The sequence below is a fragment of the Chroicocephalus ridibundus genome, chromosome 3 (genome assembly GCF_963924245.1).
Source record: "Chroicocephalus ridibundus chromosome 3, bChrRid1.1, whole genome shotgun sequence".
Taxonomy (NCBI): domain Eukaryota; kingdom Metazoa; phylum Chordata; class Aves; order Charadriiformes; family Laridae; genus Chroicocephalus; species Chroicocephalus ridibundus.
The window spans coordinates 80,878,862-80,950,950 of record NC_086286.1 but is presented as its reverse complement, the minus strand read 5'-3'; the positions used below and the strand labels follow the sequence as shown (position 1 = coordinate 80,950,950).

Sequence of the window (72,089 nt, the reverse complement as noted above, 5' to 3'; positions counted from 1 at the left end):
CTCTCAGCAAGGCCCCAGCAGCCAGGTCACAGGTCAGTGCTGAGGACGAGCCTCTGCTTCCTTGAAAAGGATTGAAACATCTTAAGTGCAGCTTCCAGAAAGCGCCCATCCTTTCTGTAGAAGCAGGCTTGGTGAACCGCACGGCAGTGACGCAGCGAGGAGACCAGGGGCCTGGAAATCACTGCCCCTGTACTTCATTCTCCGGACATCACTTGGTTTGTTCAGAGTCTCAGGACAGTTAATGTACCCCAAATCCCTTTATTGTGCACTGCTTTATTCCTCCAGATTATATAGCAAGGTATTTGCCTTGCAAATTTTCAGATCTGCTCATCTGACTCCTCTGTATCTTCAACTATTTTTAATTCGATGCATAATTTTGCTTTTGTTCTCATTAATGGTCACCAGGCAGTTGTCCTTTTCCTCTGGGGCCTGGGAGAAGGTTTTACCTGTACATTTCCTATTACAGCTAGTGCTGGACATGCGTACAGAGGTCTAACAGCTCCTCTAACTTTTTACGATACGTGTTTTTCTATTTTAGAGTCTGTTACACAGAAAGGGTTTCCTGAAACAACTAACTTCTACAACTATAAAAATACTTGGTTTTGAATTCCTATCTATTAGTAGCTGCACCAGAAGCCATGTCCCCACATTACACTCAGCCAGCCAACAGGAACGTGGTTTAGTATTCCTGCATTGAGTCATCACCTTCTGGTTTGGATACCAGCTGTGAAGGACCAGGAAAAGCAGACTATCCACAGAGAGTGTTTGTAACAGACTTTTGGCAGTAGCCAGTGAGTTTGGACACATCAAAACCAGGCTACCAAACGGTCCACAAATAACAGAGGCGACACCTGAATCAACAGCGGAGAGTTACTAACCCAACTGTTGTTGGGATGCGAGAAACTATGGGTAACGTGAGGTTATCCCCGTGCCTGAGACGGGGGCCCTGGCAGAGAGAGGTGCCAATGTCACGGCTGCTCATCACCGCCTCCAGCGAAGGAGCCTCCTCTCCTTGCACCGGCGGCGGACCGGTGTCACAGTGAGTGCTTCTGCAAACCAAAAGCAGAACAGACTTACCAAACTTCTAAGCCACCTCTGCTTTTCGAACACCCACCTTAATCCCTTCCTCAACACAACGGCTGCCCCCGTCGGGACACGGCGACGCAGGCAGGGCACGCTCTGCCTTCCCTCTGCCAGCAGCAGGAGCGCTCAACTCTGAAAGTGGCAGCTGTAACCCTAAGCCTCACAGAGCTGGTCCAACTGCTGGTAGCAGCTAATTTTTCCCTTGGTGTCCTCACCTCTGCTGCCACCACCCTCACTATTTTCAAGCATCAGCTTTCACGCCTGCTGATTAATTTTTGGAGCCCCAGGAGCTGGTCTGCAGAGGTGCCGGGTGTCCAGAGCAGCACTTGGAGCTGCTGGGCATCCCTGGGACTACTGCCTGCAGGACGGGCACCACGCAACGTTGCTGTGTTCACAGGTAATGGAGTTAGAAGCCCCCACTTGAAGTTATCTCACACAGATCATCAGAAAAACTGCCTTGCATGCACACAAATAGATACGGGGGGAATGTCAGCTGACGAAAAGAAAAACAGCAGTGTGGATTTCCCAGTATAACGTATTGCCCTTCAGCTGTAAGGCTTGAGCCAGAATTCACAGAAGCACAGAAAGCTCCTGGCAGTGTTACTGGACAGCACAGATAAGGCCATATGAGAAAAGGATGATTTTGAACTATACGTGAAGGAAGCATTCAGAAATACCTGCGTGTATTCATGTCCGATGGGGGGTGGGGGGCGGTGTCCCATTAAAAAAAAAATAAAAATTAAATAGGCAAAAAAAACAGTGACGTGATTCTTGCTTGGACAGGAACAGGCTGCAGTCCTAACAGGAGGCTATCTGCTTGAGGGAGATATTTTTTATTCATGGTTTAAGCTCAAAGCAAGAGGAGAACATCACACTATCCAACCCCTGGCACACACTTACCTCATTCAGGATTTTGTGAGGCTCTGTTAAATTTATTCTACATAAAAGCTGTTTGCTGCCCTGTGCAGAGATGTTTATTTCAGAGGTGTGCCTCTAGATACACATCTAGACCCACCTCGCAGGACCCCGTGAGTGCGGGATGCCCACAGACATTATGCAGCCCATTCAAAAGAAATCTGAGGACACATCACTGCAGGGTCACTGTTATGAACACTATTAACGCAGGTCAGCAGCCCCTACACGTACGTGTTTCTTACATGAGGAATTGTCCCCACAAAGAAGCACAACCCCCTGTATCCAATGGATGTTCCTGGGAAAGTACAAAGACTCATAACTCTTAGCTCAAGTAGAAGAAATGGGACCATGGAGGTTATATCATGCAAAATAACACCCCATCTATGATTTCGAATAACCCCTTCTCAGACTGCGAGCCGAACTTAGGATTCCCAGGGGCCCAAGTCCATTTTTGTCTGCCAGCACCGGCAGGATGATTCCCCTCCTTCCCCTGCTCAGCTTGCTCCTGCCGGCCAGGAGGAACTTGCGTCGGACACCCTGAAACCACCGCGGCTGTTCTCGGTGACAGCTGAGACAAGCAAAGCCCAGCTGCCTGAAGGCAGAGCTCCGCGAACAGGCGGAGGGGTTGTGCGCGTGTGTAAGCAGCTTTTCCAGCTACACCACATTTCTCCGGTGCCAGAGCAAGTGCCCGGCCACCGCTCTCAGCCCTGGGCTCGCCGAGGCACCACAGAGTCGCAACTGAAGTCCCCGTAGGATGAGCTCTTATTTTGCACTCCCACAGTTTACCTACACGCCAACACAAGCATTGTATTATTTTTCTCTTCTTTCCGCAGTGCTGGCAGCCTTATCTCTGCTGGAAATCAGCAATAGATGAAAGAGGAAGATTGGTATTTTCCCTCATGTTTTCATGCAATTACTCATATTACAAACCCCATCTATTTTTTGTATCATTCTTACAGATAGCTCCTCTCCTGAACCATGTCCAGATGATAGGTCTTCTCCACTCCAGCTGAAGTTCAGGGGTTTGCATTCAGCAGTGAAAATGCCCTAATGGGGCTGAGTCTCCCCTGTGATAGTTACACCGGTGACCTTCCTCCTCTGAAAGGGAATCTAAAGCCCTGCTCGTGGCTCCAGCCCTGTTCAATGCTCTCAGCATCAACAGGGGGATGGAAAGTGCCCTCAGATGGCATGAAGCTAAAAGGGATGACTGCAGACCCTTTCGAGTACAGGGTTAGAGGAAGAACATACACATTTAGCAGGGTGGATTTCAATAGTGCCAAGCAGGCTGCAGTACTTTTCAGAGGACAAAACGTATCCGTGAAATATTTGGCAGCAGTGGAAGAAAGAAAAAAAAAAAAAAAAAAAAAAAAAGGAAAATTGTGATGGGCCAGCTACTGGATGTGTATCAACAACACATAATTTTTGCTGAAAGAAGTTTGTTTGAGGAGATACACATTGAAACATCATATAAGCAAACATCTGAGGGAATTCGCTCTGTTCTAGCATCAGTGCCAAGGACCCAGCTGGAGCAGCTTTTCTTGTTGAAGGTACCACACCATAAGGTGACAGCTTCTGGTATAAGCAATAAATGCAAAAAAAAGTGCCAGCTCTTCCAGTAGGCTGGAAGAAGCAGATGTTGATGTCTCTCCTTTTATGGGGAAGGCTGGCTCAAAGGGACTAACAAACAGTTGTTCTCGAAGCCCAAAGGAGAGGGGAAAAAAAAACCAAACCAACACTAACCCCAGTTTCCTTTTGCAGCAGTTTTAAGCAGGTCAGCAGTAGGCAAGTACAAAACACCCACCTATCCTACCTTGCGAGGTGGCGATCCCCAGGTCGGGCCAGACAAGCCCTGGAGAAATGGGTTCATCTTTCCTTCCCCTGCCCCATTCCGAAGGGGCAAGGGACACTGGGGAAAAGGCAGAGTAGGATCTTGAATGCCTTAGGACTGCCACAACATTACCTGCCAAAATTAATCTGCTGCACAATGTACTAAAATCATAGCAAGGCAGGCTTTGATGAGAAATATGCCATTTACCCAGCCATGAGAGCACCACTCACACTGCAAGAGCCATAATGCAGATGCCAAAAATTCCTTTGATAACAGCTCAGTAATGTTTTTGTCTTCGTAGTACAAGCCAGAACTGGGCTTGAATATTAGGGCATTAAGGTTAATATACATGGTATCCAGTCAACAGAGCCGGTAAGGAAAACAAAAAGATGGTAAGAAAGCCCATAAGAGGGTTTGATTTTCAAAACTGAAGTTTAGAATTGGCAAGTGCCAGATGACAGCGAAAGTTGTCCAGAAACACATCCCTCTACGGAAAAGAAAAATCATTTTTTCCCCACTCCAGAAGCCATTAAAATATTCCACGTACTGTTTACATACATCATCTCCCTTTTCAACTTGACTCCTCTGGGGATTTCCGTTACTTTCCTCAGTCAGCACTTTTTAGTACTTCTAAATGCACTGTATAGCGTGATAAATATGATGCTGGATGAAAGCAGAACTCAGATCAACCCTTCAAGACATGAATAGCTTAGTGATCATTCTTTCCGTGACATGATTAAGTTACTCACTGCACGATTGATTTTTCCCTTGTCTTTCTTCAGTGGGCTCTATTGCCTCTAACTCAGGTGGAGAAAGCGTCTCTAAGAGGAAGAGAGGAATCAGGAAGAAACTTGGGATATTTAAGTTGCAGCTTCGCCTGTGGTACACTGTTGTAGCTGTGCGCCTCTTTAATGGGAACAGCTTTCTGGTGAAGTTGTGCAGGGAAAGCTTACAGACCTACCAATTATTAAAACAATTCTATTCATTGTACTAGTTTCTCCCAAAAGTTTATGATCATAACTATATTTATTCACCCCAGCCTAGAGAAATGTTACCTCCATCGCTTACTTTGGGCACCACGAGACATACTCTAAGCTCATCTGGCTCATCACCAAGCCTGAAGTTTGCGAGTGTTTCCACAGTCTTTGCCAAATCAATGTCTTTCCAGTTAACTGAATTTTTTTGGCTTCCCTACTGATCTAGACAGCATTTGCAAAAAGCACGGGAGGTTTCTCCCCAGTAGAGGCTGCTGTTTGTCTGCATTCTTGTCTTCCAACCCGAGCAACTTTTAGATTTCTCCTCTGCTGAGCAAAACAGCACAAATTCCTGGGTGCTCTCATACAAAACTTGTTTCTGCTACAGCATCTGAGAGTCGATCAGACCTCAGCTGCGATCAGGCTGTCGGGCTGCGCTGGAAGAAACACTTGGCTGAGAGCAATCTAGAAGCAGTTTAGGAGCCGGCTTGGCCATCACGCTGCCTCCCAGCTCCACCTTCCCTGGCCCTGACAAGGTGCCTGCAGCAGAGAAGAGTTACCAGTTCAGTTCTCTTTGCTGCTTCCATTTTTAAGGTAACATTCAGAAAGCAATTGGTCTTCTTAGACGCTTATGAAGGGTGGAGTTGAGATGTAAAATTTAGTGGAGTCTCCATCCGTTAAGACAGTCAATGCAAAAATAAACCGGTTTGAGCTGAATGCAATGTAAGCAACTTGTGGGCAAACTGTAATTAGCTCCAACTGACTGATTTAAATGAAAGTAACAGAAAAATTCCATGGATTCCATGGTAATATCCCATGGATACCTACACCTATGTATTCATGTGCCATTTAGGACACAAACTAAATATGTTGAACCCAAACTATTATCTCTTCTGTGAGGAAAACCAAGGTTCTCAACCCGTTAAAATAAAACACAAAAAATAAGCCCCACTCATCTTGTTACACATTTGCTTTAAAAGGTTATTTAGGGGTCTATATTTGGCTTTTCAGCTGCGGAGGCTCAGAACCCCCGTTTCTAGGACGGGGCAGCAGAGGGAGCAGGCATTCGCCGCAGGGTGTTGAGAAGAATTCAAGTTCTCCAGCAATCACACACTACAAATACATTTTCTTGGTCTTTTACTACCCCAGCCCTCCTCAAAAAGAGCTCATAGTACTAGGTTTATGCGATTAAAGGATGTCTGACACACACCAGGAGAGAATTTTTTTTGAAAAAAAAACCCCAAAACTTTCTAACAAACTCCACTTTTTCCTATTTATATAATATGATTTCCCCTTTGACATTTTAACTTTCGCATTCTGTAAGGCGTTCTACAACACGCCCTATGCATGTAAAAAACATTTTCTATTCAATACACTCTAAGTGAAATACAAGTAATCTATTAGACAGTTACTCCTCCAAATATAACGCCAACTGCTGTCAACGCAATGTGGTGAGCATGCAAAAGTCTACAAATGAGCATAATAAAGTTTCCTTCAATAACTGTCCCTACTGCCAAATTTGGTTCAAAGAAGGAAAGAGGGAAGGGAGTGGGAAAGGGACAGGTAGCCAGACAAGCCCCACAATGCTGGTGTGACCTTCATTTCTCTACAGGGTTTCCAGAAAAGCAACTCAAATTTCCCATCCTCGCCACCAAGCATCTTTTGATTTTAGAGAAAATTGTATCATTGCAATTCCTCCCTACACTTACAAAGACGAAATACCAGCTGGAGCACAGGACTAGATCCAGCCTTATTTTTAAGAAGGAAAAACCCCGGTGGGTTTGCTGCAGGGACTGTACGGAGTGTTTGCCCTGTGCTCAGGATCACTTACCTCCCCCCAGCTCGCAGGCAACAACCGGCACAGACGTACACCACAGCAGCAGCAGTCTAAGAACGTCCCACAAACACATCTTCAGTGGATTTTTCCCAAGCACAGAGGATGAGGTAGCTCAACTCCAAGAAGACAGAGATCACCTCTGCCACATCCATGTGTTGATTTGCTCCTGCCGTCTCAGCTCACTCCCTTCTCCTCACACCCAGCCAAATGAATCAACCGTCTCCACCTGGGTTTTCCCCATTGCCACTGGTCCCAGTGCCATACCCCTGCCAAGATAAAAACCCTTTTTCCCCCAGCCCAGCTCACAGTTCAGTCCTGGCTGTGCTTTGGGCACAGGTCAATGCTTGTGTGCTCCAGGAAAGGGAAATGATGGTGGAGGTGTGATAGGAAAATGTCAACAGAACAATAACGCTGTGATTTTAAACTAACGTTTAGATCTCTTTAAAGTCCTGCCTCTGAGCAGTACCAAGGGTTTCTATCTCGCTCCCCTGGAAGTGAGTACATGCCTCGTGCATCCACACTCATCCTAAGCCCTTAGAAATCAGGATAATGCCACCTTCATATCCCCTTTAGCCAGGCGTAGGTGTGCTCCATGCCCTTTCTAAGTCTAAGCCAGCAACTCTGCCAAAAAGCAGTGTCACCTGCCAGCTCTCCTGAGTACCCCTGCATGGAGAAGTAGCCTAAGGGCCCAGATTGGGGATGTGACTAGAAAATTAAATTCGCAGACTTTTGAAAGGGATCCTCTCCTCCCTTCGCCCCTCTTTGTAGTCCTGTGACAGCTTTTGAAAAATTATATGAGGAGGAAAAGGTGGAGAGATAGATAAACACGGATCACTGTTTAGTTTTCTAAGAAGTCACCTTTCAGCAAGCAGTAGTCCTCAGAAAGTGTTCCTTGAAAGCCAAAGTAAGTATTTGCAGACACCAACAACCAAACCCTGGAAATCTTTAGCCAAGAAAAGTTTTTATAGAAAATGCATTTCATAAAGATTTTTCTTGGAAAACTTTTCATAAAAACATTACTCATGAAACCAAGCTGGAAAAGGAGTACAGAAAAAGTCTGTCTAAATGGTGAAAACAGGTGAAAATGAGGAAAGGAATGAGATTATAGGAAAATCAATGAAAAAAGGGCTCTGAAAAGACCCTGGCTCCATCTTTGTTATTCTCTTCCATTGGGTATTCGTACATATTGATAAGTTCCCCTTGAACCTTTTCTTTTCCAGGCTGAACAGTCCCAGCTCTCTCGGCCTCTCCTTGTAGGACAGATACCCCAGTACCTTCATCTTCTTTGTGTCCCTTCACTGGAGTTGGTCTGATATGTCCATGTCTCTGTTGTACTGGGGAGTCCAGAACCAGATCTAGCACTCCACATGTCTCACCAGCACTGAGTAGAGGATAAGTATCACCCCCACCTTGATCTGCTGGCAATGCTCGTCCTAAAGCAGCCCAGGATACTGTTGTCCCTGTACAGCACAGGCACGTTGCTGGCTTATGTACAACTTGGTGTCCAGCAAGACATCCAGGTTCTTTTCTGCAAAGCTGTTTTCCAGCTGGTGACCCCCCCAGTCCAGGTGTAGGACTTTGCACTTCACTTTGTGGAGCTTAGGAGATCCCTGTAGGAACTTTTCTCCAGCCTGTGCAGGTCTCCCTGAACCACAGCACAACCATCTAATCTGTCAGCTACTCTTCACAATTTTGTATTGTCTGAAGGGTTGTTGAGGGTACACATTGTCCCATCATCCAGGTAATTAATGAAGATGTTAAACAATATCGACTATGGCATTGACTCTAGGGGTACTCTGCTAGTCACTGGCCACCATCACAACCCTTCTGAGCCTGACAGTTCAGACAGTTTTCAGTCCAACACTGTCTGATTATGTAGCCCGTATTTCATCAATTTGTTTGTGATGATGTTATGGCAGACAGGGTTGACAGTCTTGCTAAAATCAAGATAAAAAACATCCACTGCTCTCCCCTCATCCACCAAGCCAGTCCACCGTAGGCCATGAGGTTGGTCAAGAAGGATTTCCTTTTCATAAATCCATATCAATCACTCCCAACCACATTCTTGGCCTTGATGTTTGGAAATTGTTTCTAGGATTATTCACTCCATCCCCTTCCCAGGAATTGAGGCTGATGAGCCTAGAGTTCCCCAGGTCCTCCTTCTTGCAGGTAGGACTGACATTTGCTTTCTTCCAGTCCTCTGGAACCTGTTCTCAGCAGGTTGAGGGAGGTGATCCTTCAGCACTGGTGAGCCAGGTCTGGGCTCCTCAGTATGAGAGAGACATGGGACCTGTCTACCTTGTGAGACACTCCACAATGTCCTAGATCTGAGCCCCCAGCAAGCAGGTCAGGTTGGCAGCTGAGGGTCTGCTAGAACAAGAAACCCACGTTCTCAAACTATAGGGACTTGTTTGTGTGGCAAGCATAAAGTGGGGGGAAAAAAAAAAAAGAAAGAAAAAAAAAAGAAAGAAAAAAAAAGGAGGGTTTGTTTGTGTTTACCAACACCTGCATTAGGGCTCATTCTCACCCTTTTGCCATTTACATGAACCTCTGCAGTACATGAAGCTTCCCAGACTGAGCAACTGCAATCAGATAGCTGCCCAGGGTTTCTTTTACTTCCATCTAGACAAACCTGTCATCTTAAGTCACCTCCACACGAATGGAATAAGAAGAGGAATGTGTTTTCCTTGTGTTAGAGCATTTTATATACTATCAGTTTCGCTTCTTCCCTTCACCATAAGCCATTTTGCCTGCTGCCGTGTGTTTTACATCATTTGGAGAGAAGCCAAGTACCTGGAACAATAAAAAAAACCCCACAATGTAAAACTCCAGAGGGTGGTGTGATCAGGAAAATTATTGTTAAAAAAATTGAAGGAGAGCTTGCTTTCTTCAGCATTTAAAAGTGTAGAAGATTCACGTTGCTTCACAGTATTTTGGCAGACAATGTCTATACTGCTATTAAATTCCTTAGCTTTCTGGGACAGAATAGAGCACTGAGCAGCACCAAGAGCACAACGGCATCGATGCAGTCACATACAAGTGGATGTGTGTCAAGAGGCATTGCTTTTGATCTGTTCTTTGCTACAAAGGATGGCGGGGAATTGTTATCCCAAAAGCACTTTGCACAGGAAATCAGGATGTGGCCGTAACGGATATTAATCCCCCAGGAGCGAGTTAAGGAGGACTTCAAGTACGGTAAATTGCAATGGCTGGACAGTATTCATTTGAGGCATCCGATAGCTAAAGTAGGTGTCTGGAGATTGCAATACAACTTATGCCCATCCCTCTGCAAAGCCCTGATTTCTACTCGAGCTCTGACTTACAGGTCTTAAAGAGGTTTGTGGTAAAGAAAGCTCTCGGGCTTCCAGAGGTATTTAGCCAAAACACAGGCACGGCATGGCTGTATACTTAGGTTTGTTTGTACCTTATTTTATGTTCATTAAGTGCTAAGTAAACATTCTTGTGAACTAAAATTCAGCTGATATTTAAACGCACTGAAAATGCTTTATTCTACCTGTAGTCAGAATAACTTTATCAACTTGAAAAAGCAATTTGTTCTGCTAAATGGCCCAATAAGAGCCCACCAACTTGTCTCTGTCGAGCCACTCTGCAGTACTCTCCTTTTTGAAAAAAAAAAAAAAAAAAAAAGTATAGGGAGTGTATTGCAATCGATACTGAGTGATCCTGCAACTTTTGCTTTCGTATCGCCTCCATGCACTCTCTAATGACTCTCATATTATCATCGTCATGCTCTCAGGAAGTTTAAATGTCAGGGCTAATTAATTAAGATGGTTTGCCTTCTCTTATTAATCCCTTAAGTACTGAGAACCCATTCCCCTTTAATCAGAAGCAGCTGTGTCCAACATGGCACCAGAGACAGAAAAACAACATTTTACTCTAAGGCACTTCCTATGACTAGGTCTCTGAAACAATAATTAAAGTAACTGTTGCTGTGATTCCAGTAATAATGTTAAAATGTGTCACTACAATTTCACTTCCCGAAACCCCATCCGGATGACTTGTGAATGTATCTGCGACAGCCTATCATGCACAATGTTGCTCAAGAAATTGCTGCCTTCCGCATGTGGAGATACTTTCCAAGTCTTTGCTTTTGCAACAGGCTCTACCTAGATGCTGGAAATTTACTGAAGAACCGAGCGCTTGCCTTGTAACTATGAACTATATCAGCATAGCTACTCTTTTTTTTTTTTTTTTTTTTTACTGAAGCATCTCTTTTGTTAGGTCTTTATTTTTCTTTCTAATGCATATATCAAATAAAGTAGCCTATTTTCCATAAGGAGATTATAATTCAGTTGCACTTATTTCTTAAAGGGAAATAGTCTATGATAATTCATAAAGCATTTAGTATTTGCATACCAGTTCAACACATTATTTTTTTTAAATTTAAATATGTTTGGCTTGCTTATAAAATGACCATTAGAAAAAATCAGGGTTATCTAAACTACATTCGCATTATTGAAATAGTTTTGATCATTGAATTGACCTGTTCTAAGCTTGCTATTTACGGCAAATATCCATCATGGAGTAGAACCTGAGAGTTGGTTTTCAGCCTGTAGGCACATGCTGTGGGTAGTGACTAGCACCCTTCTTTATGTCAACCAAAGCCTAGAGGTTCACCAACTCCGCAGCTGGAGCATTTTTTACATGCCCGACTTCCCAAGCGCTGAGCTACAGCCGGTTTTCTGAATGCTCTCTAAATGCCCAAATTAATTTTTGCAATCTTTGGACAGCTTCTTCAAAGGGGATTTACCTCCCGGGGCGGGAGGACACAAGCTCCCGTGCGTATGAGTTACAGCTGAGGAGATGCTGGGTCAGCTCCACGTGAAGTTCATTCCACACGATTTAAGAGCGAGACAAACAGCGCTTTGCTAATGAGAACAGGACGGAGCCTGAAATGACTCTCTCAAGACAATTCTTCATACAGACGATTAATGCCTTTTAATTCAGTCTCCCTAACAAACACGGTACTCCATATGTGTTTTGCGGTATCTATATAAATGGACCGAAATCACAGAACTGAAGAATTTGAAATCACAAAATATAAAAACTTCCCACGTTTTGATTAAGTACCTTCCTTCCCCCCCCCCCCCCCCCCCCCCCCCAGGCATTCTGGTTAGTAAAAATAACTATTTGCTAGTATAATTCACATCTGCTGCATAGTAGCAGTTATGACGAACAGAACGTGATATTAGGACTTAAAGGCATATGTTGGTTTATGTTTGATTTACTAGTCACACCTTGGAATGAGCGAAAACTGGCTTTACAGCCCATCTTCTACCCATGCACACAAACACTCCTTTAAATCTGAATTATTACAGGATGCTTTTACTTCCCTCCTGCAACAGCCATGGAAAGGGTGCCTCATTCAATACAGAAAAGCAGGCTACAGCCTATTTTAACTTCTGTCATCTCCGTAACAACTCTATTTGAAACAACGGGAGCAGAGGTAAACAGATTTTGCAAGTTGTGTTTATAAGTAAACTTATTTGCTATTAATTTTACCCATTCATCGGGAATTTTAAAATTTCCAGTTATGTATTTTTAGGTAATGTTCATATATTGTTTCTGGTAGACTGTCACAGTGATGTATCATTATTTGCAGTGTTATTTGCTGTGGTATCCATAGCATGTGTGACAATTTGCAGGCTCAAAGATGGCTTGGTTCTTTTTCCCAGCGGAGAGGTTTATGGTCCTGGAGCTGGGGTACACAAGGGGGACACAAAGCTCTGCTCCTGCAGGGCCCCCCCGCCCCCCTCCCCCACCCAGGATTTTTAAGACAAATTCTGTTCAGGAGTTGCAATCTCTCCAGGCATTGAATACTGCTTGAATTGATAACAATACACGAGAAATTATTCTGCTGGAGAGGGAAGGAGCAGAAAGGAAACTGCTGTTTTTACTTCAGCCACTCTGGGTTTTCGGGTTATTGCTAAACTATACGAGCTCTATTCCACCAGCTTGGCTTTCCTCCTTAAAGGAGTTCGAAAACAGCAGAAGTTTAGGAAAATTACATCAGGACAAGGACATGGCTTCCTATATCTCCTCATAAGTAAATTAATACAATAATTCCCATTTCCTCTCTCACCTTCCCAGTAGCCAAGAGGCAACCTCAGAGATACAGCCACTGTCCTTGAGACATCGAACCAATGATGCACTTGCTTTCTCTGTGTAAAAGATCTTTTGTTTGTAGTCCAGGAAGGAGGAGAGGGAGTTTTGCGTATTTTCAGCATGGCCAAATGAGTTTGTTATGTGATTTTTTTAGTTCTAATCATTAATAGCCATGCAGCAGCACCCTTCTTGCTGACATGTTTTATCCCACAGGGACCATTCTATCTGGAATGGGAGTAAAACGTCACTTCTTACGCAGAGCTTGAAGGTGCTGCTGGGAGCAAGGAAGCCTTCACCCACCGATCTGCGAGTCTCTCACCATCGTGTTACTGACACAGCTTGATAATGAACTACTTGGAAGAGCTTTCTTTCGACCTGCAAAAATATATCGAATTGTTTTATTTACAAAGTCTGTCTGTGCTGTAATCCAAGAAGAAGGTAAGCATTTTAGACATGAAATCCTTGCACGTAGCTGTGTTGTTGTAACAGCACTTCTTAATAGTTTTGTCTCCATCATTATGACATTTCCACTCATTTGGAAGTTGACCCTGCTGTTGAACGACTGGCTGGATCAGACGGCCTGCAGAGATCTCAATCTAAATAAGCCTGTATTTCTATAATTTATTCTATTGAAATGTTCTGCAATTCTTCTTCTTTTTATTAAAAGGAACAGGACATCAGAAAACTCAAACAAGTCTATATGTTTACACCAAGCGGTTGCTGGAGTTATGAGGATACATTTCTCCTTTGGTGTGCATTTTATTGCATGGAGAGTGTTTCATATTTTTTCTATCATATTCATATATTTCTTGCTGTCTACTGTATTTTTGTTCATGGTGTAATCTAGTTCAGTTGTTAGTATTTGACAGTCAGCTACTAAAAATGTGGCATCATTTTAAATATGCATTTACGTTTTAGTTGCTGAATCCATTGTACCCCAGTAGACTCACAACTGATCCTACTTGTCATTTTGGTTTATCAAACCAGTGGGTTTGAAAGCTGTTCCAACTAACACTTGTGCCAACAGCTGCAAGACTTCCTATTTTCTACCTACGAAGACTTTTGTAACATTAAATCAGATTTAGATGATAAACTACATCCACTCCAACAGAAGCCAATGTGCTCTCTTTTGCATGTGTGGCATAAAGATATTTTACATCTATTTACAAAAATTAGTAAGGATGTCTCGCCTCCATGCAACATTTTTAATAATGCAAAACTGACTGATCCACAAGATATATTGATGTAATATTAAGCACTGAATTTAAATTCACGGAAGCAGGACTGCTGACAATGCAGGTCAAACTTCCCATCGCTTTATCTGCACATTTTGATATTGCACAAGCTTTTGAGGGAATAAAAGGGTTATACAAGTCAGACGCAGGCTGATTCAAAGACGCTTTTTCAGGGTAAATTTTAGAATTAAAATGGAGTGACAGAAAACAGAGCAAAACCAGCCCCTGACACCTCTGACTGCTTGAGAGTTTATGCCAAACTTCTAGTATTTTATGTATTGGAGTTTTGTGCAATTGAATAAATGGAATAGTATCTGTTTTCTGTTATGTTTAGTTAAAACACATTATTTGTTGCATAACAAATTTCAAGAATTGTCAAAGCACGGGAGAGTTACCATCCACGCGTCTCCACGTATCACAGACAGGACTGCTACAAGCGCGTCTTATAAAGGCTTCCTGATGCCTCCTGTTATGAGATTGTGTTTTACTGCACTGGCAGCTACTCAGTTTTGAGGTTTGAACTGAATTTCCTACATCAAGTGTCATTTGTACCACTCATATTGCTGTGTGGAAAGGTTAATGCGGAGCAGCTCAATCATTCCATGGGTAAGACTAAGGAAAACAGACTACACAGGCTTCAGGGTAACACCGTTACCTAAAGAAGAAAAAAAGTTAAGGTTGGAAAGGCAATGTCAAATTGAAATATTTGGGGGGCGGGGCGGAAAGAAAAGTCATTATTACAATTGTAGAGTCAAGCAGTCAGGTTGGTAAATGCCAGAATTGGAGGCAAATACCTCCCAACAGGTGCAGAAGAACGTGTGTACTATTTCCCATGAGACTCTCACAACAATGATGGTAGACAACAGCAGGATGGCTTTGGAAAGATAGTTTCAAAATCTCCCACTGAAAAACATTAAGATACAGGCTTCCAAGAAACTCACAGAAATGAGACTGTGAATATTCTGCACTGAATAAGCCTCCAGAAATTTCAGGCTAGTTAGCCACTTAATATAAATTTACAATGGCAAGAATCAAAGTAAAAATAAAGCAAATACCCATGTCCAGAAAACAAAAATAAAACCCATGCAAGTTGTTTTCTTTTTTTAATTTTTATTTAGAAGTAAAATAAAATGTGACATTTCCATCTAGAAGCCACTGACATACGCGGTGGTAAATTCAAACACGGAGAGGTGGTTTTAGCTTTCAGGTTCCTCCCAAGTTCAACTTCTTCCTCTTGCACCGGAGCTTTGTACAAGCCCTGATATGCCTGAGGACACATCTGTTTAAGGCAGCCGCTGGAGTTCAAGCTTATCAGCACACGGTGCTTCAAAGACGTCATCTTCAACGCTTTCTTCTATTGGCTTCATTTTTGCCGAAGTTCTCAGGTAGGGAGACGTCCGGCCCGGGCCTGCCACAGTTACAGAGAAATGACCAATTAATTTAACAGCACATACCTGCTCAACATACACCTGTTTGTGACAAAGCGTACACAATCTCAATCTGACGATCCTGTCCTAGCTCCCTCATGAGAGGATTTTGTAAGAGAGGGTTTCTTTGTTGTTTTGGCCCCAGGCGTCAGAGAACCCTAGACATGGGACAGCCACGCTGCTATGACCTGGCATAGCCTCCCAAGGTTCAATCCCTGTGGCCGGCCACGGGCACAGTATTCTCCCCAAATTCAGTGCAAATCCTGACTGCATGAGGTGCCCAACGCTGTGTCCCTGGCCATCGGTTCCTCACCATTACTAATTCTTCTCCACAAATGACAACACGAGTGGCTGCCCATTCACATACGAAAGGTGGGTGCATTTGCACACTTGCCTTGGCTGTGAAAAAAAAACTCCTCGGTGTACCGGGCAAACCTCGGGTGGGTACGTGATCACAGCCCTAACTGCCTTAGAAGCATGCCAGTGTTAAAATTATGGAAAATACCCCCGTAAACAACCACAGAGAAAACAAGATTGCCAGGTGAAGGCCACGTAACTTTTGACTGAGAGCGATCGCGTTGCTCCGAGACAATCTTTTAGAAAAGCAGCAACTCACGGAGCTTGCCAGAGCGGAGCGCACACCACAGCTATTGCTGGTAAGACATTAAATAAGAGGTTTTGTGCAAGTTACCTCGATTCTAGTTAAACTTTCAGCATGAGGGTTAAACCACAGAACTCCCCTGACAGCAGTCAAACAGGATTATTTTCCATTGTTCACTCTGAAACTGGCATCTGCACCTGGGACTTTTGTTTCCTCTCAGTACCCTCTTCTGGAGTTAAACCACCACAACGGTACAAGGTTGTAAACAGCTGGCATTTGATGACCAAAAAGATTAGAGATACCTTTGAAATACCACTCGAGAAGAAAAGCGCAAGAGGTAGTGGTCCTGTCTGACAGACTGTCTGTATACAAGCTAAAAATTCAAATTTTCTTGAAAAAAATACTGATAGTCATAACACACTTCTATTGCAGGGCCATTCTTATTACTTTAAAAAAAAAGAAGTTTATCAGATACACATTAAAGTGCTCTGCTAAGGAAGCCTATTTATGAAGGACTCCGTTGTGCTGCATGTGTTACACAGAGAACAAAACAGAGCTACAGGCAAGACCAGCGGGTTATCGTATTGCTGCAGTTTTAAATCACATTCACACAAACGCTGTTTGGAATTAGGTTTTCGAAACTTTTCATGTTAAAAATGTATTAGTATTTTCTTTTGACATTCAAAAACTGCTGTAACTGCCATGCTAAAGGGTTACTCAGACACACTTTGAAATACTGGAATTGTTAAGTGCTTCTTTTCACACAGATGGGTTTTTATGGCCTAAGCAAGTGATGACTAGATCATTTAATTGTCTAAACCCAAGGTTTGCGGGTACACCTGGGTATAAAATTGGCTTTGCTGGGAGACACCAACAAATTACACTGAGAGAGGAAAGGATGCCTGAAAATGCTGGATTACAGTTTCAGCTTTCTTTTCTTTTAGATTTTTGTGTTAGTATAGTTTATTGCCATTTTAGACTGGTTCTCTTTTGTTTAAAAGGGCTTAGTTGTCTCCAGAAATCAGAATTAAGAAGCTGTAAGTCTGTTCAACAGGATCCAATATAAGGTCTAATATCGGCAAGTTGTTTGGTTCAAAGACGTGCCCTTATTTTCTCCAAATACAAAAACACTTGTCTCCCGATGCCCCTCTCCAGGGTTGGACAGATGGGCAAGAGACTGAGCCAGACCTTGAACCCAGGCCGTCCATTCACTCCTCTGCTGCGCTCCCTCATGGACCTAAGCCCAAATGCCTATCAAAATGCATTTCCCATGAAATCCAATCCTGCTTTTAACCACGAGCCGGGTATGACATAGGGAGCACACACAATGGAGATAATACCAATAAAAGCATTTACCAAACCGCAACCTTTCTACATTCCTGCTTAGCTTAGAAGTTTGCAAATACAGATGCATAGACCAGCAAATCCAAGTGATTTAAACCAAGCAGCACAGAAAAAGAGATGGTATCACTAACAAGTATACTAATTACTATCAAGCAATAGAATTATTGAATAGAAACTAATACTGAAATGTTTTTTAGAGAATAAAAGTTAGGTGAAGCTACCCTTGAATCAGGTTGAACTCTTTCTGCTTAGCTCAAATTTTGGAAAAAGAGATGCATCAATTTCATTTACGAATAAATTACATAGAGATGGATCATGGATGGCAAGCACAAGTACCACGTGAAAAACAAATCCCACTTTAATACCTTTTTGAGGATGCCTGCTGAGTTAATGTGATGTTATCAACAGAAAACATCATGCTGCAAACGACTCACTCCGTAAGCATTATAGAACTCTTGTTGGTTATTTCCTTAATATAAAAGCAAACAGTTAGTTGGGTTCTTAGTTAATTAAATTCAAAACACAGTTTTGTTAGTAATCGTAGTTTGGGACCTACTAATTAGTATTTTTCACTGTTTCGCTACTAAACACTTTGAAAAAAGCTTTGTATCAGTTTCTTGAGGAAAGGAGTCAAGGCTGTAGCACAGATAAAAGCACGATTTAAGAATTTTGGTTTATGCAAAAATATAAATGCTAAATTTTTTGAGAATATGGAAATTAGGAGAATAAAACTTATTTCAATTGTAGTAGTCAAATATCATATTTGTAATAGGAAGCTTTTGTCCACACAACAATCGATCACCTAGCAATGACAAGACAGTCCTGTAGAGATCCTGTAAAGGCAAGTTTCTCTTATTAATGTATTATTCTAATGAAAAAAAAAAAAGTTTGTAATTTCCATATGTTCCTCACTAAATCTTCTGGGTTTGGTGTCGGGGTTTTGTTTTGGTTTTTAATAAACAAATGTATGATTGAAGGAGGATGCAGGGGAACAGCACCGGGACAGTAAGCCTCAGTGTATCTCATACTGAATCTTAAAAAACAGACAAAAAAAATTAAAATTGTTCAGTTTCCCTCTGATCTGAGAAAAAGTACATACATGGCCACAATCCACATGGAATACAGACCTTTAAGCAGAGCTCACCTTGGTAGCAACCCCCTCATCAGCAATGACAGTACCCAGGAATAACTAACACAGTCAAAAAACAAAGGAGAAATAAAGGACGGCATTTCCCAAGGTGTGTGACACGCTGCTGCAGGGGTGACCCCCTGCCTCCCCAAAAGGCAAGTACTGGGCTCGGGGGGCTGCGGCCGCACATCATGATGCCAGCGAGGTGCTGGCAGGGGCAGCATCAACTACACCAACTGCTGTTGGACTCAGCAATTTTGGAACGTAAAAGACATTTAAACCCCTCTTTTGGGGAAGGTACACCCCACACACCAGAAAATACGGTACACAAACCAAGGAAAAGTACAACAGAGGAAAAGTGTATTTCTCACGTATGTGCTAAGCACAGATGCATCGTAGGGATTAACATAATTACAGCTGAACATGGCATGCATTTAGATGGCTTTCTCCCAAAGCCAAAATACTGGTGTAAGTGTTTTGCTGCTAAGCCTGAAAGAGAATTTTAATTCTAACTAATTGCACAAACACAGTTTTACAATTTCTTTCAGGCTTCCGAGTGTGCAAATTTGTCCAAGGGCATTCTGTGCAATGGAGCGGCTTCAATTTCATGGAGCTTTGCTGTGGAAGAGGTGAAAAGTCAGTCGAGAGCTTATGGGTAAAGATCAGAGAACAGACCAACACAGGAGACTTCATGACAGGTATCCACTACAGGCTGCCCGATCAAGAAGAGCAAGTAGATGGAAGCCTTCTTTAGACAATTGGATGAAGCCTCATGATCGCAGGCCTTGGTACTCGTGGGGAACTTTAACCACCCCAGTATCTGGTGGAAAGTCAACAGGGCTGGGAGCAAGTAGTCCAGGAGATTTCTGAAGAACGTAGCAGATAATTTCTTCAAACAAGTGATCGATGAGCCGACTAGGGGAGGTGCTCTGCTGGACCTGTCACTGACGAACAAGGAAGAACTCATCAGGGAGCTGAAGGCTGATGGTAACCTTGGCTGCAGTGTCCAGGAGCTGGTGGAATTTAAGATACTGAGAAGTGTGCAAGACAAATAGCAGAATTACAACCCTGGATCTGAGGACAGGGGACTGTAGATTGCGTAGGGATCTACTTGGCAGGAACACATGGGACATGGCCTGCAAGGGCAAAGGGACCCAAGGACAGACAGTTGATCTTCAAGGCCACCTTCCTCAAAACACAAGGACAGTCCATTCCAATGCACAGAAAGTTGAGCAAGCGTGGTAGAAGGCTGGCATAGATGAACAGGAAAGTCCTGACAGAGCTCAAACACACACACACGAAGTGGAAGCAGGGATGAGCTGCTTGGGGGGGAATACAGAAACATGGCCCAAGCATGCAGTGATGGCATTAGGAAAGTCAGAGTTCAGCTGGACCTGGATCTAGTGAAGGGCAACAAGAAGGGCTTCTACAAATACACTGGCAACAAAAGGAAGACCAGGGAAACTGTGAGGCCATGGCTCTGTGGGACATGGGATATAGGGATATGGAAAAGGCTGAGATATCCAATAGCTTTTATGCTTTGGTTTTAACTTTACAAGCTTCTCTGGAGGCCTCCCAGGCCTCTGAGTCTAGTGGTAGAGACCAGGACAGTGATACTTGACTTACAGGAAAGCAGGACTGAGTTAAGAACCACTGAAGTCAACAGGAAAAACACAAGACTGTGGAATCACATGGGCTGCATCCAAGCGTGCTGAGGGTTGGCTGATGCGATTGCAAGATCCCTCACTATCATCTTGGAAAGGTCACAGCAGTCAGGGGAGAGAAAAAAAGGCCACTGTCATGGCAATTTTCAAGAAGTGCAAGGAGAAGCACCCACGAAACTATTTGCCTATCAGTCTAACCTCAGTCCCCAGGAAGATTATGGAGCCTGTCTTCCTGGAAGCCATGTCCAAGCACATGAAGGACGGGAAGGTGACTGGGAATAGCCAACACGGATGTACCATGGGCAGATTGTGCCTTCTGTGGTGAGATGATGGGCTCTGTGGATGAAGGGAGTACAGCAGATGTTGTTTACTTGGACTGTAGCATGGCCCTCCACAGTCTACCATAGAATCCTTCTAGCCAAATGGGCGAGAAATGGACTGGATATATGGACTACAGTTTGCTGGACTGCTGAGTTCACAGGGTGGCGAACAGCAGTACAAAACCCAGCTGGCAGCTGGTTACCAGCAGTGTCCCTCGAGGGCCAATACCAAGGCCTATAATGTTCAATATACTAATGACCTGGATGATGAGATGGAGTGCACTCCCACCAAGTTCACAGACAACAGACAAGTAGTGAGGGAAACTGCTGATAGGCTAGAGGGTAGGGTGGCTAGTGAGAAAGGGACTTCAGAGGCTGGAGAACAGAACTTACAGAAACCACATGAAGTTCAACAAAGGCAAATTCCTGCACCTGGGACATGACAAACCTACACAGCAGTACAGCCTGGGCATCAACTGGTTGGGAAGCAGCTTTGCAGAAACAGAGCTGAGGGTCCTGGTGGACACAAAATGGAATGAGTCAGCAGAGTGCCCCTGCAGTGAAGAAGGCCATCGATACATTGGTCCACATTAGCAGCATATACTGGGCCATATTAGCGAGAGCATAGCCAGCAGGTCAATGGAAGAGATTAAACCCCTCTATTTAGCACTTGTGAGACAGGATCTGGAGTGCTGTGTGCAGTTTTGTGCTTCCCCAAACAAGAAAGACATGGACATACTGGAGCAAGTGCAGTGGAGAGCAACCAAGATGGTCAGAGGCTGGAGCACATGACGTACACGGAGACGCTGCAAGAACTGGGTGTGTTCAGCCTTATGAACAGATGGCTCTCGGGGGATCTTACTGTTGTCTTCGGCTACCTAATGGAAGTGTATAAAGAAGACAGAGCCAGACTCTTCTCGGAGGCATGCACTAAAGAACAAAGGACAACAGTCATGAGTTGCAATAAGGGAAATCTTTTTCGCCATGAGGGTGGTAAAGGCCTTGGAACAGGTTGCCCAGAGAGGCTGTGAAGTCTTCCACCTTGGGAACATTCAAAGCTTGACTGGACATGACCCTGAGCAACCTGCTCTTGCTGACCCTGCTTTGAATATGGGGTTGGACTAGACAATCTCCAGAGGTTCCTTCCAACCTCAACTGTTCTGTGATTCTAAATGTCCTTTCAGGGAAGAGAGAAGAAATAAAGAAAACACTGGAATTTTCATCAAACTATATTCCAGGTGTCACCCTTGATATTCTAGTAGGGTGAAACACTAGCAAGGCTTTTGCTTCCATCTATCTGGGCATGCAGACTATACCAATGTTAAAGAGTGAAAACAGACACGCCCTCCAAATCTGAAGGAGTTCCTGGATGGGAACTGTGAGGAACACAATGGAAAACAGATAATTAAACATGAAAATACAAATACTTTAAAATACTTTGTCTGCTTAGTAGAGAGTTTAACCATAATAAATAACTGGCAGTGATTTTTTTTCCTCGTATATTTGAATTCTAATTACTAATGAATAATAATTCCCAAATCAAAATAAATAATCCTATATGATCAAACAACTCAAGCCAAACGATAAAACTGAGCATCTTCTGGGTTTTTTTTTTGTTCAAAAGCTGCTTTCAGAATTCAGGCTACTGCTGAAGTTGAGATCCAGGAAAATTAAAAGTAAAAAATAACAATAGCCTACAAAGAATTGTTTAGAAGGTTCCTACAAAGGAATATATTCCAAGAGTAGAAGAAAAAATGTCACATGTGGTTTCTTCCCTCATTTCATCTGTTCTCTATTACTCCTGTCATATAAAGCACAGTGAAGGAGAGCCTGAGAGGATATCTGGAGCTTTTCCAGGTGGCATTAAAACATTCCTTGTACACCACACTTCTCCAGACTCTGCCGATACAAACTCCCTCAGGAGGAAATACCAAGCACCGACTTGCTGAGGGAAAGTTTTGTTTGGGTTTTTAATTTCTACGAGCACCAGTCACAGACCAAAGGAGATACTACTGTGACAGGCACTGTACTTTCACAGTTTTGTCCCATTGTGATAAACATTCCACATTATGTCTACACATTAACATTATGCCAAAAATTATTACAATACATGCCGGGGTTTTTTTGCCAGTATCTACATGAGGCAGCTTCACTCAGCATACAAAGCCTTACGCATCTTATGAATTCCCTACAGTTAGGTCCCTCCACTTAGTTGATGTACAGCGGCACCCAAAAAGCTACAGTCTGCTCCCACTCAGGGCAACAGGAGTTCTGCAATCATCTCTAACGATCAACCAAGCTGTGTTCGAAACTGGCATGAGCTACTTTGAGCACTCACGAAGAGAGGACGCAGAGGAAGTCCCCCGAAGAAACATCTGCAAGCCATCCTCACTGTCACTGCTGCTGGCCATGCTGTTTCTCATCTGCATCACAGAGAGCTGTGAGCAAAGACTAGGCTGTCGATCAATCTTTTTTGAAGCCTAAAAAAAAAAATAAAAATTATTATTTAAAAAAGGTATCAAGTAAATTGAAATAAAAACGGAAAATAATTATTTCCTCTGGAGTAGATGCTCTGGTCTCAGCTACGACTATTCACAGATCAAGAAACCGGTCAGAACAGAAAATTCTATGCAGTGTAAATTGGTTTAACTGAAAATAGAAGATGCCAGTAATATACTGGAATCAGAAGATTGACAAGCATGACACCTCAGATTAATTATTACTGAATTTTAACTCTGCTTTGCACTGGACAATTCACGTATTTTCCTACAGAAAGGTTGATTTTTATTATTTGGTAATTCATTATTTAGGTATGATGGTCTGTAATTAAATACAGCCTTTATGATGAGCCTGGTCCTCCTTGCTAGCAATTTGGATCTTAACAGAAATTTGTTCACTTTCCTGGCTTTTCATTTCATCAGGTTAGAAATCGGTGAATGTCATTCCTTCCTAGTAGATGACCATTGGGCTCCTGATTGTACTGAAGACAGATTAAATGCATCACATAAACATTATCCTCCACCTATCAAACGGCCTTATGAGCTTCCATTTCCTTTGAGCAGTCTTCCTGAGAAGACTTTGTACTATAATATTTATATGAAACCATAGACTGTACCTTGTTAAGTATTACTGCAAGTCAGAATGCTGTTTTAGCTGTATGTGAAAGATTGTAATCAATGACAAAAGCATAACCGATAACTTGACTTTACTGAATTTTAAAAGTTGGGAATTATCACGTGGAGAGGAATGACTGTTTTCCCAACAGTAGTGAAAACCTCCTTAGGTACGAGAAAATCATGGGGTTCCTTACAAATAAATGGATACTTTTCTGATTTCCAACATACAGTGAACAGATATTCTTATCTTCTTACTACCATCTTGATGATGAATAATCTATACTGAATTTCTTTTAGTTGTCGTTTCTTGTACGTCCCCTGTGTACAGAAATCAACTACAGCATTTTCTGTTGAGATCGTCACCACTTCAGAAGCATTAAAGACACCAGTAATACGTATATTTGACAATGCAGCCTGTGAGAAGTGACAGATGCACAAGGTGCTGGCAATGGGGAAATGAAGGAGAATTTATTTGACGGTTCTTGCCCTATGTCATGTAGGAAGGGCTTGTGCAACAGGATTTTCATTTGAGGAATAATAAAAAGGTACTACAAATTTCCCAAAAGCTCACTCTTAATTTTTGTAACATACATTTGCAAAAGTTACTGTGATGAAACAGTTACAATAATTTTAAAATCATGTGACTATTGTCACTAAAGATAAAGACTTGGTACAAACTGAAGTTAAAGCGTGCAGATGTGAAGTCAAAGGAGGGGTGAAGTTTGGTGGTTTGATAAGAAGGTATGATAAGGACCTTTCACTTTAACAACCAATTACAACATTACAATGAGCACTTCATTATACTTCCATTTCAAGAAATATCTATACTAGTGCTGAAGCTCTACAGTGCCGGAAGTCAAGCGTATTGCAGATGACTGTACACTAGGCATGACATCCTAATGCTGTCACCCACATGTCAAAAAAGAAAACGAGGGAAGGAAAGAGGAAAGAAAAGAGGGAAAATAAAACAGAAAATAGAAAAGAGGAAAAAGAGAAAAAGGAAAACAAGAAAAAACAAGGAAAAAAAAAGAAGAAAGAGCAAAAAAGAGGAGAAAAAAAGGCAAGGTGACGAGTTACAAAGTTGAGAAGAGCAGTCTCCCAGGAGAGGCAGTCTGAATGCAATCCTCAGCGCACACAGGAGGCACATTGCTACACGTTCCTTTCAGATGCCATACTCCAGGAACAGCTTACTGTCTATGTAGATGTGGGTTTTACTACAGAACATTTTGCTATAATTACTTTCATTAAAAAAAAAAAAGCAGCTTTAACCACATACTCTATAAGATGTATTTTATAAATGGTACATTCCTGCTAGATCACTTTTATCTTACTGCATTATTAAGATTAAAACAGAGATCCGAAATAGTTTTGAGGATCTGATTGCAAGACAGTGTAACCCTCTATTTCACTGACCAGAAGGCAGAATAAGCAGTACTTTACTGCTATTAAATTGTTTCTCCAACAGTCCCTTCTTTTCGCTTTCTATAGCCAGTACAAAACTGAGAAAACTTACAATGTCTAATTAGCCATGAAGACATGACAAGTCAGGCCTATTGGACAGTAGCAGTGGCAGTCATTCCTTTTGGATCATTTTCTAGTAAATTCACAACTTTGCAGAAGCAACTATTTTACCTATATACGAGATGTTTATTGGCAATCTGACGAGAAGGATTTTTGCTCTGAGTTTCTGTGAGTTAAATCAATACAGACAGAATACAAAAATACTGTTATTATAAAATTATAAAGCTTTTCATAAATGATGGTGAAAGTTCTTCAAATAAATTATATATGAGAACCCTACAGCCACTACATAAATAATAAAAAACCCCCAAACCACCAGCAGCCAAGTTACTGTCCAAATCTTGAAAAGCCATGTAACTAAGACGACAAAATGTAAGTAAAACAAGATAATCAATATATCCATGACTACACCTAGATAACCATGACACGTAAAACAATCTACATGCAAAGAAGAATGAGGTATATTCGGAGCACTGAATATTTTATATATATTTATATTTAGTTATATTTTATACGCATTTCATGCCTCCTTCTGCTAACTACCTTGTATCAATCTAACTGGTTTGGTTTTTTGGGCTTTTTGTATTTGCAACCCTCAACACATGTTGAAATTATTCTTCTTGGCAACCAGCACTACCCAGTTTGACCCCAGCAAGCAAATTCTTTGAGAAGAAACCCTGAAGCTTCTTTGTACAAAGGCATCCATTTGTTAATGAGAAAGGTTATCCAGGGAGAAGCACCTATTTTAGGTATCGGCCATCATGTCTAGCTAGCTAGAAATAGTTGTGTTAGTGGATCAGTTCTGAATCTCGGTTATTCATCTTTCTTGCACGTTACCGTGCTAACTTTAACCAATATTGCTTCCGATAGACGTTGTGCTGACTCACGCTTTGGCACTAGAAGGCAATGAATGTGAATTCAGCAGCTGATAGCAAGAATTTAAAAAAAAAGGTGCTCTAAGAGGATTTAAAATTGAAGTAACGATGCATTTGTGTGGGGGAGGAAAATTCCCAAACAGAACTTCAGTTGCTTACCTTGTCATTTAAGGTCGGGTCATTCAATGAGTAGAGTTTATTTGTAATATCTTTGCCAATAAGATACTTAAAGATCTCAAAAAGAAATGGCTCAGTTTCCAGAAAATAAGTCAGCCTTTCCCTGGACCAGCACAGGAATTTGCAGTTATCATCTGCAATAATGGTGACCTGAGAAAATACATGAGAAAATACATGCTTAGAATTAGCACATTTGAAAATGATTTTAAATTAGCACATTTAAACATGCTTTAAAATAAGCGATAGAATGTTATTTGCGCCTCCAGTTAAAAAAACTCTTAAAGCCATAAAACTATTTTGTATCTCTTAGAACGCAATAGTTATGAAATGTAAAACATCTCAGATATTTATTAGCATCATATTTTTAACCGATAAGCATCACCAGTTTGTTTTGCAGCAAACCTGGGGCGGGGGGAGATAATAGGGGAAAATCTCTCACAAGTTCCCAAACTGTGAAAGCATTGACATTAGGGAAGGTTTACATATAAAGTCAGTCCTACAGTGATGACACTACTCGCATCCCAACAGACTTACGTGTTGCTTGGTTTTATTTTATGTCGCTGTCACCAAGCAGGAACAAGTGGCATAGTCCAAAGGTCTCCATCAAAGATTTTTTTTTTTAATATAAAAAAAAAAATCACTAAAAAGTTTAACCTTTCTCTCTTCACTATCAGCCCCGCTGATCCTAAAAGTACCACCTTCTAGCAGTTGAGCTAAGGCTCCGTTTGCTCAGTTACTGATAACTCAGCTATGGATAGTTATTACAGAGGAGCTGGCACCCTCTCCAGGGTGGCTGGACCCGCCAGGTTCATCCCCCCGCACCGGCAGAGGGCACACCGAAACCTGCGCCGCTCCGTCATACTCAACGGCGGGTTTTGCCAGGGACAGTCAGTCGTCTACACAGAAACCAGGTGCTCTCTGCTATCGCAAGCTAACGTGACCTCCTGAAAAAATTAAAAATACGTAAAGCCTAAGAAATGATGGGAAACGGTCACGTATGCGTGGGTTTTAACTTCGCCGTCTGCAATACGAGCACGCAGGCTGGGGAAGAATTTGCCAGCGTTGCCAGCAGATGGGGTCCTTAAGACTGAATCCGTGCCCTCTCACAATGTTAACGCTGAGAGAGCTCCTATGGCAGCAACAAGCACAACTCAGGAGCGAAGGCTGCACACCGCACCAGACTGAAATAATTTTTAAGGCAGGCAGAAGTCGAGGCATGAGCCTTTTCCCTTCGGAAGGGACCCATTTGTAGCCGGTTGCCTATGAGAGAAACAGGCAGTGCCAAGAGGGCGGCCGTGCCGCGGGACGCCTCACCGCCGTGCAACGAATACATCCAGACCACTCTCCCTCCTTGGCGTTAAGCCTAGTGTTTGACCGGAACATATGACATCAACCACTGATTTTAGAGTCTACGTTGCTCTCCTGTCCCTTCCCTTCTGCCAGGGCATCCGTGTGGATGCACCCAGCCAGACACCGTCTGGTCATTATTAGACATACCCAGTTAAAGAACATCAGGTAAGAGGTCGCAAAATAGCCATGTCGGCAATATGGCTTCTCAGAAAAAAAACACTTCTCTAACAGTAAAAAAAAAAACCTCTCTAATAGTATTTTTTTCCCCACAAGCTAGAGTATAAGATATCCTTTAATGTACTAGCATAATTACACTGCCAGAGATATATACCCTTTTTGTTCCCCGTATGAATATTTTTATTCAATACTGTGATCTCTTTCAGCTTATGTTGCTTTAACAACGTTCAAAATGACAGAAGCATTCATACATTTAGATAAACACCAATTTCAAACCACTTGTGCCTGAATTTTTAATCTTTCATTTAAGTAACACCAAATGTTACAATAATTATTTTTCCTTCTCTGTTTTTGACCCAGTGATGAGAATGCTCACATAATCTCTTTTTTTCCAGTAAAGCTATCTCTTAAATTATTTGTCCTGAATAATCTCTTAACACAAAATAAAACTTGGAAACAATAGAAGACAACAGAACACCAAATGCCACACTGCTCAGTGAACACCATCGTAATACTGTTTTGCAGCATTTAATTTTAAAAGTTATTCTTGATACGGTCCATCATGAAACACCAGTACTAGAAAGCTAACAAAATTATGCAGGCCAAATAGTTCACTGTGGATCAAATTTATGCTCTGTTTTGTTTTTTTTTTTTTTATGAACTCATTCATTCATATGCACCGACACTTAAACCGAAGTGTACCTGGAATTTCTCACCCCGGTTCATCTGTGTTGATCGAAATTCAGGAGAATCTATAAAGGCACAGGGGTATATATTATGCAGAAAATGCCCTCGATAAGACACCTTCATTCTGAAAATGAAAATGTATGAAACAACGTTTTAAAGTCACGGAGGTTGATTCATTTAATCCAAAATTTGGATATGATTATTGACAATGGTAAAGCAGCAGGTAACAGGCAAAAATATGTTCGCCTTCCGGAATTTGAGCCCCAGAGCTACCCTATCTTCTGCCTAAACCTCCACCAATTCCAAGCAGAACAGGCTGGAAGCCAATTCGAGTTGCGTATCCTCAAAACGCTGCTATTCCAAATGAAAAAGCTCTGAAGAGTTATGCTATACAGCCCCACCAGAATCAGGCTTCCTTTAGATAACTAGCTTTGCAGTAACGAGCAGCTAATGACTTCAAAGAAAAACGATGAAACCCGACATCACTCCTGCCATCAACAGAAACTGGTTAAAGTATCGGCCAGAACTTAGCAAGAGCTTCAAGATTACAGCCTGGCCACGGAAATGTATTTTACCCATTCTGACCTGGGTCCTGTCAGCCTCGGGGCAGCGCACCTGCCCCTCTCTGCTTGCACGTACACGTGCAATGAATCCGTTCCAATAGGCCTGGTTTTTTTAAAGTCTACTGGAGGGATATTTTTTTCCCTTCCCTTGCGCACAATATTTTTTAACCTTAAAACCTGGGAACGCACTGAGAAGATGACTTAAATATCTAAGACTCAGGCAAATCTCTTGCTTGTTCTGGAAGACGCTGCCTTCGGTATTATGCAAACATAACTCCCGCTAAAATCCACGCAGCTGCACACACAAGTGGAGACATAATATGCTGCCACAGTAAGGGACACTGTTGCCATTTAAGAACAGTGTCACAAAATAGTCTATGGCCATAGAATATTTGGCTGTAGACCATAATGCGGTACAAACAATAGACTTAAAAAAACTAACAAAACCCCCAACAACTTCCTAATCTATTCAGCCACCACACAAAGCATAAGACTGTCCCCAGGCTTTACAGAACCTACTTCCCCTTCAGCAGGATGCTTAGCCTATCATCAACTGATGTTTTATCTTCCGCAGCATAGGCTTGACCTGTCTTTAAAGTCTGAATGTTGCAGAACTGTCCAGTTAGTCTTTGGAAGAGCTCTGGAGGCACGTGGAGAGGTTCAAACATTCTCTTGTAGAGGCTGCTAAGCTCCTTCTCTATCTTGATCTAGAATGCAAAACCAAAAGACATCAATAAACACAGAGGCATTAGTTGAAAAAGGGTAAGACCGTGTGCATGGTTTAGTTGCTACATTTGAGGAACATCTTCGTTATGTTTAGGCAAGAATAGAACTGGTAAATGCGTGACATCTATCCATAAACATTGTCTACAACAGGGTGACCAAAACCTTGTCTAAAATTAGCCAGGCTGGCACACTGGTGCTTTAGGCTGCTGTTCCATCCAAGCGGCACATTAAATCAGACACACGGAGTCTTTGGAGATGTCAGTTGATGTAACAGCGAATAGGACTTGGGCCAGAATTACCCAGGAAAAAAAAAAAAAAAGAGGTTGCCTGCATTTTTCATACCACATGCACACCTCATTCTGGCCATCTCTTAGGCTCTCCTGGGAGCCCCTTTCATTCCTGAGCTTCTTGGTTTACTTGTACTGGAAAAGCAGTACTACGAGCCCTGAAAAACAAACCCATCATATTGAAACTACATGTTATGAGGGAGGGGAAAAAAAACAACCAACATTGCCAGCTGAACAGCCCACATCCAGGAGCCCACCCAAACTCAGGCAGCGGCAATGAGGGAAAGGATGCCGGCTGAAATCCCAAGCCTGGCAGTCTTTCTTGAATGAAGGCAGCAGGGAATGAGACAGTGTCCCAGCCTCCCCGAAAGCAGAGGCAGCCTGAACAAAGCCTGTGTGTTTGCTGCGAGGAAAACAAATTAGAACAACAAGCATCAGATAATGAAAAGATAAAATATGCATATAACAGAGAATAAGGAAAAATAACAAAGAAAAAAGGCAGAAAAAGAAACGGAATCACTACTTCAACAAATGAGACAATTCCAAGTGTACACAATTTTCTATATATTTTTTTTGTATTTCAATATTAAAAACAGGGGAGGAGAGAAGGCGACAGTAGGGGAGTCCAGGAGTCACTTTTCAGCTGCTGGTAGCCAACAGTGGGAATCAAGAAACTTCTGGTCACCTTGAGGCTGGAGAAGGTGGTGAATCCAGAATGACCATGGGAGGCCCCAGGCTGTCTGAGGCCCACGAGGTCTTCAAACTGTCCCTCTTCCCTTCCCAGGAGAGCATTTTAGAGTGAAAATATTAGTCTTTAGTCCCTAAAAGATGTGTGTATTCCACATGAGAAATCCTCCCTGAGCTGCTTTCGGTAGAATTACCTGTGTGTGTGAAACAGTAAACCAAGCATAATGAAAAGTTTTTGGAAAACTGAGACGGTTTCCTTGTTACATTTCAAGTTTATTTAAATATAGAACAAATTGAGCAGAGGCAGAAAGTCTTTAGATACGTGGAGCCCTCTTTGGAGTATTTCACACACAGCCTCAGTCACTGATGCGATCCATCGCACATTTGGGCCACTGAACGCCATAAGAATCACTCTGGAAGTGACAATCCGGCGGGCAGAGGCCGTGGGTTAATCCCACGGAAATAGCATACCGTTCATTATTAAATTGCTAAGCAGGAAGATATCAGGCTGCTTATCTGACCTCGCCATTATAATTTTATGACTTCTCAGCCTTTATATTTCCACAAACACTCAACGAAAGGATATCCCAAACCTGCAGGCTTCACTTTTTACCCAGGCAGCCTCAAACCATGAAAAATAAAAGCAAGTTTTTTCCAAAGGCTTAATATAAAAAATTCTTGTGAGAGTGCTCCTGAGAGCCTTCTTTTCCTTACACACAGCCAAACTTTTTGCCAACTTTGTGTACAGTATCTGCGTACATTTACCACCCACAATTGTATTAAAGCATTCAGTTGGTTTGATTTTTTTGATCTGCCCATACATAAGCTTCAATCAAACATGAATTATTGTCTCCTCAAAACATTTAAATGGATCTTTCCATTTCATTACACTGTCAACATTTTGTTACATGTGTCCCTCCTTCTACAAATTCATCTCTGCCCAAGAAATGCCATCAGAACCAAGAACAGGAGGGCTAGAATATAAATGTTCAGAAAAGATTAACAATAAAGTCATAGAATGACAGAATGGTGGAAGTAGGAAGGAACTTCTGGAGGCCATCTGGTTCAACTCCCTTGATCAAACAGGGTCACCTAGAGCAAGGATGCCCAGGACCATGTTCAGATGGCTTTTGAATATCTCCAAGGATGGAGATTTCACAGCCTCTCTGGCCAACCTGTGCCAGTGCTCCTTCACCCTTTCGCTAAAAAAGTGTTCCTGATGTTCAGACAGACCCTCCTGTGTTTCAGTTTGTGCCCATTCCCTCTGGTCCTGTCACTGAGATACTGTTGCCTCTCTTTGCTGCAAGGGCCCATTGCTGGCTCATGTTCAAGCTGGTGTCCATCGGGACCTTCAGGTCCTCTTCTGTGAAGATGCTTTCCAGCTGGTCAGCCCCCAGCGTATGCTGGTGCATGGGGTTGTTCCTCCCCAGGTACAGCACTTGCACTTCTTGTTGAACTTCATGAGGTTCCTGTCAACCCATTTCTCCAGCCTGTTGAGGTCCCTCCGGTTGGCTGCCCAACCTTCTGGCCTATCAGCCACTCCTCCCGGTTTTGTGTCATCAGGGTACACTCTGCCCATTCATCCAGTCATTAATGAAGATATCAAACAGGACTGGGCCCAGCACTGACCCCTAGGTTACACTGCTAATACACACACTAATACAGTGTGTACAGTACATACTTCCTACTAGACTTCATACTCCCGATTACCACCCTCAGCCCAGCCATTCAGGCAGTTTTCAATCTATTTCTCCTCTTTCAATCTCTCCTCCTTTCAATCTATTGTCTCCTCATCCAGCCCATACTTCAACAGCTTCTCTAGGAGGATTGCATGGGACACTGTCAAAAGCCTTACTGAAGTTAAGATAGACAACATCCACCACTCTCTCCTCACCTACCTGGCCACTTATTTCACTGTAGAATGTTATGAGGTTGGTTAAACATGACTACTCCCTGCTGAATCCACGCTGACTGCTCCCAATCACCTTCTTGTCCTTCAAGTGCCTGGAAATGGCTTCCAGGATTAGTTGTTCCATCACGTTGTCAGGGACTGAGGTGAAGCTGACCAGCCTGCAGTTCACTGGATTCTTCTTTTTGAAGAATCGGCTTTCCTCCAGTCCTCATGCACTTCTCCCAGTCAACACAATTGTTCAAAGATTATCACGAGCGTCCCCACAGTGACATCAACCAGCTCCCTCGGCACTCGTGGGTTCACACTATCAGGGCTCACAGATTTACATACGCCCAGTATGTCACCTGACCTCAAGTTACACTGAATCAATTATTAATTAAATCTTCAACCAGTGACTACATTTATATGAAACTGAGGTTTTTTTGTTTCCTCTATGTTCCTTATGTCACAGTCTTTAACACCTCAGAGGACATCTACATGGACAAAACTAAGATTAAATTTAAACTGCCAAGAGAAAGTGTGTTAGGGATTGCCCTAAACTGTTGGATTTCAAAATACGTGCCACATACCTGTGAAGTTAGATGACAATTGGTTTTGCCCACTGGGCCTCCAGGAATCCTCATTTTTAACAGCCATATCAATTTAATTTGCACCTCCTTCTATACATGACAACTGCAACTCAAAGAGATAAGTTCCTTTCTCAGATGAACACACAAGTAGACTCAATGACTCAGTTTCCCCCCAGACTCATGAATTCAAAATATCACATACGGACCTGACGACAGGATTTGGGCCTGGATTGCTAATGCAATCCCTTAACTAGCACATAATTCAGGTTTCAGGATCTCCCTCTAACGTACAACACTTAAAAGAGAAAGCAGGCATAACCACTTTCTTAAAGACTGACCAGGTTGGACACTGTAGGTGTATTTCGTACGGTCTCCCTCATAACAGCCTATTCACCCTTCACAAGCACAGCTGACTGCTCCTCCAGTCACGCTTGTGGGTCATATTCCAAATGAGCCATACGGGTAGGTGTAATGTTTTGTTCAGCAGTGGTTGAAATACTCTGGGACACTGCCAGAGCTCCGAGTCAGAACTCTAGAGAGACACCGATTAGACTCTTTCGGCTTCCACTCAGACTAAAAAAGCCAAATCTGTAAAGCTCCAAGGAGTCAAACCCACAGAAATAATCTTCTGGTCAGAAAAGAAACTCGCTGGTATTTTTGCATGCTCCATTTAATAAAATAAATATTTAACAACTCAACTTATCAATTATTCATTTTGTAATATGACTAAATGTAATTATTCTTCCATTCCTTCAAAACATCATTTGTGAGGATGACTAAATAAAATTGATTTTGAGATGGGCAATACAATAGTTGCAGACAGAAAATCTCATTCAAAATTAGTTCCTGAGATCTTATTTTTTCCTCCATTCTTTAGCTTTCCTTTAGGAAAAGCACTTAAAAACAGCCTTCAAGTTCATAATAAACAGAATGTGTAAGACACATATAAATGCATGCGTGACTGCCAGGCATCACTTCAAGTAAGCTTGCTGATCATAGTCTGTAACAAAGAGATTCATATGTTGTTTGGGATATTACCCTGATTCCACATAATTTCAACTATTGTTTAAATTCATGTGATTTAGTAGGTATTTAGAGCCCAGTTTTCAGAGGAGCTGAGTACCCACAGTTCACAGACCACAGCCGCAGTGGTAAGAATACAAATCTGAAAGCCAGACTCCAGTTCTCCACTACGTTACAGCTTAGATCAGCATGAAGCAATGTGATTATTTTATTTTCCTCATACCACTAGAGAGCGGCAATGAAGACTATGTAAAGCTCAGGTGGCAGTTTATAATGGTTGCGTAGGCTTGTTCCCTAGCCAGGGGACAGGGATGTCACTATTGCATCTTAAACAGATATTGGGTGGCTGGGTTGAATTACACTGGACAACCAGCTAAAACTAGGTGCTTAACTTGGAGATGGATGGAGTGAGACAAGAGGATTCCAATTCCTATTTCATAAGGTAAAGCTACCGCTGCAGAAGTAAAGACCACAAATAATTATTCATACTCTTTGAAAATACTCTTAATTGTTAGACTCAAGTATTACATGCTTCCTCTCCGAGGCCTTTTGTTTCTGAGAGCGCCCACGTCCTGAGCAATCTAATATTTCAGTACAAGTATCGGGATGTGACTGAGACAACTTAAGAAAACAGTCGCTCTCTATGTAGAGCATTTCCCAGTTAAAAAGTATTAGATATTCCTCCTACGCTTCACTGTTTCTATTTCTTGTACATTTCTGTCTTTAGAAAGCAGTTCAATATTGCAGAAGATGAGGGGGGAAAAAAGAGAGAGAGATTCAGTAAAGGCATCTGTGGTGGCAGTTTCATGATTTTGCTTTGTTCTCTATCCAAAATTATAGAGAATGTCGAGATGTAGTCATACATTTTAGAGTCAACAGAACTGACATTTGGCTTAGGATGGCTCTACTGATAGCAACTCCAGTCTCACCAGAAGGACTGTCTAGGAGTCTTCACATGGAAGATCATTCCTGCAAGCTCCCTCATTCCGCTCAAGATCTGGAGCATGGAGCGGGGGGCATTGATCTGAACTAAGCGCTGTAAGCTTTACCCCCACAAAAACTTATTTTGAAAGAGAAGCATGCACATCTACAAAGGCCAGGATTAAATGACTATCCATGACATAGGTGCCAGAGAAGTTTCACATGACCTGACAAGAAAGGTGAAACTTACAATTCAACCACATCACTTTTGTTGTTTGTGGAATTGGTGGAAGACCATATTCTGATCATGGTGGGATACACAGAGTTAGCATATAGGTTCATAAAACTTATTTTAAACGCAGCTGACTTCAACTAATTATTATCTGTCATTCGTTAAGGCAACTGTAAGTACTCTCACTGTCCAAACCAGAATTTGCATTAGATCTTTCCCATGCTTTATTTTTAGTTTGAGAAGTTTCCCTTATCACTCCCTACGGAACAATGCTGTTTTACCACAGAGAGAGAAAAAGCTCCAGTCCAGAAATTCATACAGGGACAAAGGTGAAATCATAGAATCTTCATGGTTGGAAAGGACCTATGAGTAGTTTTACATTCACTGTAATTTGGTGTCTGCATTACCTTAAAGTAAAGCCCAAATCCTAGGCCACGATCACATACAGCAACGGGAGTTATGCAAAGAACTAAGCAGATTAGAGAGTATATAAAAAAAAAATATCCAAAAAACACCAGCACAAACACTAAACATTGCTGGACTCAAGCACAAGCCCAGGACCTCGGCCAGAAGAAGTCCCCTGATGATGTCTCCAAGTAAGGACACAGCTATGCACGAGCACAGAGTGTGGCAGGCACTGCGCTCAGGTGAGTGCCAGAGCTGTTAGGTTGCCTCCCAGCAGGTATCTTGATGTCCAAGTGCTCCTTCAGTGTCTATGAAGTCAAGCAGCAGAGTCTGTGGCTGAACCATTTCTTGGATGTCAGTGGCTGGAGCACAAGCCCCCTCAGAAGTCCTGCTCTGCTCTGGTTTCACTCAAGAGCCACAGAAGTAGGAACGTGGCTGCCTGAACAGATTCCACACCATGGATCAAGATGGGTGCAAAGAACCATTTGGTATTCTTGCCAGGACATGGGAAGTATTTAGTTAGGCTCTAATAAGACCCAGATACTAAACTTCTTTATGCAGGACTTACCTAAACCTGGATGGTCTTCTATTCACAGTGTTTCTCATCCTGTCCCACCCAAAGCTGTTATGCAACTCAACTATTATTCACTGTTAGAAATTCTGCCCAAATTATGGGCCTTGAATAAAAGTTTTAAAGGTAAAAAGTTAAGACTTATCTTACACTAAGTTTCCTTTCAAGTCTTTCTGAGAAAAAAAAAAGTAAAAAAAAAAATCTTTCTGTGTCATCTTATTGTTGGACAGTGAGCTGAGAACTAAACCTAAAAAAGGAGTTAGTGTTAAGGTGTGTAGGGGGGTGTTTCTAAAAAAAAAAAAAACCAGAACAAAAAACCAAAAAAACCACCAAAACCCCCTGATTTAAAAATAATTACTCAAAATATTATATTTTACACCATTTAAAACAGTATAATATTTGTCATGTAATGTTCACAAGTACTGTAATTTCTTAAACTTAATGGAAAGAAAAATTCTAAAATTATTTTAAGTCTTAATAGACCAGCCATGTAGTGCTGTTTCTTTGCATATCAGAACTAATTCTTGGCTATGGTTTAAGTCTTAAAGATCACGTAGCCCAGCAGATGGTAACCTTTGGATGAATCTGTGCTCCACACTGGAGGAACACTGCTGTAGGTAGAACCCTTCCTTCGTTAACACATGTACATAGATATACTCAATTTTTCAACTCATTGTAGACAGATGCAATTTAACCTTTAGCCTCTTTTTATATACTGTGGTTGCCCATCAGAGTTTGTTCTGCAGGTTTTTTTTAGCCATGCTGGTAAAGATTCTAGCCTTTCTCCCATCTCTTTAATTTCCTTTAAATTCTTCTTCCTTTGACAGCTTGCTCTGGCTCTACTTAAGTTGAAATCCTTAACTTCCACAGTGTTTTAGAAGATGTCCACCAAAGCCTATTCTCCTACATTTCCTCTAATGTTCTCTGCCTAGCATTCTAGTTTATTCTATACAAGAACAGCTGTGGTTTTGCACCCCGTGTTTGGTGCACAGTGTATTTAAGCGCCGAGCATCTCTCTTCTGCTGTGGTTGCAAAGCCAGTGGGGAAGAGCTACAGAAATGGAGAGCAAAGTTAAAGGCAGGTCCTCCAGTCCTTCCTCTCTTAAAGGCAATTTTCTACCAACTTTGGCAACTGAGAGTTTATCAGCCAAGTTTCACATCCTTAATTAATTCCTTCTTTTTAAACCCACCTATAGAGTACTTCATCCACTTCTATCACTTATCTTAACTCCTACAAATAATTCTGCTAACAAATTTACTAGAGGATTTAGTGAAAATAGCCGGCACTTCAATAGGATGAAGTCTATATTATAATGCACAAAAAAAACCCCCAGCCTATGCTAACATGGCTTTTAGTATACAACTGTAATCACAGAAGAAAATGTTTTTCTTTCTCGATTCAGTATTGATTTACACATTTTTAAGGCAATATTTTCCCCACGCACACACACTCAAGCACAAAACTGTGTCCTCCTCCCAAGATGCTCCTTTACTCTCCAATAACCTTTTATTTAGATTTTTGGAAAGGGTTGGATAGGTATGAACTCAAGGACCATTATCCATGTTCTAAGGACACATGCCACAATTCACTTTTAAAAATACAGATAAGTCTTGAGGCTTGGTTTTCTAGGGAAATGAGTTTATATCAGCTGGGCACTCCTGCCTTTTGCAACGATTTCTGACTGTGTTAGCCAATCCCTGTCCTATTTCACGAAGGACAATATCAAGATGATATTAAAAAGCTAAGTCGGTAGGTGGGTTGAATGGAAGCAGAACATGCTAATTTGGTGGCCTCATTGACGGAAAAGAATGCAATATGAGCTCAACCTATACTGAAGGCCAGTGTACCTGCATGGGATATCTAACTGCAGACACAAACATAGAATCATAGAATCTTCATGGTTGGAAAGGACCTTTGAGATCGAGTCCAACCATACACACACACAAAACCCCTACCACCTCTGCCCTTCAGAGCACGCCCTGAAGTGCCACATCTAGACGTTTCTTAAACACCTCTAGGGATGGTGACTCAACCACCTCCCTGGGCAGGCTGTTCCAGTGCCTGACCACTCTTTCAGTAAAGTAATTCCTCCTAATATCTAATCTAAACATCCCCTGCCGCAGCTTCAGACCGTTTCCTCTGGTCTTGTCATTATTCGCCTGGGAGAAGAGGCCAACACCCACCTCTCTCCAACCTCCTTTCAGGCAGTTGTAGAGGGCAATGAGGTCTCCCCTCAGCCTCCTCTTCTCCAAGCTAAACATGCCCAGCTCCCTCAGCCTCTCCTCATATGACTTGGTCTCCAGACCCCTCACCAGCCTGGCTGCTCTCCTCTGGACACGCTCTAGCACCTCAATGTCCCTCTTGTACAGAGGGGCCCAGAACTGAACACAGTATTTGAGGTGAGGCCTCACCAGTACTGAGTACAGAGGCATGATCACTTCCCTGCTCCTGCTGGCCACGCTATTCCTCATACAAGCCAGAATGCTGTTGGCCTTCTTGGCCACCTGGGCACACTGCTGGCTCATGTTAAGCTGGCCGTCCAGCAGCACCCCCAGGTCCTTTTCTGCTGGGCAGCTTTCCAGCCACTCTTCCCCAAGCCTGTAGCGTTGCTTGGAGTTGTTGTGACCGAAATGCAGGATCCAGCCCTTGGCCTTATTAAACCTCATGCACTTGGCCTTGGCCCATCGATCCAGCCTGTCCAGGTCCCTCTGTAGAGTCTGGCTTCATTGGCTCCACATTATCACCACTGTTATCTTGTGTGGTGCACTGGGCAGCACAGCCATGGCCGAGTAGCAGAAATACGGTGCGGTTTCACCATGCTGCTGTGTCTTGATGATGACACATAAGTGGATTGAATAGTCCAAAATAATAGCATTAGCAATACAAACCAAGGAGAAACTTACCCTTTAACTGGGAAGATTACTCTCTGAGCCTAATTTAAATGGCTAGAAATATTTATTACACATCTATAAGCGCCTACATCAGTCTAACTAGTTTTAAGCTATCCTTGAGGAAAGACAGAGGTCAAGCACTATGCTGCCTTGCCAAGAAAGGAGAAGGTCGCTAAATTCCTACCTGCCTTCTTGCACAGGCTGCATAGACTTGGTGAAGACCTTATTTCCAGCTAGTTGGTTTTGGGCTTGTTTTGTGTTTTTTTTTTTAATTTTTTTGTACCAGCTGTTATACAATTCCAGAATGTGTCTGATCTGGGGCAAAGGCAAAATTATTCTGCTGATAATGTAACGCCATATATTCCTGCAATCTTCACATTATAAACCTATCTGCCTTAGATTTTTTCAAAGCAACAGAATGTAATATTAACATTTTGAACACTTTGCACTTCATTAATATTTGACTGGCACATAATAGCAACTATTATATTAAAGATTATCAAGTTTTGATGCGCATATACCAACAGAAGGCCAGGTTGCTAATAATTTTGCAGAAACCAAATATAATTCTCGATGAATAATACTAACAAAATAAATTGATTTCCTACTGGATATATGCTTAGGTGAAGGCAGGGCAGAGAATCCTGTATTTTTGGTACACTTTTCAAACGCATTCTTACAGTGTATTTGAAGAAAGTTATCCCAATACATCCTTCTGAAGGCATCAAAAGGAGTTGCCAAATTCCCAGACGTGACCCTCAAAACTCAATGAATGCCCTAAACTGGATAAAAGGAAGGATCACCTCACTTAATACTGCTCTTCCCACACCTTACTTAATTTTGCTGCTTATCTCCAGGTCCCAGAGATGTTCAAAGAGGGTGGTAGCATCTCACCTTTCATTTGCATTTAAAAGGAATGTGGCAGTACAAAACATATGGGCTAAAGCACTTGTCAGCAAAGCAAAGAGTGTGATGGTCACTTATAAACGGGCATCAGCATTTGGTTCTACGCTGAAGTAACAGTCTACTAGGGCACTTGTAATTTATACGTTTCCTTCACCGCCACAGAGGATGTTCAAGACTTAAGAGTGAGGCAGGAAAGTTTAATCCCTCCCAAAATCCTAATTTAAAAAATTACTGGCTGGAATGTTCAATTTTAAGTATCTTAATAGGATTTTATTTCAGGAGGTCTGTATGCATGCGTGGGAGAATGGGGAAAGTGACAGAAAAAAGGAAAAAAGAAACACACACAAACCCCAAACTATCCTTTCTTGTCTCTCTGCAAAGAAACTATGTAACCCCTTCCTTACCACCAAAACCAGCCAACAGTAACTTCTAAAGTCAAATCATTCTTCAAGAATAAGGATTTCAGGGAAATAATTATGTACTGCATCAGATCATATTTCTGATCTGGATCCTCCTGAAGTACCTAATTGACTTCACCCAAAAGAACTCCTGTCTAATTCAAGAACTGCTGTATAATTCATTGGTTTGTCCAGTAAACGTGGGCAAAACTTCCTTTTTCTTGCACCTTACTAGACTGCTCGTGCAATTTAGCTGTTATACATACCGGTCTTCTCTTATACACTAGGTATATGAAATGTAAAAGGTTGACAACCAAAAACACAGAATTCCAGATCAGTATGTCCAAGGCACAACGGTAGAGCGTAGCCCAAATGATGAACAATGCACACCCTGTAAAAATTAAAAAAAAAAAAGGAAGTTAAATTTCACTGAACAATAAACACATTCGTACAAAGTCATCAAGAATGTGTCCACCGGGTGTAATTACACTGAAAAGCAATATATTCTACAAGCTTTACCATAGTTAGGCTCTGTGGATCCAGGCGTGCACTGGTAGCAGAGCTAATCCCGACAACGCTACAGACAGGCACCGCGGGCAGGCTGACCGCAAACTGCACTCCTATTGCATGGGACCGCGATACCGGATTGACAATAATTCAGACCAGGACTGGGGAAAGAAGAAAGGTGCAACCCATCACGGTCTGTTACTAAAATGAAGTAGAAATGGGACAGGGGAAGATCATATCTTAAGTATTTAAAAAAGTAAATAAAGTCGTTCACAAAACTTTATTACTAGTATTGCATTATTAGATCAAGAAGAGCCTAAAAAAAAAAAAACAAACTCCTAAAGTAATACACAGATATTTTTGAAAATTTAAAAGAAGCATCACTGCTGCATTTTGACATGGTCACAGCAGGAACTTGAATTCTCTTTTATGACATCAAAGAGAAAATTTCAAATGCTCACTTTTTTTTTTTTTAGTTGCTTTATCTTTAAAGCAATTGTCATTATTCATTCTGTATGATTAAGGATACTATTTTTAGCCTACAAAGACAATACTTATCAAATGATAGATTACGCATCAGTGAGTCTCTCCCAGATAACTGTGAGCCTACCATCTGATAGAGGTAGCTGTAGAGGTCAGATACATTTTCCCCTAGGTTTTATGTAAAGACAAAAAGGAGAAGGTGCCAAATTAGCATCCCTTTCCCCCCCAAAGACAATGCCAAATTCATGAACTCAGTATTGCCTATTCTGTCTGGGTTCCTGATTGGTAAGACGGCAGATATGTATGGATCAGAAAAATCAACATGACACTTGATCAGCTGGTTAATAAGACTACAAGGGATGGGAGGACACGAGGTCTGGAACTACTGAAGGGGAGTGATATCACAGAGCAGTGTCACCAAAGCAAAGGGGACCGATCCCTAGGAACCAGACTTCATTACTTCTGCTGCCCACAGAATAAGTTTGCTTCCAGTTGCCATCTCGGCTTGCAAAACAGATTCCTTATCTCTTCAAACTGCAATTAGACCTGCAGACCAAAGCGGCAAGCTCAGCAAGTGCAGGGCTCCCATCACTTTTAAAACGAGAACTACACAGACAAAAGGGCTTACAATGCTCAGAAACTTGGTCACCAGTGCAGTCTGTTTGAATAAGTTATAGTATAATAGCTATAAAAAAGAAAAGGCAAGATCATTGTAAATTCAACCACAGGAGTTCTATCATAAAATTGACCCACACTATTATACAAATAAGCCTTCTCACTTAAAAGCACTTAAGCATGCTCTGTGTTGCGATACACCTAGGTTTATCTTTTTTTGTACTGCAATAACTCACTACTCCTCCTTTGATCACAAAGGTCTTGTCCCACACGAAGTACAGGGCCTTTGAAACAGCTGTGGGACTGCAAGAGTATTACAAACAAAACCACGCTTGCTTAGTCTCAAGCATGCCCAACTTCGGTTTTCCTCTGAAATCAAATTTTGGTGTCACAAGATGCCTACAGTGGTGGAGGAAATGCAGCTGATTTCAGGGGAACACAGACTGCACTCCATATTGAAAGCGTGCGCTTCTAAATCGGCCATGAAAACAAGGCTAGTGATCCACAAATGCCATCTGTTTGAACCCACATTTAAAGAACACATGGAGGAACATCAAGTTTCTCAAGGAAAACCTTACCTATTGCAGAGATACCAGTCAATGTCCATACTTGAAACCTAAAATGGAGGTCTCAAAGATCCATAGACTTGACTATGATTTGGAATGTAATGAATTTGAAGCAGCCAGTCATGTCTGAAGTAAAGGGGGTTCACTTGTTTTCTAGACAACACCTACCCAGGTTTGAAGATAAAGTTGTATTTCTGGGAAGTTTTAACAGCTTAGAGACATATAACCTTTCTAGAAAAGGTCTGCCAGGAGCAGAACAGAACGCCACTTACACCAAAAACACCTTCAGCAGAGTTCAATGACCGTGAATACATGCTGGAATTTCACCGTAAGCTGAAAGGATCAGGAGAAAAGCTCTGTAATGGTCACAAACCACTATTTCTGTCACACGAAGGTCACAAATCTCTCCAGAATAATTCTCCTACCTATGGTGAGCAGGGCTCGCAGAAGAATCATATGAAGATTCAGAGTAGTTGGAATAACCAGTCCAACTGCAAAGCAAATGTTTGCCATGTGGAAAACAAGATGATGAATCTCTTTCCAGTTTTCACATGCAGTCTCATTGAAAGGCACAAGGGTGGCATTTTTTACGTCTGGAATAAAACCTAGTGGAGTAACAGTGAGCAGGCTCATTGCTGTAGTATTCATCTTGGAGATTCCTGCAATGAGAGACAGAGGGGAAAAAATAAAAATCACTGTGCATTAAACTGAAATATATTAGACACACGCATGGATTCGGGTTTATTTTCTCTCTTCCCAGGATATATTTCCCATTATCATTCATGGGGGAAAAAAAAAAAAATGAAATCTACAAATGGTTTAAAAGGTTAAGCTAGATCTATATTTCAGTAATGCTTTACTATCTTTTTCACCGAAGCGCTATGCTTGAAGAATGGTACATTTCAAAATTTGGACATACACACATAAACAACACTGCTTGAACACTAGCTACTATGACTGTCATTGCTCAGTACAACATCCTGTGTATTCTTCCTAGGCCTACACAAATAAAAATCATGTTTCGGTCTGGCATTTATTGAATGGGTCCGCGATCTTAGGCACAGTAAATATTTAAGAGAACTTAACAACCTAGCTGAGAATTGAAAGGAAAAAAACAAAAAAAAAAAAAGGAAAAGGCTTGTGTAGTTTGTGTCTCCTTTATGGCATGCAAAGCTGCTGTTCTAAATAAGGAATAGAAGGTCTCAAAGAAGGACTATGTGCTGCTTGGTTGGTTAAAAAAAAAAAAAGCAGCCAACAAACCATACAAAAATCAAAACCAGAGACAGCCTCAACTTCTGGCTTTCTTACAGAATTTTCAGGATCATTTGGAGGTCTCCTAAGCCACGTACCATCTTGCACACATTAACCAGAATAGGCAAAAAAAAAAAACCCTAAACCCCAAACCACTTTTGAGACCAGTAAATAAAAACTACTGTTTCTCCTAGTTGATCAGATGCTACCAAAGCAGAAAGGGAGATGCCCAAGCTGCTGAGTTATGACAAGGTTGCCAGTCTTTCAGCGAAATCACTTGGTCTACCTAGTGATGAGCAAGCTTGCAAGACCTTTGGTTGTCTCTGGAACTCATGGAGAAAACAGGACAGTGAAGAAAGCTGATTTCTAATCTAAATATACATAGGGGTGTTTTGTTGTCATAATAATAAGTCCAGCATATTTTCCTTTCACATCAATTAAAAGAAAAAAAAAAAAAGAAAATGTCCATGGGCAAATATATTCCCAATGCAAAGTAAAAAATTCCTGTGAAAAACAAACTACAGAGAGAAACTAGATTTCAAGACACTACCTTTAAAATCTTAAGGGCTGGTCTCTCTAGGGAGCTGCAGTCAGCGTTACAAGCACTCCAGAAGGTCTCCTCAGCCCACAGCAGTTCCCATCTGGAGGCACACGACTGTTCCTAGACGGGCTGTCAGAAACACGGGAGAACTCTGCTTCCAGCGAGGCACGTATGGTCCCCCACTGCCGCAGCAGTAGGGATCCTACGGAGCTCTGCCGGAGTCGCGTTAACGAAACGCACACCCCTATCCCTGAGCAAACAGCCTCCATAACACGCAACGCGGTGGGATTTGCATTCAAGTAAATTCTGTAGAGACACTGCATGTCCCTGCCGTGCGTGTGTGCTTACTAACCGTCATGTAATTCATCTGCTCGGCAGATTTTTCTAGTCACAGTTAAGACACTCAATATTTCCTGCAGACTGGAACACGCTCAGCGTTTCTCTGTTACTTGAAAGCGCCGCGAAGTAATTTTGAGTTGCTTCATTTTCACGCATTCTTTTTTTCATTTCCCCTCCCCAATCGACTCGTGCACAAGGCATAAGCAAGCTGGACGACTTCTGAAATTAATCAGTCTTTTCAATCCCTATTTAAAGCAGTGGGAAGAAAGAAATCAGAAAGAAAACCTCAACCTTCTGATAGTTGCTCTCCGATGCTTAGAGCCTGTCACAGCCAAGGCACGCTACAGAACACACAGAGGCGTCTTGCAGGATCGAACACCAGCATGAATACTGTGTACACAATCTCTGGATAGAAATGATTTTCAATAAAAATTTTTTTTTTAAAAAAATCTAATTCTTACCAAAATACATAATTCATTTATTTCATAAAAGCTCACTTTCCTCTTTTCATTCCTGTGTTGGTTATTCGCAAAGATTAACTAAAATGTGTAGAATCTGTTTATGCCAAAGAAACACTAAATTGTTACCAATAATCACGGTGTCCAAACAAATTCACGGTCCGGGTATCATACAGGCACCATCGAAACACCCTCCTATTTTCCTTCAGCTCTTCCGCATGGATTTAGGGACAAGAGCCTCGTGAGCAGTTTCACTGTCCTGACAAAGCCGCTCGCACGCAGAGCCAAAGCACGAGCCCATACATGGCTGCAGGACTGGCATTTTAATGCGCTCATAAACAGCGGATAATTGCTAACTCTGCGTAACTGCGTTTGTGCTCATCTTGCACATGTCTCATGATCGTGCTCCTCTTGTTTTCAAACAATACAAACTCCTTACGCTGGAGGAGCAGGGTCTCCAGATCCCTTGCAAGAAGTCATCAGTTGAGTTTCCACATACATTCAGTCTTTCCCTGCCTGGCCATCTGCCAGTAAATGCACCGCTTAACGCCATCCTGTGGTAACGGAACAAGACAACCAAACTCACATACCTATGCAGAACAAGCCGTAAGTCCATCAACTCATCTCCAGACCAAAATAGGTTGCAAGAAGTAGCTTCAGCTGCATCTGATTACAAATCCACCAAGCTTTCCAGATGCCTTTTTTTTTTTTTAATAGCAAAATTCTGTACTATATCATTGGGAGAGTAGAGGCTACTTCACTTTAAGACTTGGCTGCAAAGCATCACGCATTTGAAGACTGGAAACCCAACGAGCCCAGTCAACTACAAAGCACATGACTATCTCATTATCCTCGCAACCCAGCCAAAACAGTGGCAGGTTAATGGTTGGACTCAACGATCTTAAAGGTCCCTTCCAACCTACGCGATTCTATTCTAAAACACGGCTCCCCTCGTTAGCTGCAGATATTGATGCCACAACCCACCAGCCATAAACTGTCATAACAGGAAGATGTTTCTCCAACAAGTGTTGACCAAGTCCTTTAAAGCCTTTGACAATAAAGTGTCCACAGCTGAAACAACAGGATGTTTAATGCTTTTGAAAGTCTGGACCACCTACTTAGTTGCCTAAATTAGAAGCTAGGAACCTAAATCTAGCCACGTCCATTTTTTATAAGCTTTTTCTTTAATACCTTGAACTCTTTGTATGAATACATTTGAGCTTAACTTACTACTCACAAAAAACCATTGCAGCACAGTTAACGTACTGGAAAACAGCAGAAAGCTGCAGAACTTCTCTGTCAAGATGGTATTTTAAAGCTGGCAGAAATAGATTGATGCTATCTGCAAAGTGACACAAGGACAGACTACGACACCAGCTCTGAAGGAGAGCTGCCCATGAATTGCAACTAGGGAGCCCGTTTGAGAACCAACAAAAAAAGGCAGGCGGGCAGAGTTACAGACTCCCACCTAAAATGCTTGTCCATAGGTAATACCAGAAAGACAAATATTCAAAATAGTAACTCCATAACTTTTAGATCCAGTTCTTCACTCCTAACGTCCACTGTTGTCAAATAACATTGAAGAATTAGCAAAAAATCTCCTGTTCAACAGATGAACGACCAATTGTCATTTCCGACCCTCTGCTACCTCAAAGAGCCAAAAATTAATTTTGGAAATACAGAATCAAGCCTTTAAGACTTCATTTTAGGGTTACGTGTGCTAAGGATTAATACAGCATAATTTCAAAGTCTTATGCTTAAGTCTTCAATACATGAAAACATGAATTAATATCAGAAGCTAAAAATGCAACCAATATGGTCAAATAATTTTGAAAAAAATGGAGAAACAGTGTCAACTGAAATGTACGCCTTATGGAGCATAAGACAAATAATTAAAAGAATATTTTTAATATCCAGTAGAGTAATTTTTCCTTCATATGGTTTTAGATTTACCAAACTAAGAGTTTGAAAATGTAGCTGATTGAATACTCAAGCCAATCTGTTGTCCAAACCACAAAAAAACACCCAACACTCCACTCAGTGATACTTTAACATTAAATCTAATAGAAATTAGTATAGTTAACAATAAAGCCTATTAATTTTTTTTTTGTGTGCATGAATTTGATATAGAGTTAAGGTAACAGATTATGGTTTTAGGTCTGAAAATACAAATTCTCAGAATGCAAATGAGTTGAGCTTATTCTGTTTTTCTATGCTCAGGACATCCTTATACAAGAGGCCAAACTTCTGACAGCCATTCCGACAAGTATTTAGTCCCTAAATCTTCAGGCACAAAGATGCCTTTAAAAAAACCAGGGGTTTTATGGATACCTACACAACATTCACAGAAGAGAGATGTAGCAGAAAAGTTTATAACAGTTGGTTCTAGCAGGAGAACGGGTCAGCCAAGCTGACAGGGGACAGTGCACAGTGTCCCACTCACGCTGTCATCCACTTTGAGATTATTCATATCCCACAGCTTTACCGTTCAACATTATTCAAGTGAGCTTCTTAAAGCTTTGCTTGAATACGTTTGTATAAATTTACAGTGATTGCAAACTTACAGTCCATCATTTATGTAGATGGATTTGGTGAGTCTAAAGAAAAAAATAATGAGAAGAACCAAACAAGCTTTTTTTTTTAAAAAAAATAAATAATCACATCTGCAGAACTTTAACTACTTTTCTATGGCCTCATAGCACAAAAGCTGCACAGAGAATTTAGACAATCAATTCCTTTGCCTTTGTGAGCTGAAGACAAACTATTAGTGCTGGCATAATTAAGTTAATTACAGTTTAAGTTACCAATTTCCTTTTCATAATGAAGTAGGAGCGAATGGGAAAGTGGTATAAGAAAAGATGTATTTCAATATGCTCCTTGGGGCAAGTTCGTTTCCACTAAACGCGTCATTAGCTATAGACATTTGCTGCTCTCCCTCTACGCTTTTATTCCTAGAGAAAAATTTAACAACATTTTCGTTCTGCGCGGCGAAGAAAAACACCCGTACGGTGAGGAACGCTGGTAGGTGCGCTCAATGCGCAGCGGTAGGACGGCCGTGGAAGTTGGCTAACTGCGCTCGGGCTCGCCCTGCGCGGGGATGCGCGGAAAGCCCGCGCCGAGGGACGCGGCCACAGCGCTTCACTCGCCCCCCAGCCCCGCGCTCCGCCCGCGCCCCCGCGGCGCGCCAGTACCAAAACCAGCCTTTATTCAAAAAAATTGTAAATGGAAAAAAAAAAATAAATAAAGATCAAGCAACCCGTCCCTTTCCCCCCGCTCCCCGAGAAGCCCTTCCCAAGGCGGTGCCGCCCGCAGGAAGGGCACCGGCGGAGCCCCCCGTTCCCGGGGCGCCCGTCGGGGCGGTGACCGGAGCGGGCAGCACCGCGCCCGGGCACCGGGACCTGGCGAGCCCCGGAGTGCCCGAACGGGGAACGCGGACACCGGGGCAGGGGGTTCGTGTCCGTCCCCCGCCTCCACCCGGGTCGCCGGCGGCACGGCAGGTCCCGCACGGAGCCCGGCGCCCACCCGTGGGGGCAGAGGGACCGGAGGACGCTGCCGCCCGCAGCCAGCCCCCCTGCTGCCACCGCGGTACAAAGCCCCTCCGGCGGCTTACGCCCCCCAGCCTCCCCGCCGCAGGGCCGGTGCCAGGAGCGCCCCTTACCTGCCCCGCGACCCCGGAAAAGTTTCCCGGCCGCTCGGGGGACGCCGCCGCCGCGCCCGGACGGGACGGGGACGGGCTCAGGCTGCCGCACCTCGCCTCCGGCCGGCACCGCGTCCCCCCCCTCCGCCGCCGCCGTGACTAAAATAGGCAGAAGCCGGCGGGAGGCTGCGGGCGGCGCCAGCTGCGGGGCCGGCACCGAGCGGCCGCAGCGCGCAGGCGCCTCCCGCCCGCCCCGGGGGGCTGCGGGCGGTGCGGGGCCAGGCGCGGCCGCCAGGGGGCGCTGCGGGGCGGGGGGAGCGTCCCGCGGTTCGGCGGCCGGCCCGGTTCTCCCGGTTCGACTGCAGGCGTCACCTCCCGGTTTGGAGCCTGCGAGCACGGAGCAGTGCCCAGCTCAGGCACCTAAGGGGTCGGAGAACAAGTCTTATGGGGGAGCGGCTGAGGGAGCTGGGGTGGTTCAGCCTGGAGAAGAGGAGGCTGAGGGGAGACCTTATCGCTCTCTACAGCTGCCTGAAAGGAGGTTGTAGAGGGGTGGGGGTCAGTCTCTTCTCCCAAGTAACAGGCGATAGGAACCAGATCAGGCAAGCTAAAGGTCAGATAGAATTAAATCTGTCTAGGGACATCAAGGATAACAAGAAAAACTTCTATAAGTACATCAGGGATAAAGGCAAGACTAAGGAAGATGTGGGCCCTCTCCAGAAGGAGACAGGAGACCTGGTCACCAAGGATATGGGGAAGGCTAAGGCACTGAATGACTTTTTCACCTCGGTCTTCACCGGTAAGGGCTCCAACCTCACCACCCAAGCTGCAGGGTGCAAAGGCAGGAGCTATGAGAATGAAGAACCACCCACTGCAGGAGAAGATCAGGTCCAGGACTATCTGAGGAACCTGAAGGTACATAAGTCCATGGGACCTGATAAAATCCATCCACGAGTCCTGAGGGAACTGGCAGATGAAGTTGCCAAGGTGCTTTGCATTATATTTGAAAAGTCGTGGCAGTCTGGTGAAGTTCCCACTGATTGGAAAAGGGGAAATAAAACCCCCATTTTCAAAAAGGGGAAAAAGGAAGACCCAGGGAACTACAGGCCAGTCAGTCTCACCTCTGTGCCTGGCAAGATCATGGAGCAGGGAGCAGATCATCCGGGAATCTCTGCTAAAGCACATGGAAAATAAGGAGGTTATGGGTGACAGCCAACATGGCTTCACTAAAGCCAAGTCATGCCTGACAAATTTGGTGGCCTTCTATGATGTTGCCACAGCATTGGTAGATAAGGGGAGAACTAGATGATCTTTCAGGTCCCTTCTAACCTGAACCATTCTATGCTTCTATGACAAGAGGAAATGGCCTTAAGTTGCGCCAGGGGAGGTTTAGACTGGATATGAGGAAAAACTTCTTCACTGAAAGTGGTGTCAAACATTGGAACAGGCTGCCCAGGGAAGTGGTTGAGTCGCCATCCCTGGAGGTATTTCAAAGGTGTGTAGATGTGGTGCTGAGGGACATGGTTCAATGGTACCTTGGCAGTGGACTTGATGATCTTAAAGGCTTCTTCCAACTGTAACAATTCTATGATTCTGTGATCTAAAACATGGGGTGAATCACCCCACGGAGATGCCTCCATTCACTGCAGAGTGAACCCAGAGCTCAGGCAATGCGCCTCGCTTTTGGGTGGTTAAAATTAGAAGAGCTGCATTCTCCCCTAAACGAGCGGCAAGCAGTATTTCCCCTATATGGTGAGTCAAGGAGCCGCAACAGCCTTCATAAAACTGCTCTTCTTGGCACCTGCTGCAGTTGCTTTGTCACGAGCGTAACGCTTAAGAAATGTCACTGAGTTTGCTCAGTGTGGCAGCTTGACAGCTCCCAGAAATGATGTGCTTCCAAAGCGGGCCGCTTGTGTCCCTGCGTGTCGGCAGACTGCTCTGCAGCCCTCTCCTGCACCGCCAGTCTTGCAGGACGGGCAAAGTAGCCACCGAGCCTGCCTTCATCTCCGGGATGTTGACGTGGAGCATCCAGCAATTAAAGGCATTGCGCATACAGCCTATGGGCATCCCAGCCCATCCCAGAACCTGACTGTCAGTGATAAATGAGGACTGCAAAGGCAGAAAATCTCTTTCAATACATTCTGATGAGCCAGCTACAAAGTGAGGGTCTTTTTTTTCAGCAGCTGAGAGCATATGGTCAGCATTATACTTAAATATTTTTGGAAAGAAGAAGACAAAATCCTGAATAATTTTCGCAGTAACTGTTTATACACATACATATCAACATGTGTCCCGGGAGGCTCCAGCTCTGTTATGGTTGTTCTTGGCTTTACATCTTGGACAAGAGATCTGGATCTTTCCAGTGATGTGTGCCATGTGAATAGGGTTTTTATGAATCCCGCTGCCTGACATAAGACCTGGTTTTCCAAAATGTATTATGAATTTATTATGGAGGACTTGATTTGGGACTGCATGTCCTCTGACTGGCCAGTCACTCCTGTGGGTGTATTCGCTCTTTCCTGAGGTATGCAGAGTAAGTGAGCTGGAAAAAGGGTAGGAAGAGCGAGTCAGGATAACATGGCCACAGGAACGGTCATGAGAGATAGCATCTAGCGTGTGATTGAGAAGATTGATAATATTTAGCTATGCTTGCTGGAGCAAAGCCAAGTAGCTTCCAAAAGCAGCACAAAGCAGCCTGTCAGAGGGATCCTATACAAATCTAGACTGACGTGTAAGCATATTCTAGCTCGTTACAGAATGTTATGCATTGGAGAAGCACAGTTTGCTGTACTAGTTGTGTCTTTTATAGCGTTTTTGTACTTCTCTCATTACCCTCCAGGTCTTCTCTGGTTTTGTGGGGAGCCTTGGCGATAAACGGTATCTGCTTAACCCAATGCAGAAAATCCTAGCTAGGAAAGCCTGGCAATTAACTAATATTTGCAGCCGTGTGAAGGTGTAGAACTTTTTCCTGATTGCAGCTAGTCTCTTGGGGTCTTTTTATTTCCGTATATTCGTGACTAAATGTCATTTTCCCTGTGCAGTGGAGCAGTAAGAACCAAGGTTGTGTGGGTAATGTAGATGGGGGTATCTCATACGGCTGCCAGCAGAAAGAGAGAAATGAGGGAGGATCTGAGAGCTGCCCCTATCTCCTGGCCCTCCAGGAGGACCGTAAGCAGATGAAGAGCATAGACATGGCTCTGAAGGGCTCTAGTCTGGTGCTTCTTCTCTCTAATAGAATCACTAGCATCAATTTTATATGGAGAATAGCATATAGTCTTATGCAGGTATTAATGGCCATAATTTTACATAACCTTTAGTTGTATAGATAATATTGGATAACATAGATAACATTGTCTATAGTTATATAGATAGCGTAAACATTCTCTAAGTAGTATGTATTAAGTACAGTTTATTCTCTTAAACCAAGTTGTCATGTACTGTAGGAGGATGGGCTGGTTTAATTAAATCAGTTTTATGTCCTACCGTTAAACCACTGTAAAGAATTAAAGAGTTGGTTTAACCTTCTCTCTAGGTCAATAAAGTACAAGTTCATTGAAGTGTGCTAATATAAATTAATCTGACAGGGGCAAGAAATAAAAACTGTTTGCGTCTACATTGATGAGGAGTTGCCTTCAAATAGCCAGATCAATTTTTAGAGATTTGTGTTGAATTGATGCATTTCGTTAGCAGAGACAGGTCTAATGGTATTACAGCCGCTCATTGATGCAGGCTTTCTCTCTGTCGTGTTTCTCTCTCTTGCTATTAAAGTCTTGACAGCTTAAGTACTTTCCCCAATTATTTAGTTATTCTCCACAGTAATGGTCTGCCGTAGAAAATCTCACGTGGACGTTGCAAATTGCTCAGTCTCGGTCCTTATCTCCATCGACCTGCCCTGTGGTCTTCGACAGTATACCCCAACCTCTTGCTGCCTGGCTGTTCTTCTGTATTACCAGGGAAATACGGCACGCTGCGGGCGCGGGGAGATGTGGCTCAGGGGAGGTGAGGCGGGAGTTCAGAAGCACAGCTGAGACCGGAGCTTCCCTCTCCCGCTTCTCAGTTCAGCCCAGCCGGGCAGTGAAAGACTTTATTAAGCAGTCTATAAAGTAACTTTTTTGGAAAATTGCAATCGCTCTGCCTCTCCCGCATGAGAGCCCGATTCCGCAGCCTTTTTTAGGCAAAGTTTTCACTGAAGAAAACAAATGCTTTGCATTCGGGATCACAGATGTGCCAGGCTGACAAGGCTATTTTCAGACAATGGCAAGATCTATGAAATGTTTCCATTTATAGGTTCAGGAAGCGTACTCAGCATCTACAGGCTAAAAGATGCCTACTCAAAATTAATCTTTTAAAGTCCCTCTATAGACAATGCAAAGGGGCTCTTTCAGAAAGTAGTTAATCCCATGTGTGTTTGACAACTGTCTGGAGTGGGATGAAATATGCTGGCATAGTTCAGAAGTGCTGCGTTTCAGTGAGACAAATCCCATCCCGGCTGCTGAAATTATGGGCTGTATAACTGAAAAATTACACATATTTTCCACAGGGGAAAAAAAAAAAAAGTTTGGGTTTTGCCTGAAAGCGTCCTCAAGAATTATGTTTCATGAGAGGGAAGTTTGTGTAGAAGAGATTGTGAGTGATAAATACCCTCTCAGCCCTTCAATATCCTGGAGGTTTATTTAAGAGGAGTGTGTATATTCTGGTGCATTTTTACCTCAGACCCTCGACGGCCGCTTTCTGATGTATCACAATATAGTCTGGCAAGTTTTCCCGTGCCGCTTCTGCAGGGAGGGTATCTCCTGTTTATACAGGAAGGGTTATCTATCTGTGAACCTCTTTTGAATCAGAGATACAAAACGTGCTATCCCGGGGCTTCCAAGTGTCTGACTGATACTGTTGGAATTGGTTGTTGCAAACTTAGAGCCAGGAGCCAACTTTCTTCTAAAATGATCTGTCGAAGTACCCAAGTTTTAACAGATGCGCTGATTGTCGTAGATGTTTATGCAAAGGGTACGCATTCCTGAGGTGTAAGGGCAGAGAAAAATTGTTTGCTGTTAAAGTTATCTAAACTGTGCACAGAGAACAATTTATTCAATCACGTTTCGCAATTATCCCTGTTCCCGAATTATGCGTGAGCAGTCTCCTGCTGACAATGTAATTTGTATGTTCATTATTTGAAATCGCTCAGTGAATGATTTCTATGAATATATGCAAGCCTACGCGCCGCTCGCAAGCGGGACCGTTGCTGGAAGGTCCTGCTCCGCTTGCTCTAGTTCTACCTAAATCACATGGTTTCCAAAAAAAAACCAAAACAAACCCAACAGGAGAGCTGCTATAAAACCGATTGGATTTCCTAAGGCTGGGGTCATGGTGCGACTGTCAGTGCCCTACCGGGGCAGCTTGGCAACGGGGAATCACGGGGAGCCTGTCCCCAGTGGGTCTGCTTGTTTCTGGAAAGAGAGGAGTACCGGGGAGGGGGGTTGAGCACATCGCTTGTCCGGGACTCAAATTGCTATCAACATGTTGCTCTTGTTTAATTTGAAGCAGCTGTAATAATTTGTAAAATAATTTGTAACTAATTGGAAGATAAGTAATAAAGCAGTGCTTTTACATCGCATCCATCCCCTCGCTGGGGGACAGCCCGTTTCTCAGGGGTCCCCGCTACAGCGGATTTGGCAGCGCTGGTTGAACCGGCTGCGATTTCTCTGTTCCCTTTTTGGCCAACCTCCACGCACAAAGAACCTTCGGAACGATCACGCCTAAAGATTTCTGTGCTAATCCTGAAGTAAATCCATCTCAACCCCAGCTCTCTGCGGAGATCTTTGTGGATTTATGTGAGCCTCTGAGCCCGTCTATATAAACCAAAGGCATTGCAAATACTGTCAGAGTATAAATGTACGCGTGCTTTTGGTTGTCGGTACAATGGGAATTAATGTTTTGTTGCAATATTAGTCCTTTTTAGGTGTGCATTTCAATATTCACCAGTGGCTGTTTGTGAGAAGTGAAGGCTAGGCTTCGATCCCCAGGATGTTGTATATTAGCCTCACTAAAAACTACCATTTTCTAAGAATTTTTTTTTAGTTAGCGATGAGGATTTAGAATTTCATTTCAAGACAAAAAAGGAGCCAAATAACAAGTGTTTAACATATCCAGAAGGACAGAAAGAACTCAAAAAAAAAATAAAAAAAATCTAACTTAAAAACTGAGGAAGGAGGACGAAGAGGAAGTGGGGGAGGCAGAAGATGAGTCTATGGGATTATTTAAACAAGCGTCAGAGAAAGCATGTAGGATTTGAGAGTGAAAATACTCCACGCTGTGAGGGGGAAGAAAAGGTAAATAGATTAGCTCAGAAGAACTGTGAATGGCTATAAGGTAGCTCATTTGAAGTTAAGTTTTTCTTTGCAAAAAGACACAGAGAGAAGAGAGGGAGAGCGGGGACAAAACAAGTTCTGTCCAAATGCACAGGAACAGGTTGATGTAGCCCAAGTATCAAGCAGGAGCATTTTATGCGCTTGATCGGATTAGCAGTCCTAAAGAAGAGTCTTTGAAATACTTCTCATCTTGAGCATAACTCTCAAGGAGATAATAAGAACCCAATTTCTGGATCAGCTGCCTCCTCTAGCATGTCAGAAGAGTCGGCATCAACCACTAATGAGCGTCTGGTCTGCATTTACCGTCCAGCCCAACTATGCTGCTTTGTACACCCAGGGGCTGGACTTCAGCTGTGCGTATTGTAAACGACTATTAAAATGTGTGCAGAGTTATATTATACCTCCACTGCGTCTTGCTACTGTTTGAGTGATCTGTGAGAATAAACACAAACACAGATTTAAGAAAAAAAAAATTCCTCTAATTTCAATAAGACCAGTCTTCTGAGGAATGTTTATTATACTTCTTTGTTCAGTGAAGAAAAAAGCAACACACACACCCACACCCCATACAGATATTCTATATATACGATTATTGCTTTTGCATGTAGTACATATATCACTGTACAAAGCAGTTTCAGAACTCAAATGGCAATGACTATGGTAAAGAGAAAAGTACTACTAATTTGTAAAACCAAAACCAGTATAAAAATATTTGATGTTCCATATCTGATTTCAGAATATCAGTATTTATTGTATTTTTCCTACCAATCATTACTCCATAGTTCTTTAAAATATGAACACACATATATATATATATGTATATAAAGGACACTATGTTTTTGAAAAGCCATAACTGAACAAGAAGATGGAGACGCAGTGAAAACCAGAGCGCGGTGCTGTATGACCAGTGTTTAAGAACTACTCCCATTCACCTCACTAGGGAGATCTGCTTAAAAAGGTCATCTGACAGGATCCGACCTTTCTGTAAATGAAAAACGTGACAGTTTTGCTTCATATGCAAAATAAGTATTCAAAATATTTTATCTAAGCTAAATCTTTTTGGAAAATAGAATACCTGTTACACCTGGATTCAGTAAAAAATTTAAGGATTTTAAGATGAATGACTTACATGAACAAAGCACATGAAACAAAGTGAGCGTTTCCAGCTATTTTTTGGTAACTGCTGATACTCATCCTTGTGTATCGTAGCGGATGTGAACTGGCTTGCTTCCCTTTTGTTACGGGATAAGTTATTTTGTGTTTACCCCAGCGTAAGAGAATGCATATGGGAAGATGCGGGATCATACCTAATGTGTTTTAAACCCCTCCCAAAGCTCACCTGCTGGTATCCCACCCTTGTAGCCATGTCCTAAAGTTGTCCCCTGGAAGTCCAAACCCAGCGCTGGGTATCCCGATTGTCCTGTACGCTTCTAAGGAGTCACTAAAACCTACACATGGGAAATGCTAAACAGAGATGTGTGCCTCACCTCCACCGAGCCCCGGCTCCGAGAGGCCACCAGCTACTCAGGGTCATCCAGCCAGAATCCCTGCGTGGGGACAGGGACCCACTCACCTCCTTTCACAGGTCTGAGATGCTTTAATGCTCGCCTAGGACATGCGGTTGCTACAGAAGGTGATGGTGCTGCCCACTTCTGTACAATGGCATAGTTAGAGCATTTATCCATGAAATGGGATTTTTGGTTTCAGTGTCTTTCTCAGCCTAGCGTACCTTACTCCCAGAAAATTATTATATTCCCCCAGGCTTTACACAAGTTTGGATGGAAGGTTACTAGTGAATACAGTGAAAACTATGAGATTCACTGCTAAAATAGTTATTTGCCACTATTTTATTACAGTTGTTTATTTATATGACTTTAGTGTCTGAGTTATTAATCATCTATCTTTTGTCATCATTTATCTTCCAAACCCCAGTGAAGTAGGGAAATAGTCCTGTCCTCACAATGCACCACAGATCCCTTAAATTAGGAGCTGTGGTAGAACTGACAATTGAATAAAATTGCCTGGGAATCCACAGCAGCAGAATAATGGCTGTGAAACCCTTCTGCTCCCACAAGCTTTTGGGAGCATCCCATCTTTTTCCCGGTCAATGACAACGCTTAATAACATTTGTGGCTTGCAGAATGACGATTCGGGTCCAAACCCTCTGCTGGCAGAACCACCTGCCAAGCTACCCTCTAGAAGGGCTTGGCCAGCCATGGTTTGGGACGCGACCCTGAATCCCAGGGCTCTCAGAGAATGTGCTTCTGCTGCCTTTCTCCTACAAACTCCTACTGATGGAGCTCCACCTACATGGTTTGATTCATCAGGATGAGGTGGCGTGATCTACATGCTAAGTTCAATTAGCTCTTTTGATCCACACAGAGTAGAATTAGAGTAAGCAGAAACTGCAGACACACAAAAATCTACAAGAAAGGAAAGTTAACATGAATTAGACAAAAGCAGGCTCCCTTGGGAGCCCTGAACCTATTATATTTTTATGCATATTAATGTAATCAAAGAATTTTCAAGAGGGATTAACAAATCAGCTAAATAAGGTATTTATTTCGTTGTATCGTAAAAAATATCTGTTATACAGTAACACTTTGGGGCAGGAGAATATGCATTCAATTATTACAGGAATAGAAAGAAAAATATTTAATCTGTTATAGTCTGAATTCAGCAAATAGATACTCATTTTTTCCTCTTCTATTTAAATAGTTTTCTTCTATCTAAATAGCTATGTATTTCTTTCATTTTTAACACATGGTTTGCAAGACCTGTTTATATGAGCAGTACAACATTGTATTTCAATTTTTCATGTATGTTGAGCCCAAATACAACTTATATTTATCATTTACAATAATCAAAACCCATAGAGCACTTTTTTTTGCTGGAAATGTAGCATCAACATATTATATAATTACTGCAAGCATGTGCCTTTTTCATGGGGTGGCAAAACTATACAATTTCATCCAAGCATGTACTCAGCTTTCCCAGCTTATATCCTAGCAGAGGCTATATATCTATATGTCTAGCTTGCCATTGTTCTTTCCATTATTGAGTTTACTTTGATCACTATCACATTTGCTGGTTTGTTGCAGAGCGATTAATTCTTGAAAATTTAGGACTGGGACGGTCCTTCTCAGTCACCAAGTCCCACCTCTATAATCGTAGACAACTACATAAAATAATTTGTCTCGTTAAGCACTTACAATTTGCCTTGCACGGCGGTATTAGTTAAAATAGTACATTGGGATACATTCTCTCTAATTATTCTGTAGTTTTGACTAGAGTTGCGTGATGGAGTTAAAACATCACTTAGAATCTGTTACCTGCACTTATACTACTAGCAGTTAATCAAGCACAACCTAATGAAAGAATTGCAGGGTCAGTCCTGTGCTTATTTAAGGCATTTATCGGAGAGGCGTTGCTCTGCCGCAGGACTGCAGTCAGCCCGCCACTGGGGCCCCTAGATAAGCAAGACTCACTTTGAAGCACTAACAATACATTGCTGCATCCAATAAATTAACTTGACACAAGCCCAATTTAAAATAAACCTCTCCTGGATAAAGCCTGTAAGAGGTTGAGTGGTGCTCTCTTTTTTTATTTATTTTTGAATTTTTTTTCTCTTTGGCATGTCCTAGGCCATGGTTTTTGTTTTTGGGTTTTTTTTTAGCTCGTGCAATAAATCTGAGCCCTTCTGCAGGCTGTTGGGGCAATTCCAGCGTGATCCCAGAATCACAGAATCTTCATGGTTGGAAAGGACCCTTAAGATCATCGAGTCCAACCAAACAACCTACCACCTCTGCCCTTCAGAGCATGCCCTGAAGTGCCACGTCTAGATGTTTCTTAAACACCTCTAGGGATGGTGACTCAACCACCTCCCTGGGCAGGCTGTTTCAGTGCCTGACCACTCTTTCAGTAAAGTAATTCCTCCTAATATCTAATCTAAACATCCCCTGCCGCAGCTTCAGACCATTTCCTCTGGTCCTGTCATTATTCGCCTGGGAGAAGAGGCCAACACCCACCTCTCTCCAACCTCCTTTCAGGTAGTTGTAGAGGGCAATGAGGTCTCCCCTCAGCCTCCTCTTCTCCAAGCTAAACATGCCCAGCTCCCTCAGCCTCTCCTCATATGACTTGGTCTCCAGACCCCTCACCAGCCTGGTTGCTCTCCTCTGGACATGCTCCAGCACTTCAATGTCCCTCTTGTACAGAGGGGCCCAGAACTGAACACAGTACTTGAGGTGAGGCCTCACCAGTGCCGAGTCCAGAGGCACGATCACTTCCCTGCTCCTGCTGGCCACGCTATTCCTGATATTGTGATGTTCACAATTATAAAAACTCCGGAAGAGCAACTGATGCTGGTGAGTGAGCAAAATCATCGCATGCAACAGTTTCTGCCACTCTTACCTATAACAGTATACCAATGTAGACATAACCCCATAGAAGATTACGGAACTGTTAAAAATGTAAAATGTGAGTAAAGGGACATCACTGCAGATCAAGAAAAGGATTCACTGATAGTGTCCTCAGTTCACAAAGCAGCACGCTCTCAGGTATCCACTCACTTCAACTGATTATTAAGGAGCCCAACCAGTGATAGTTATTCCCAAGTAATAACATAGCCATAAATTGGATGATGCTCAAATCGGAGCTTCATCGAGCTCAAAAAGTTTAGTAACCTATAAAGAATCATAGAATGGTTTGGGTTGGAAGGGACCTTTAAAGGTCATCTAGTCCAAGCCCCCTGCAATGAGCAGGGACATCACCTAGATCAGGTTGCTCAGAGCCCCGTTCAACCTGACCTTGAATGTTTCCAGGGATGGGGGGGCCATCTACCACCTCTCTGGGCAACCTCTTCCAGTGTTTCACCACCCTCCTCAGCGTAAAAAACGTGTTCTTTATATCTAGTCTAAATCTCCCCTGTTTTAGTTTAAAACCATTACCCCTTGTCCTGTCACTACACTCCCTGGTAGAGTCCCTCCCCATCTTTCCTGTAGGCTCCCTTTAAGCACTGGAAGGCTGCAATAAAGTCTCCCTGGAGCCTTCTCTTCTCCAGGCTGAACAACCCCAACTCTCTAAATGAGTGGGTATATATGATATCATAAGAGATAAGTATTATTTCACTGACATCAGTCCAAGTACGTCTTTACTTAGGTAGATCATACAGCTCTCCCAAAACATTGGTTTATGAGTCACATACCAGAGCATATTTTACAGTACATTTTAGAGGTGCTGTCAAGATTTAAAAAAAAAAAATAGAGGTGGAGAAGGCTCACTGTCTCGCTTCCAGTCCTTTTGTGTGTACTTACAAATTTGTAGATATATATGCCCTGAATTCTATCGCTGAAATGTTCAGCTAGTCATGACTCAAACAGATGCTGGAAAACTGGAAACAATTTTTAAAAAGTGACTCAAAGCCCACAAAGCAGAGCAGCAAAAGCTAAACAAGATTAGCTAAGAGTATGTTCAGATACTGACTCAGACGTGTCCTAGTAGAGATTTCTGATAGTAACCAATTCCAGCGGAGAAAAGCATCACAGAGGATTGTGGTTGGAAACCAGGCTGAAACTAAAACACACACCAGTCACAAAGAAGAAAGAATTACCTAGGTATGTAATGAAGCACCCACCACCCCAGAAAAGTATCGCTCAAAGCAGTCTGCTATAGTTTAAATTGAATATATAGGCTTAATACAGAAATTGAGTGGGCAAAACCACCTTGATCGTATTTAGAAGGTGAAGAGGATCATACTAGTTTATTTAATGCTGACCCTGAGGCAAGTTTTCTTACAGACATATATGGGACAAGCCCATATATTCAAGAAAACTGAGGAGAGCATTAATTGATACTTTATATTATGCCTAGAATATATATATTATATTAGTCTAGAATACTATCTTTTTTATGTTTCTAGGCTATAAGCTTTTTATGTTTGTAGACTGTTAACGCATACGATGTTAAGTGTAAACTTGATATTGGTCCAATACCAATACATTTTATACCATAAGAAATTTTATCAGGTTGAGAGACCAGGGGCTATTTTTGATTCACCTGTTAAAACCCAGCGTAAGGTTTCCAGCCCATGGCACGGTCAGCCGGAGCAGCTCGGCCAGGTGAAGCGGAGAGGGGATCGCAAGGCACAGCCTAAATGACCACATCCACAGGAGATGTCACACTTCTTACCCACCTCCGGAACCAAGCATCACTGACAAATAAGACACGATACTAATCACAGCGCTGAAGTTACACGAGAATACCTGTGCCGAGTCATTCCAAGGGGTCAGCTAGCCTGCTATCCTGTCCCTTAGCCATGAAAAGTATAGGAAGAGGGCACACACAGCTGTACATCCTTACTACACGCTGCCAGCCTCTGGCACTTTGTGCCTTAGTTATTTCCTGGGCTGGTCTTTAACAGCCGCCAATCAACTCCCCATTCGCATCTTTCCCCATTCTCTTTTGACCAAGACAAAGTCAGTTTGTGACTCAGGGACTTCACGCAGTCAGTAATACATAGAGAATACATCGTGTGGAAGGGTTATTAGCAGGATTTGGGGATTATCACATTTCATGCTATGCTACTTATGTTTGGCAGATTTTCCTCGATGAAAAAGAGGCATAAAGCTAAAAGCAAGAGTCGTACAACGTCATCTGTTCTACACTGGTCCTTCAAACAGGTGGCATTTCATATCACTTCTAATAGCTTTCTTATACATCCTGCATGATTATCTTTCAAGCATGAAATTGTATCATTATTTTTAGTCCTCCAGCAACAACTCCCAAGATCTAAACTCAGATGTACACCCGCACGTACACAAACACACAGTGGTTGCCCCACCAAACAGTCCAGCAATTTTAAAATATTAAAAATGTCATCTCCCTCCAGATCTATCAAGCAGCAATACAGTCTCATAAAAAAGTAATGCTTCTTATATATATTTTTTTTTTTGATTACTGGCAGGCATCAGGCATAGCAGCAGGAAGGTGAGTTAGCAAAGACATTCAGACACTTCTCCCCAAAGGCACAGTGACCTCAAGGGCCGAAACCAGCTTTCTTCTACCAAAGCGCGAGCTGGTGCTCCCTTACACCATTGAAACACCCCAGAGTTAGGGAGAGAATACCTTTTAAATCAAGAGTTTCACAGGCACAGAGACGTGACTCTGGAAGCTGAACAAGAATGTTTCAATTAAAAACTGTATTTATTGCTGCAGCTGTTTCTTAATTAGTTTCTTCCCAACAAACCTGGCTAAAAAGGATACTGTAAAACAAACTCCAAGGGTTTGGTGGTGGATTGATTAACAGTATTTATTGTACATGTCACGAATGGCACTGACACTGTGGAAGCCTAGGTCCTATAGCATCACATTCTACCAGAAAGACTACGCAATCATTTCCCTAAGCTATATTTGCAGCAGTTACAACTGCTTTACTTTTCTAATGCCAGCAATTACATTTATGTCTGTTTTCACATAATACTTCTTTAGGACAGCCAGAGAGAAATCAATCACTCATGGGACAGAATTTGTTGTTTTCTTTTGTTTGTTTTTTTAAGAACCTTGCTGGGCATTTCAAAATCTTTCAGTTCTTTAAAAACAAACCAAATACAATCAAGTCTCTTAGACTTCTTCTGCAAATTCTTCATGTTAATTGAGACAACGTTGATGTGGCATAAATATGAATGTTACAAGCAAGCTGCTGTATTTTGAAGACAACTTACTTGTTTTCATTGACTATACTGACGATACTTCATTATGGCAAATAACTTTGAGAAAGTATAGTTACAAATACCGTGGGGTTGTTTTTTTTTAAAAAAAAAACAAAACCAAAACACAAAACAAAACACAACACAACACGGAGGCCACCACAATTACAACAAAACAGCCTGTTATGATTTGTTTGCCTCCAAAAGTGTGGAGGATGAAGATCAACAAAAGAATCAACAGAAACTAAACATATTGCACAAACAGTCAAAATGCAGAGGCCAACCCGCTGGCTCGAGAGAGAGGAAGAATTCAAGCTACTCCAATGAAAGTAAGTGGCACTTGTCAGTCAAACTTGGCTTGACTGGGTCTCATTCGGCTTCATCTTGCCGCTCTTCTGCTTCAAACCAGGACAGTCGCTTTGCACTCCCCTTCATGGCTGTGGGGAATGGCTGCGGCGGGGCTGTCCTTCCTAGGAGTGTGTGCTGAAGGAGCTGCAGTTTGTAACCCCCGTGGGCTTGCGCCGGGGGGACCCTCTCTGGAGGCGGTGGGAGGGCTGCACCGGAGGAGTCTCTGGCAGCGAGACGTGGTAGAAGTTTGGTAACCGAATGTCGTACCTAAAGCCCTTCCCCACGTGCACCCTGTCGTTCAAGGCATAGAGTTTCTCAGCAATGTCGCTCCCAATTAAAATTGAGAACAGGCGGGAGATGAAACGGTGCTTGGCAAACAGCAGATACAGCTTCTTTCTCCTCCAGGCCACGTACCGACAATCTGTCTCTGCTGTAAGTGTAACCTATAGAAGAGAAAATTAAAATTAGCCTGGTGATAAGGCAGTGACATGGCCGCTGAGGCCCTTGCTCATAAAGCGCCCCCCCTCTCTCAGCAGGCACACAGGCTGTGGCCATAACACACACCTCGCCTCTTCGCACCAACTGCAATTAGAGCCATTCAATCCGCCCAGAGAGCTCTGCGAGGTCTACTGTAGAATCATGGAATCATAGAATTGCCCAGGTTGGAAGGGACCTGTAAGATCATCCAGTCCAACCACCAACCTAACACTGCCAAAACCACCACTAAACCCAAAGAGAAGCAAGAAGGGTGACTGGGGATGGACCGAATGATGGCGTCTTGCTGGCCTCAGTGTCAGTATGCCTATGCCCACGCTGAACCCCAGCCAGGACACCGGCTGACGGCTCTGCACACCCTGCATTGCTCTTGGCAGCCCCAGCTGGAAAGGCAGGGCTAAAGAAAGCTCTTGACAAATGCCATTTGCCCTCGTGACACGAGACACCAGATCCCACACAGGCAGGAGACAGCGCGTCAGCCAAGTGACAGTAGTGGGAGGGCTCCCGGATCACAGGGAGCGTCCCCAGATGGACACGGGGACACAGGGAGCGCCCAGATGGACACTGCGTCCCACACTGTCCCCCCAGAGCTGTACCACAGGCATGCCTCTCCCCAGCCCGGGCTCTCCGGTTCACCTCCCGTAGCGAAGCCTCTCCAGCACCAACTTCTACCCACCTCTGCAAACCTGGTTGCTCAGGGACGGATTTCAGCACAGCCAAGGAATGCAAACAAAGTCTATTTCCTTTAAGAACCCCCCCATTTCTTGTAACGACAAGATGCAAACAGCAAGAAGATACAGATGGCATAACCAGTCCACCTTGTAAAGAGGACTTCCCTCCCCAAATGAATGGAATACCAGTTGTTTGTATAATTCCACAAACAAAACCCAGCACTAAATGAACTTATTTCTAAAGCAATTAATACTCGGACAGTTTTCTGTGGTATTAAAGAAAAAACAAACAAAAAAACCCACAAAACACAAACATTCTCTGCTTTTACCTGGAAAATTCCCTCTTCTGTTGGCCTCAGTGAATCCCATTCAGGAGAATCCAGAAATTGAAGAGGAAAAATATAATGCAGAAACTCCCCATCAACTGTCACTCTGATCCTACCAAGACAAGATGTGTTAGTTTGTTAGTACTACCTGTACAGCAGCAACAACTGCAACAAGAATGTGTTATTTCTACTCTGCGAGGAGTTTAAATATAGCTTTGAGAGCATGAAAAAGCAATCACTGGCCAACAGTATCCCGATTATATTTTTGAACACAGCTTGATCAGGCCGGTTGAAAGAGAACACAAGACAATCGGGCAAGTGAAATGGAAATCTTTCCAGGCCTTACTGAAGTCATATTCTTCTCCCTGGGTCAGGTCCGTGCATCGACGTGCAAGCCGTGTCATGAAAAGGCCAGCGTGCACTGGAGAGGTGAAAGACCAACGCACGTAACACCATTTGCCTCCTTCACTCGAAAGCCATGGGATATACTTCTAGGTTTGGCAAATACACATTTTAGAGGCAACAAAGTGGCAAAAGCAGGGAGTGTGAAGCAGGAGCTCCCCACGGCATGTGTTAGGTGGGGCTCTCTCAAAGTTTAACAGGAATTACATGTCCACAGGATTGTCTCTGGAACCTGGAGAACAACACGGAGGTTTGGGATCTCTGGGTGAATGCTGTGGTCTTCTGCAGATGCCAAACAAACATTTTCTTTCTACTTTTTAAATCATATTTAAGTTTGAAGGCACTCAAGCAGGAAACGTATGCTTGAACCTTGTGAGCTAAAAGGAAAAAAAAAGCAAGCTGTAGGAGCCCCCTTTTTACATCTGCTCTGCACCGAGATTAATGCTTCTTGCAAAATCAGAACAAGCAGCCCTATACTGCACGAAGGAGGGTGGCAGTAACTCCCTGCATGATTACTACCTGATGGGCATGTAGAAGGATGGACACCTCTTCTTCAGTATGACTATGACCAAAAGTAACCTCCATGTGGTACTTCCTAGACAGCACCCAAGCTCTGAACGAGGGCTGTCACTAGGGCCAACTACCTAAAATCCACATTGTTCAGTGCAAGTAGTCCTAAATCAGCTGAGTTTCAAGCTGCCGACGAATTCCATCTGTCCATGCAGCGGGCTGTCAAAATGCACCTACAAACCATCCCATCAAAGACAGACCATGGCCATCATCTCTGGGTATCCCACCTACTCATGTGGTGGTCCAGTATTATTTATCACTTTGTATACAGTACAAAAGCCAGTATTTCCCTTCAGGGAAGCATCAGCCAGGTTGCCAGAAGGATCTCCATAAAACAGGAAGTATAAGCAGGTGGATTTATTGCCTTGGGGTCTAAGGGCCACAGTATACAGTAACTGTGGACTCAGTTCTGCAAATCTTGATGGGGCTCAACTATGTCCCCTTGTAATGGAAAGGCACTTTGAGGCCTTCTGCTCTCCCTTGCTCTCTCTCTTCTCCCACCCCCCAGAAAGCAACCAAATACAATCTCTATTAAACAGACTTTATCTCGGTATATTCGGTTTCGTAACTACCTTTTAGTCCTGTTTCAGATGATACTAGTAAAGAAAAACAAGAAAGATGCAGTGCTCATCAGCTAGGCAGTAGACAGACAGCAAACCATAGCCTGAAGACTGAAGCACGCATTTGTTCCCTTTATCTGCCTAACCTGTTAAGTGCTATGATACAGTGGTCTGGAAAAGAATGACTTCAAATCTTTTTCTTTATGCTATTACAGATTTTGTGCTTAGTGTTTTTACGCTAGTGCTGTCCTAGACAAGTGTGTTTAGCCTATTAATATTTATATTACTTGCATTAATATTTAATCTATTGTACTGGAAAATGAACAAACAATACACAAATCAGGCTTTTTTTTTTTTTGCTTTCATTTTCAAGAAGGAGGAAAAAAATAAAGATACGCGTGGTAAGTCTGAACAAACCGATACCAACCTGCCTGACACAAGCAAGGACAGTTTATCAATAGGCGTTTTGCCCTGCATGGCGTAACAGTGTTCCTTCTCCAGGGTAACCACTTCTGCATCACAGCACAAGACGATCTTCCTGTAGACAGTCAAGGAAATTCCCAGAGGCTGGAAGAGAGCGCTGTAGAGTTCCTGGAATTCTCTGTCAAAGGAAACACTCCGAACTTGGTAGGTAACATAAATGAACTGGACGAAGCATATAGCGAACAGTATAAAATTCCAGGAGAATATATCAGCAGCACAGACATCCAGCCAAGCCCAAACAGAAGAGCAGAGAAAGCCCAATCCAAGCAAGCTGAAGACATAGAGAAGCCCAAAGAATCCACTTCCACCCATGAAGCCAACAACAAAGAGAATACTGGCTAGGTGGTAGATAGATCCCTCTGCCTCTTGCTTCCAGGTGGTGCAGGTAGGATGTGCGTATATCAAGCTTTCCCAAAAACTTGCATTTTCTCCCATGGCTGGGATAATTTCTTGATTCGGCTGAATCTTGGAAATTTTTATTTATGCAATACAGCTAGTGGGGTCCTTTGCTTTTCCATTCTTGCAAACTCTGCTCAATGATCACACACCATCAGGGCCTCTTTTGTTGTAAAGCTGCACCTAGGATTTCCAGCAACTAGGAGCCTAATGTTCTCAGAAGGCAATGCTGTTTCTCATCCGTTCATGCACTGTCTTGACTTTGGCCATGTCTTCTGTAGTCTCATCTGATCTGGACAATTGAAGAAAAGATTAATTACTTATAAAATGATTTCCATCAATTAAACTCCATCAAAGCTCTTACTGTCTAAAACCACAGTCTGCATTACAATCATCCAATTCTCCTTGTAGACCTGTGATTCCAGGATCAAACCTTAATATTTGTTCAATTGAAGATCACGTTTCTGTATCTACGAATCTAGCAACCGTCGAATCACCACTAAATCCATCTAAACCTCTACATCGCATCCACAGCATCCTGTGACAAGTCTTTCTGCAGCCTAACTGCTGAGAAATTAGCTACATCTGTTGGTCCTGAACCTGCCTACCCAGCTCCTGAACAAGAAGAGACAGTCCTTTGCTCACCTCCTCCATCGCAGTCTGGATTTCTGTCAAACCACTCTCCTTTCCCTGCTTTGCCTTTCTGTTATCATTAATGAGTTGAGCAAGGCTGCTCTGACCGCAGAGACAACAAACTACATCCCCAAACACCACAATAAGGGACACCCAAGTACCACGAGGGATGGTCTTTTCTACTCCAAGGGTGATGGCAAAAAGCTGTCATGTATGAGGAAGACTACAAAGCTTAAAGGCAGCTCTATACAGATTATGTTATTAGAACATGAAGTAGTAGTCCTGCAAAATACTTCTCAAAGGGCATTTACAAAGCCATTTTATAACATTCGAAGTCCTACCTTGTATAATTTCATGCCACAGCCCACATAGTTTTATTGTTCAACACTAGAAAATGTTAAACGTGCTATTTGTTTCTATGTTATAATGTATGCCTAAGAGTTAAATAAAAAATAAAATACACAATTGAAGAGCATGGAAAAAAACAAAATAAATTAAAAAAAAATCAAAACCAGCTTCTCTGTTTGTTTTTTTGAAGTAAAAATACATGCTTTGATGTGAGATTAGACATGGTAGAAATTGCAAAGCCCGAGTTTATCAGTAGCGTAATCAGGATTGAAACCCACCAAAGTCTTTAACTGTCTGGTTCTTTTACTGGTAAAATAGCAGGGAAGGTAAGAAATATCTTGCTATCTAAATTACTAGATTCTCTAGAATAGCAGAAGTAGTCCCGTCCCGCCCCCCCCCCCCCCCCCCCCCCCAAGAGCCACAGAAGTCCATACTTAAAAAGTACTGATGGCGCAGTGAAGCATCCAACATCATTCAGCAGTGTTTGGGGGGTTTTTTTGTTTGTTTGTTTGTTTGTTTTTGTTTTTTTTTTTTTTTGTTTTTTTTTTTTTTTTTTACAGTGACAGGTCTAAGAAATTAATAAAGCAAAGTCATATCACATTTCCTAGCTGCTACAGCTTTACTGCTTTTAAGTTTATTCAAGCCCCAACATTAATTACGTGATTCAAAGACACCAATGCTAAATGAAGACATAAAATTCTAAACAACTGAGCGGCAGAGTTCAGAAGAAAAGATTAGGAGGAGAGCTCTCCCTCTCTGGCAGTGGCGATAGGGAAGTCACTGACCCATAAAACTCACAGGTAAAGAGCAAGGAACCTTTCCAAATTAAAAGTGCTCAATGTCCTACTGTAGCGGAAGAAGCGACAGTACAAAAATGAGGTACTTTGTAGCTATGAGCTTTGCTGCTTGTCTCTTTACCCAAATACTCTTCCCTGGTACAGGATTCCTGCAGGATGCAGGATTCAGCCCTTGGAGAATGGGAGATGAGAACTGCATCAGCTACGAAGAAGTTACCTGGGCATGGTAAGAGCACAAGGAATTTTAGGCAGTACTTCCATCATCAAGGGGTAAGATTTCTGAACTGAAAGAAAATAAAACTGGAACATGCAGTTCCCAGATCTTGTGTTCCGAATCCCGTCAGCATTTCCACTGCATGGTCAAAAATCATTGGCACAGTTTTTGTTTGACCGTTTGTTTGTTTTTTAAATAGAATCACTGATAACAGTGATTTTGGATTATTGTTAACGCTTCTACTCTATTGCCAACATTCTGCTCTGAGCATTTCTCATGAAGACCCTAATTTCTACAGAAAATTCAGTGTTTTGAATGGAACCACTACTGAGAAGTTACATGGGAAGCCGTATGCGTGCCACAAACAAAACCACCGTGGATCCATCCTGTAATCGGCTTTCCATTACCAACACCTTTTTGTCATGTAAAGCTGCACATTGCAATAACTTGACATGACATTGCAATAATTTCACAAAATTTATGTTCAATTTCCAATTTGGTTATAGCATTCACAGTCTGCCCGCCCCACAGCTCACAGCATTGCTATAAAACATCTATTCATGACAAGGTGGGTCAAAATAATTTGGAAAGAACAGCACACCAAGACATGGACAGAGGGTCATCATACACAAAATCAAAGCCCTGGAAAAAACTGTCATGTATTTGTAACTGTTTATTTTTTGGAATGGGACCTGTCTTCCAAAACCACCGTGGGCAAAATTCCCACCTATTTCAGCAGATCTGCACAATGCTACAGCGTCACCCAGGCTGGAGAGGACCTCCCTTCATTGAGGCAAGAGGAAAGGCAAAGACCAATGCCAGCACAGAACACAGCCTCACCAACATGACACTCTCCTGAGCGACGGAAAGCGTGCAGGCAAAACCAAACCCTCTGGAAAGGCTGAGGAAGGCTACTACTACATGGAGCTGCTTTCTCAGGGGTATGGTGAAGAGCAGGCGTGCTTGCTGCCCGTGAACTGCAGGCAGAAAGAGAGGATTCACCTCTTCTTCATCAAGAAATTATTCTAAGATTTGGGGGCTAAAAATCGTTGGTAGGTTTTTCTATGAAGTATTAAATAGAGCAGACACAATAGTACGTATGGGCCTAAGCATTGTAAAATTTCTAATTTTGCTTGGTATTTAGTGCAAGATAAGGCTTTTCACATTTTTCTCTACATTCCTACAAGTCAAAAATTTAAACTCTTGAGGGCTTCAAAACAGTCACTCTAATTGAGCCATTCACCTACTGCAAGGGGTGGGGGGAGAAAACCCCCCAAAACCAAAATGCCAAGCAGCTGTGGTACCAACTGAGTCCTCCTCCACTGAGGACCTGCCTACAAAGTGCCCTCAGTAGCACAGCATTACCAAGTTTGTAAGCACCTGGAGGTGACACCGTCCTTTCCCTGAGATGCTTTGGCGTTCTTAGCTATCAGGATGGGGAATGTGCCAACTGACATGGCCTTGTTTGATGTCCTGCTTACGCTGTGGTGAACAGTTATCGCTACAGGTTCATTTGATGGTGGCGATCAGGCAAGCTTCAGCAGGAAACTGCATGTAAAGCAGATACCTTGGATTATAAACCTGAAGAACTGTATCTTCCTCAAGTAAATGTTGAATACTTTCCACTCTGTCCCCTGCCTAAGAAGAAGGAGGAGGACCATGCACAAGAACAGTCTCTGCTATGTGACTACCCTATTCAGAATAACACCACATTGACACCTGCAGGCTGCTGGGGCCAGAGGTGCGTGGAAGAGGTCTCCTCCCAGCTCAGGAAGGAGACATGCCCTGCCAACACAGGCTGAATTACTGAGTGTTTTGCCCCACCACACATCCTGCCCTCTCCAGCGGGAGCAGATCAAGCGCTGGGAAAAGTCTGCTCACATCTCTAGTCTGGGCTATGTACAGCAGCACGGACTTCTTTAAAACAAACGTCCGCGTTGCTGAAAGGACCAAGCTGTCATCAGAAAGGGTTAAAATCAACAAGTTTGCTGGAGCTTCAAAGGAGTAAATGGAGCATTTCACTTATACTCTCCAAAATAAATACCTGCCAGCAGCTTAAAGCTTCGTATAAGCAGTATACTAAAACAGTCAAACCAGAATGAATCTATGTTGTAATTTAAATGCACATAGTGTAATTCTCCCTACTCAAATGGGCACTTTTTCCATACACCAGAATATTCCCATAAAGAATTACCAATTACATTTTTTTTTTTATTTTCTTGAGAACTGGGTACTTTCCCCACCACCACCCCCCTCATTTTTGTCATTGATAACTCAGATTCAACTTTGAGTGTTAGTTACTGCGTCTGGATCACAATTAATTTGTGAAAACAAACAAACAAACAAAAAAAAAAAACCAACCCACCCTAAAAGCCCTGAGGCCACCAGCAGTTCTCTACTTGGGCTTCTTTATTAAGTCAAAAGTAAAGCTATTCGGAGTTTGAAAACTCCATTCTTTAGTCGTCTTATTCCAAGTATTCAGCCGGAAAGCCCTCAGCACGTTCACCCCGTACAGGTTGATGGGCTGTAGAGCCGTATACACGCTGATCATGTAACCAGCCTGGAAAGCTACAGTGTTTGCTACAGGTTTGGAAGCAAAAGGGAAGCTTTCCCTTTACAGCATATACGTTTTCATGTACAAAATGAGACTGTGCTGGATTTAGCAGGGATTTGTCTCACTGGTTTTAGCCATCTACGGTGCAGATGTTTGTACATGAGCTAGTGGCCACAGCCTGGCTTGGCAGGCAGCGGAGCTGCTCCAGCAACTGCGCCGGGATCCAAGCGATCTCTCCAGCTGAGGGTCCCTCGATGCCCCCCCAATTCCAGAGGGGTGAGCTCTTAGCACCCTGCCTGGGCTGGCAGGTTACGTCTTGTCTGGCCATCATTTAGACATACAGAAAGAAGCTA

The 72,089-nt window shown here is 42.8% G+C and overlaps 2 protein-coding genes across 5 annotated transcripts in view; both read right to left on the bottom strand.

Annotated features, from left to right (window-relative positions):
- Positions 1 to 15,101: 15,101 nt before the first annotated feature.
- Positions 15,102 to 49,049, bottom strand: BVES (blood vessel epicardial substance). 2 transcript variants are annotated; one of them, XM_063329867.1, is made up of 9 exons: positions 48,896 to 49,028; positions 44,450 to 44,569; positions 43,074 to 43,307; positions 40,744 to 40,868; positions 29,469 to 29,656; positions 28,402 to 28,510; positions 26,155 to 26,322; positions 22,822 to 22,963; positions 15,102 to 15,406 (listed from the first exon to the last, which is right to left on the bottom strand). In XM_063329867.1, the coding sequence occupies exons 3-9, from the start codon at positions 43,294 to 43,296 to the stop codon at positions 15,282 to 15,284; spliced, it is 1,080 nt and encodes a 359-aa protein (XP_063185937.1). In that variant the 5' UTR covers positions 43,297 to 43,307; positions 44,450 to 44,569; positions 48,896 to 49,028; the 3' UTR covers positions 15,102 to 15,281. The 2 variants fall into 2 exon arrangements, with proteins under 2 accessions (XP_063185937.1, XP_063185938.1); XM_063329868.1 differs by lacking the exon at positions 44,450 to 44,569 and having other exon boundaries at positions 48,896 to 49,049.
- Positions 49,050 to 61,795: 12,746 nt separating this feature from the next.
- POPDC3 (popeye domain containing 3) overlaps positions 61,796 to 72,089 on the bottom strand; it is a 15,779-nt gene continuing 5,485 nt past the window's right edge. For 2 of the 3 annotated variants that reach the window (XM_063329869.1, XM_063329870.1), the window contains exons 2-4: positions 66,739 to 67,482; positions 64,783 to 64,891; positions 61,796 to 63,730 (exon numbers count right to left, since the gene is read on the bottom strand). In XM_063329869.1, the coding sequence (XP_063185939.1) occupies positions 63,410 to 63,730; positions 64,783 to 64,891; positions 66,739 to 67,229 (921 nt within the window). In that variant the 5' untranslated portion in view covers positions 67,230 to 67,482 and the 3' untranslated portion in view covers positions 61,796 to 63,409. The remainder of the gene's footprint in view (positions 63,731 to 64,782; positions 64,892 to 66,738; positions 67,483 to 72,089) is intronic. The other variant, XM_063329871.1, reaches the window with a different exon arrangement.

Coding starts and splice junctions, on each gene's coding strand:
- BVES (XM_063329868.1), bottom strand. CDS start 43,296: ATGAATACTACAGCAATGAGCCTGCTCACTGTTACTCCACTAGGTTTT. Junction 29,657..40,743: donor TAGTGTATAAGAGAAGACCG/GTATGTATAACA, acceptor TTTGCATTCTAG/ATCAAGATAGAGAAGGAGCT. Junction 15,407..22,821: donor TTCCTCTGCGTCCTCTCTTC/GTGAGTGCTCAA, acceptor TAACTGTGGCAG/GCCCGGGCCGGACGTCTCCC.